Source organism: Ciconia boyciana, chromosome 7 (assembly GCF_034638445.1).
Source record: "Ciconia boyciana chromosome 7, ASM3463844v1, whole genome shotgun sequence".
In the NCBI taxonomy this organism is placed as follows: Eukaryota; Metazoa; Chordata; class Aves; order Ciconiiformes; family Ciconiidae; genus Ciconia; species Ciconia boyciana.
This window is the reverse complement of record NC_132940.1, coordinates 43812037-43863888: the sequence shown is the minus strand read 5'-3', so window position 1 is coordinate 43863888 and position 51852 is coordinate 43812037. Positions and strand designations below refer to the sequence as shown.

General features: G+C 40.7%; 1 protein-coding gene across 2 annotated transcripts; it reads left to right on the top strand.

Annotated features, from left to right (window-relative positions):
* The first annotated feature begins 4829 nt into the window (after positions 1-4829).
* Positions 4830-50006, top strand: LOC140654702 (vesicle-associated membrane protein 2-like). Of its 2 annotated transcripts, XM_072868300.1 has the most exons (5): positions 4830-5091; positions 41657-41771; positions 45371-45529; positions 47548-47599; positions 49790-50006. In XM_072868300.1, coding segments are annotated over exons 1-5 (345 nt in total). In that variant the 5' UTR covers positions 4830-5089; the 3' UTR covers positions 49807-50006. The 2 variants fall into 2 exon arrangements, with proteins under 2 accessions (XP_072724401.1, XP_072724402.1); XM_072868301.1 differs by lacking the exons at positions 47548-47599; positions 49790-50006 and adding an exon at positions 46125-46321.
* The last annotated feature ends 1846 nt before the right edge of the window (positions 50007-51852 follow it).

The window sequence follows — 51852 nt, the reverse complement described above, 5'->3', positions numbered from 1 at the left end:
ATGTGAGATGGAACAAACACTGCAAAGCGAAAACCAGAACCCTGAAAAGATGAAGAACCAACTGGGGATTTTAGTTAAGGCTTGGAAATTGTTTTCTTTTTCTTGTGATAAAGCAGTTGATTAGTCTGCATTTCCGTGTTGCATTGCTTTGTCTCCAAGAATTATCCGTTTGGCCTCTCTGATTGAATTAGTCTCTCTGCTCTACATTTGATACTTGCTAATTGCATTAACTTTTGGTTGCTTGACTTGGAGGGTTGCGTTCACCTGCTCCTAATGATTGGAAGCGCTTGTCTGTTCCTACCTCTTCAAAATATTTTCCACAAATCATCTAAAGCAAGTCACACAAGGTTTGTAGGCTTAAAAACAAAACTGACAACCATTTTGAACTATGCACTTTTCTGATTTTACTCTTCATCTCTTCCCCCCTCTCCCCTGGGTGTCCCCCCTCCCCAACCAGCCTTTTAAGGACAGTTCTCCTTAACCAGTTCTTACAGTAGGATATATGCAGGCAGTAGGGACTCACTGTGGAAATGCTTTGCAGGATCACACCCTGAAACAGTTTTTCATTGTGTAATAATTATTTACCAAAATTACCTGTTGACACACGTTAACAAGAAACTGTAAATACCTTGAAGGAACAAAGAGTGACATACCTCGTTGCTCATGCTCGGTAATGAGACACCCAGCTTTTTAACAGAACCGGGGTAAGTTGGACCTGTTTCTCCCACAGAAATGGCAGAAAAGACTATTTATGAAAGAAATTACAAACAGTTCATTGACCTGTAAAAGGAAACTGTTACTAAAGAATTACTATGCTATTAAGGAATTAATAAAAGTTATGAATGAAAGTTGTACACAATTATAGGCTTCCCTTCAGTTTTTAATTTGTGACAATCTGCAAGTTCAAGACCCATTTTAGGCATACAGTGGTGCTGAGGTGAAGCTTTGCAGAACAGACCAATCTGTGGCTAATAAAATCAGCAACCAGGGCGGCAGGAATCTACCTTACCTCTGAGAAGTGAGCTTCAAAGGCTTCTCACTGCAGGATCTTTCAGTACTAATTCCACTTGTCTAAAAGATCAAGAGAGGAAAATGTAACATTGAAAGTACAGATGTAAGTAGGTGGAGATTGGTGACAAAGAATTGAAGACGCACAGAAGGGGTCTTTTCTAAAGTCTTTTAGTCAATAATTTTTTAAAAAATGTACTTTGGACATATGTTGTATAGTATTTAATTTTTATTCTTTTAAAGATGAAGTTTTCTGGCTATGCTGAGTTTCCAGTATAATTAATTCTAATGGTGCAGGGGGAATTCCTCCTTTACTTTAACTATATGTTTAAATGTGTTGCCAGATCAGAAGATTTGAATACCCAGTATTTGAATAATTGATTTATTCGCCTTGCTTTTCTTCTCTGCTTAAATCTTGTGAAACTTGACTTCCATTGCTTTCAATATACCAATTAATTGCCCTCACCTTTCTTACTTAGCCACAGCAATAGTGGCTTTTTGTTTTGTGAGGTAAAGTAACCAGTAATAGTTACTGTGGCTAGCCCTGAGATTTACTTTATTATGTGGTCAGCCCGTAAACCTATAGATTACATAATGACTCTTTAAAATGGGAATCCTACTTGTAGTTCTGGGAGAAAATATGTTTCCTTCAGATGAAGATCACGCAACAGCAGCAGACAGCATTTTCAAGAACCTCAGTGTTGTATCTGTAGGTTGTCTCTAGTTAACTATAAGCAAGGTCTAGTACCTGCAAGACTTCAGATGTCAAAACTGATTTGCACTGATACTTGCTGTTGACTGCTTTCATTCCTGGACTACCTGAGCAGTGTAGTGGTGCCTCTGTAACTGCCTTCATGTTTATAAATATGATTTCAGGACAAAGTATGAATTATGGATGGTGTGGGGAAAAAAAACCCAACAAACCCAACAATTTACAAGTGAGACCGATAGTTTTCCCTACCCAGGTCTGGTAGGCTAAAGACACAGGAAACTTTTCCAGAAACTGAGCATTTCCACAGCCAGCCCTCCAATTGCAGCAGCGCACAGCAGCCCTGACCCAGCCGATATCCCCTGGGGTAAAAGAACTGAACAGAACAAGAGGTAAAATCTTCGTGGCAGGGACTGTCATGCAGACACACAGGGCAAAAGATGCCAGACAGGAAAGGAGGTCTGGAGAGAGGAAATGACATGACTAGCAACTTGGGAAAGATTTATCTGTGTCCCCAGGATGCAGCTTTTCTGATCCAGTTCTGTGTCTTAATTAAATAAAATTTAAGCTGTTTGAACTAATTCTGATTATGTTATTTTTGCCACCACAGGGTGTCTCTGCATCTCTTCTTACACCAAAGGCTTTGGTAGCCTTTAATGGCAAGCTGCAATCTCAAGGGAATGTAGGGCTAAAGGAAAATGTCCCCCAGCTTAGCTGTATTTTCTTCAGGATAATGAGCCTTCTTGGATTGGAATGGTGATGCCTTCGTTAGCTGGTAGGAAATTCTTCTTTAGCAAGTAAGGCCACAGTCCAATGATGTTATTTAATTTGGTTTTGAGAGCTCTCCTGTATCAGATCAAAGCAAGCTGTGGCCATATGATGTGGTGCACCGATCTAGCTTAAGCTGCACTATGGTCACAATGTGTGAAGCATTATCCCTGTACTGGCACACTTCTGCTAAAGCAGTCTGTCTGCCATTTTACCTTTATGCTTACGTGGGTATTTTCTGTTCTCCTTCAATCAGGATAAAGCTAGCATGAAGTTGGCATAAACAGTGTATCAGGTGCTCTGGATAGTTTATATATTAAAACTGTTTCATGTTGGGTTTGGGGTTTTCCAGGATTTTTTCGAGTCTTGCGAGCTTTGGTCTAGCATCAATAGTTACTTGTTCCGCCCTCCGTATAGTAGGGACATGAAGTGGTACCACAGGAAGGGCAGGAAGGTCTAGATAGCGGGTCCTTCTGTCCCAGGAGCTCCTGGCCACACTAGCCATGCATGAATTTTAACTGCCTCAGTATTCAAATGTGTTTTGGGTTTGAGGACTAGGAAGAAAATGTACCTGGTAGCAGGTTGTCCCAATACTGGGCTTAAGTCTATGTGTGGGTGTTGGTGTGGCTGTATGCTATAGAGGTATCATATAAAGAGGTATCATATCATCTAGAATATCTGAAAAGTAAACTGTCCTCAGGAGGAAAGAGTTATGGAGGAATTCCAGATGAGAAGTGCTGAGCTAAGTGGTCTGTGGATGGATAAAGCTTAAAGCTAGTCAGGAATCTTCTGGTTGTCATCAGGGCATGTGAGTTGGTTGAAACTCCAGCTTTTCATAGAGAAATCCAGTTTGAAGTGTTTTTTACTTCCATCAGGAAAAGTTTCCCAGGGCCAGGCTGTTACGAGTTGCAGTATGTGAGCAAGCCTGTAGTGATGTGGTCAAATGTAGAAAACTAAGGCTCAAAGTGCTGCCCTAAGTGATATATATTTATTCATGCAAATAATTAGCTTCAGTAGAAGATACAGAATCACCCTCCAGTGGCAGTAGGTATGATGAGTCTTTAACGCAGCGAGCGAGCTCTCAGGCAGCGGAAGGAGAAGGAAGGTTCCTGTGACTAAGTTGCTGTGAGGTGTTGCACTGTTCCCAAGGGGCTGGTTTCCCTGCAGAGCTGATAGCTGGGGGCTTGCATCTGAATCGGGCTGTGATAGCATCTGAGCCTGGATTTAGGCAATAACTGAGTGTCCTAATGTCTTGGCTGTGTACCACTGCTGTGGGTGTTGTCACATTCCCTGGTTACTTTCTTTCCCCATGAAAATGTTCAACTGGTTGATACCAAGTTTAGAAATTGGGACTGATGCATTGCTCACCCCTAGTACCTGTACCTTTGCCTGTTGCTTTGAGGAACAACCCATCTTTTCTTTGGCTTCCCCATGCAGAAAACACAGATTTGATCTGATGACACTGATGTACTTTACCCCCAACAGGCACCCCAAGATCTGAGGTCTAGATACTTACAAAAGCTCCTCTGTATTGTGGGTAAGCCCTTGCCTCACTTGGGTAGATACCTGGTTTTAAAGGCTTGTGCTAGCTGTCACTGAAATTGATGGGAAGTTAGTGAAGACAGTGACTAGTGGAGTATCTTTTTACAAGTAAAATGGAACAAGGTATCCTTGGGGATGGCAAAGTTAAGTTCCCACTTCTTGAAAAACTGTGTAGACTTTCTTCTTCCTTGGCCTCTGTATAGAGTGTGATGGCCTTGGTTTAAGTGCAAAGGAGCATGTTCTGCTTCAGAAGAAGGTTTTTTTTCTGTACAGGGGCAGGGGGTGTGCAAGGAAGTGCTAATGTTAATGAAGGGGATTCAAGGGGGAGATTGGATGCCTGGACCTAGGTTGAGTGCAGGGTGAAGGCTGCAAGAAGTCAAAGCCAGGACCATAGAGACTTGGCCACAGCTATATTTCATCTGAGAGACACAATCATTTCAGAAGCAATGGTTGATCCAGTGGCTTATCTGCCTCTGGTTTTGCTCTATGTTATGGGTAGGAATTACAATCCTGACAACTTGCTTTTTTCCATTTGCAAGGACTCACCCATGATAGCACAGATTGCACTGCACTACCTCTCGTGATTTTATTTTATTTTATTTTTTTCGTTTCTCCTTTTTCCTTTCTAGAGCGGAGAGGGAGAAAGACAGAGGGTGGTTACAGAAACACACAGGTTTTCATCTAAATAATCCCCCCAAGCCTCCTGGCTGAAATGAGCCCAGCTCTGGTAGCCACACCCCAGCGAGACCTTGCCTGCTGGGCACGGGGAGGAGGCGCGGTGCGGGCGGGAGCGGGAGGCTCCGATTGCCTTGGTCGCTCTAGGACTTTCTCCTGCCTGGCATGAGGCTGGGGAGGGGGTACCTCTGTGCCTTGCCTCTACTTCCTACTCTGTGATGTGAGGCACAGGCATGCTCAGTAGCCGGTGCCTACCCCTCCTATCTCAGCAACAGTGCCTACAGTACTAGGAGACTGCTTGCAGCAGGAGCAGAGCCGGAAAGCCATCTTTGCTGGAGAGGGAGGCAGCAGACCCTGAACCGCTCGGCCCCCGCTCGGCTGCACGCCATGTGAGTACCCGGGCAGCCCCGCCGCCGCAGCGGCGCCGGGCGCCCGGCCCGCCCCGGCCCGGCCCGGCCCGGCGCCGCGCAGCCGGGGGCGACCTGCCCTGCCCGGGGCGCGGCCCACGCCCCTGTCCCGCGGCCGGCTGCGCTGCGGGCCGCCCCGCGAAGGGACGCGCGCGGAAAGTTCACGGCCGCCGCGGGGGCGGGAGAGTTGCTCTGCAGACTTCGGAGAAATAGCGGGTGTTACCCTGTTGCTTCCGCAGCCGCGGGGGGATTAACTTCTGCGGTCCGGCCTCCGCCGGGTGCCTGTGGGGTGTGCCGCGGCGTGGGGTGGAGGGACGGAAAGGGGACTACGATGCCCGGAGCTGCCGTAGCCCTTGTGGGGGGCATCCGTGCAGTTGCCGGCTCCGAGGAAGGATTTCCAGGGCGTGGGGCTTGGCGTGTGTAATTCAGCCAGCCGGAGTCTGTAGCGAGCAGCATCGCGGTCTGGTCCATCTGCTACTGCTGTTAACCTGTGAGCACTTAGATGGGGCTCTCGCTGCTGTTTATCCAGCTGCCAGGCAGCAGCGGAGAGGATTATTGACACGTTTCTAACTCGGATGAATACTCGAAAGGAAATGCTGGGCCAAGGTCCTCAACAGGTTCAAACCAGGATTGTTCAATAGCCTGAGTCACTCAGTGCTGCTGATCCACAGCTGCTGGGTCCTGTTTATTTCCACTGTTTGATTAAATGTTCTCTCTCAAATACTGGCTGTCTGATCAATTCAGCCTCACCATCTCCAGTACCAATGGCTTCCTGTCAGCAGCGCTTGATAATAATCTGTTCCTTCTTGTTTGCATCTCGTCAAATATCTCTTCCGAGTCTTTACATTCAGCATTAATTAAAGCGTTAACATTCTCTGCTAGGCAGTGAGGAAACCCCCAAAGCCAATTCTGAAACCAGAAGTGTGCTGAGGTAAGTAGGAATTGATCAGACCCCTGTTCATTCACAAAAGAACGCAGGTAGCTAAATGCATCATTTTACTGTTGTCTCAATTGATTGCTCATTCCTGGTGACTCCTCAGGGACAGCCAGAGAAGATGTCTAAAACAGTCGCTCACATGTGGTGTATGGAACCAAATACCTGCTGGTATTGGGTGGTCTTGGAAGAACTGGAGCTTGCTTGATTCAGACAAGATGAGGAGTGGAAACAGTCCCGGCAATCTGTGATTAAATTACTTTTAAAATATTTCTAGTAACCAACTGTTCTTTGTGAGGGGTTTTCAAGATAGAGTCTACAATCACATACTCTGAAATGTTGGCTTTTTTCTTTAATGCTATTTCCTATATAGTATCTCAGACAATAAGCTTCTGTCAGTGTTGTCTAAAATGTTTCCAAAGCAAGGAACTCTTTGGAAGTAAAAAAAATTGCTATCTAAAAGAAGATTCCTTATGTAAACACTGAACTCCACCTAGCAAAATCCAGCTCATTGTAAGCTTCTGTTGCCTGGTTGTGTTTATATCAAGAACCAGATGATGACATCAAATACTTTTATTTGTATGTGAGCTGTTCTTCAATGATTAATACAGGAGTTTGCTGCTGCAGTATTATACAATCTAAGCTGTTCAGACACAAAGCAATAACTCAGATAACGTTTAACGTAACCTGTATTTCAGTCTTGGTGTATGTCGGTGTTCATGAGAGCATTTGTAAATAAAGTGGAAAGGGTGACACTAATATAACTCGGTCATACTTCTTCTGTAGGGGACTTGCATCAGACTTCTGACAAAAATTACGAGAAAAAGGGAAAGCAGTTTTCATCTATTTTGGCAATATAGACTTTCAGTTTGATAATCGAAACAAAGCCAAGACAAATAAGCAGCTTGTTGTTGGCAGTGTCAGTTGGCTTCTGTTTCATTGCAGATCTTGTAATGAAAACTTTTTTTTGAACATCTGCGTGAATATCATGTCACAGTAGCTTCTGAGTTACTGATGAACAACAGAAATAAATCTGTATTAGCTACTGACTTGTAGCAGCAGCTACAGTTGTAGTTCACTGGACTATAAAAGCTAATTGCTAGTGAGCAGCAAATACTCTGCCGAGGTTACTTCCGCTGTTACACCTATAGAGTATTGCAAACATAGACTCTTCCTACATGTGTATACAGACATGCACGTGAGACACGATGCTGTGTCTTCAGCTGGTGTGAACCAGTGTCAGTAAAGAACTCCTTCACTGGGTCAATTGACAGCTCCATCTATCCTGGTGTGCTGTCCCCTAAAGCAGCTTGCAGGGAGTGCTCAGTGAAGAGTACAAGAAAACAGTGGGTATGCAGTGGTATTCCCAGAGTACTTTCCCAGTTTCCAATGATTTAAGGCTTAGGGAGTGTCTGAATCTGAGGAGAGTTCTTCGTATTTCATGACTCCCAATGGGTTTTGTTGTTCTTTTGGGAAGGTGTCCAGTTGCTCCATTTGCAGTGTCCTGTGGCAAGGAGCTCCACAGCTGGACCATGCAGGGTGTGAAAGCTGCTTCCTGTTGTTTTTGAGCTAGCAGATAGCAGGTTCTGTCTGATCTTACTCTTGTGCTGGAAATCAGAGAACAGTGTTCCTTATTCACCATCTTCTCTGTGATTCATGATTGTGTATCACCCTGGCAGACCTGCACTGATTCACATCAGGCGGGAATCTGTCCCTGTGGTCTCTATCGCTGTGAGTACAATCCAGGGCAGATAAGATACATTCAGGTAACAGACATCTTTCACCTTGGTGCAGGCAGAGGAGAGGAAGCTGTGACATAAAAAAGGTTGAATGAAAGCAGAAGTATATAAGAGGGATCTAAAGCAAGAATAGAGAAGGGTTGGACCATGCCAGTGCAGCTGGGAAGATTGTTCTAGGTGTAGGGGAGAGCACACAAACTTATTTGGAGGAGGTATGAGGAGCAGTGAAGGGAGATGAGAAGAAAATGGCGCTCAAAGCTGAGGTGCTTGTAGGCTTTGTTCCTTTCTGGAAAATAGTCTAATGGCAGTCACATCTCAATGGTCACAATGGTCACATCTCAATAGGTAATTATATACAGTAGAAGCTCATGGCATCATGTCATCTGTTGTTTACAGATAGGTCAGTGACCAGACAGCAGGGTGCCTTTGATTAGATTAATCCAACACAAATGTGCTCTATTGCAGGGTACAACTTTTGTGAGACAAGCAGCAGAGCAGAGCACCTGGCTCTCCCTGGGGCAGAATTGCCTCGCTGTATCTCATTCCTCAGGTAGCAGTTAGAGCTTTCTAAAAAAAAAATAATCCTTCTGCCTATTTTAGAGCAGCAAGGGGTACATCCTGGAGGGGATGGATGGGATTAAAATGGTTCCACCAGTTGTAATGAGTCTGTTCTGGTTGAATGTCCATTCCGTTTCTCTGAAAAGAATGGTGTGGCTATGGTCTCCTGCTGGTAGTAGAGCAGTACTTTGCCCTCCTTTTGTGGGCATAATTTTATGAAACTCGGCAAAACCTCTCTACCCTGCCCTTTTCTTGTACTGATCAGCAGAGACAAACTGATTTAGTACTGTTCTCTACACAATCCTGATTTTTAGGGAGTTTAGTGGCTTACAAAAGTGTGTACAGCCAGTGCATGGCCTAGGAAAGTATAATCAGCATGAAATGGAGGGGTAAATTTTCTAAGTGGTGCAGCTGTTCCATGCTGGTAAGCGTCTGCGTTCCCTTAGAAATACGTTCGAAGAGAGCTCTGGAAATCCATGGTGGCAGGAAGATTTGAGTCCACTGGAGCTCTCAGGGTTTTACATCTGGTGGCCAGCTGCCTCAGACCCAGAGAGGCTAGATTCAGTCTTGACATTTTCTGACATTTTTCCCCCCACTAGAGTCAGCCAGAGGGACCGATGGTTTGAGGGTCTTGTAGTATTGGTTCACACAAGCATAGCTATGAAGGAGTGGGTTGTTCTTCTCATTTAAGGGATGTAATGGAGCTTGTAGTGAAAATAACCAGGCTGTACTCAGCGGAGTGGGGCTGTGTGCATGAGAAGAGGATGTTGAGAAGGGGAAAGGACCCCATTTTCAGCATGGTTCTATTCTGACCCTTGTTTGCTGATTCTGAGGCTCACAATTCTGAGTAAGAGCCTTGAAGTAAAGGTGTTAGGAATAGGAGCTGTTGTTCAGTCTGCTGCTTTGAGACATCAACAGAGGGATGTATGTGTTCTGTTCAGTTTGCTTCCCTTGACTTGCTCTTTTGTGGCATCATGCAGACAGGTATCTTCTTCATGTATTGCATTAGAAATAAATGCTTCCACATTAAGTGTTATTCCTGATACCCTCACTTGCCATTTGAAATAAGGGTGGCCCAAGTAGGTTACAAAACTTTAGTATATTTGGGTGATGAGTTTTTGAAAGTGTAGAGATCAAACTGAATGGTGTCTTGAGGACCTCAGCAAAGAAAATAATCCCAGAATGGGAGCAACCGGGAATTATATGTGACAAGTACAGACAAAGTGAATATGTGTCACCATAAACATTCTTCAAAACAGGCTAATATGAGGTAGATGACGCCCAAATATATTTAGTTTGGTTGTCCCTTTCCTTGTGACTTAGCACTCATTCATTCTGCTACGCATCGGCCATAACTTGTTTCTGTTGACTTCCAGGCATTTTGCACAGATAGTTCCAGCTGTGGAGTGACTTACAGGACACTTAAAGTGGCTGTAGTGGAAGCTGAATCGGTCTGCCAAAGGAGCATTTCCCCTTTTTAGATGCTATTTACATAATTAATGTCTTCCTGAAAAATCAGTAATTAGGCTGTAGAGCACCAGGCAAACCCATGTTTGTGTGCACGTGTGTGTACAGAATGGTCCCAGGGTGAACAGGCATGGTTGAAGAAAGGAGAGCAATGTATTAAACCTGTTCTCCCGTTCTTTCTACTGCCCTTCTGCCACCGTTTGTAAGATGCAGAATGCACGGAAGATTCTCACTGACAGCTTTAGCCAAACGTTTATGGTGCTCTGGGAGGGGCAGTACAGACTGTCCCAGATAAGTTCAAATTGACTGAACCGCTCATTTTAAGCAATTACGACTTGGAGAATATCCTGTCACCTATGTCATTCAGTACTCTCTACTGTCATTATTCGTAGCCATTACCAGCAATTAACTAGGCTGGTCTTTTTTAATGATGCAATTCCTTTTCCCTTGATGTCTGTACTTGAGCCCTCTAAACTCTTTTCCATTATCCACTGAACAACCACCAAATGATTGCAAGGTGTTTTTTTTCTAACTGCTCAGTTATGACAACCGTATGTTTTTCTGTGTAAAGTAGCAACTCATTGAAATAGATCTGTCTGTACATTTGCAAGTAAGTGTTTTGTCAGTTGCAATTATATTATTTCTCTACTGGGTGAAATAATTAGAATGGAAGTGCCTGACCAAACGATCTGAATTACCTCATCAAGTTCCTTGATCTCTTCAGATGCAAAATTTAATGAGAAATATGCAGAAAAATGAAAGGATTTCTGTTTCAGAGTAAATGAGAAAGAAATTTAATTTATCAGGTGTTAACTTACACCTGCTGGACTCAGTATCAGAGGGTCAAAAGAGAACTCTTCTAGAAAATAGAGATTCTCCTATGATGACCTTTTAGAAGATCAAAACCACATTGTGTCAGGAATTGTGTGGGGTTTTGTTTGTTTGGGGGTTTTTTGTTTGCTTGTTGGTTTGTTTTTTAAAGTACATTCTCATCTATTGCAGTGCTATCTAAATGTAAACCAGTAAATGTATTGGAATCAAGTGCTGTCACCACATATTTATACATCAGAGCTGTAGTTTGCTTGTGTTTTGGAAGCACCAAATAGCTGACAATTTGTGTTTGTGAGGAGTCAGTGCTGTGATCTTCACTGGAGTTTTTATTATTATGAAACATGTCAATACCATGTAGAATTGCGACAGCCTTTGCAAGAAGCTGGAGACAGAAACAGAACTGATGGGTGGTGGGAATACACCAGAGCCCGTGATGTGTCCTGCTTCATCAAATGGTGTCCTTATGCTGGAGTCTAAGTAGGAAAGGATGTGTCCACAAAGTTTACAAAACTCCTTACGTGGTCTAGAAAAGAGTCGAAGAGAGGAAATACACAGTGATAAGTGTTCCACTGAACTGTTGTTAGTGCCTGATACTGGATAGATGCTAATTTTCTTTTAAGATGCTCACGCGAGATCCAGATGGGAATTTATATATTGAACTTTTAAAATTTCAATTGGAAAATGAAATTGAAAAATTGAACAGTATTAAAAATTTGTTATGTTACAAAATTATCAAAAGACTTCTTTGCATTCTTTGAAATGAAGTTACAAAATTTGGCTTTAAATAACTTCTTAAAGGACTGTAGTGCACGTGTTCAGGAGAGATGTTTTACAAACTGTTTTTGGAGATTTTAAAAAATCTGACTGGACAATGTCCTAAGCAACTTCATCTAGTGGGTCCTGTTTTGAGCAGAGGGTTGGACTAGATGATCTCCAGAGGTTCCTTCCAGCCTCAGCGCTTCTGTGATTCTGTTTGAAAAGGTCAGTCAAAACGGAATATGCTGAAGTTAATTAACATTTGGCTGTTTCCCAAACATTCAAGATTTTGACTTTTCATCCATGATAACTTGGTAGCACTTTCATCTTCAACCTGTTGGTAGTGGATGCTGCAGAAATACCTGTAATAGAAAGGGAAAATATATGGTATTCAGGAAGGAAGGAAATGTGGGAGTTAAAAAAAAAAAAAAAGCAGATCACTGGAATGCATTATTATATTTGGCTTGAATGCAAAAGTTCATATTCCTCCCACAGAGAACAAAACCCAGGTTCCCTGCAAGTGAGCTTTCTCACCTTTCATAGTCAATGCAATCTTCTCTAGCTTGGTGTCTGCTCCCATCTCTCTACACCATGTCTTGCAATAGCTTGGTAGTTTGGAAAAAGCTATCGTTCCGTTCCCCTGTAAGTGCTGTCTCAGTAGTGCAGAGTGTGCATTTTAATAAAACCACATATGCTTATGTCGAATTAGGGTGTCCAGATCCATAACAGAGGAGAAGCAAATCTCAGTGTCACATGCAGCAGACTGTAGTAGGCAAGGTTACCAAGGAGCGGTGTGCTGACCAAGACAGGAGTTGTGACCCACTGCTACAGAGCTGTGGCTTTTGCAGATCAGTTTGTAACTTCTGGAAGTGGTGGGTTTAATCCCTGGTTTATCTAGCAAGGTGGTGGCGGTTGAATTAGCACAAAGGACTGTGTTGCTTCAGGGCATGGCTGCGGCGGTGGATCCTTTGTCCGTGGAGCCGTACAGGAGCTCCATGGGCACGCTCAGCAGAGAGTGCTCCTTATATCCATGCTGGTAGCAGGTACCTCTTGTTTTTGGGCTGTCAGAAGCAGGACAGATCCTTAGCTCAGCATCTTGCCTGCCTCTCCAAATCTCCTTCCTCAGTCTAGATTTCACATACCTCTGGAGAAGAGGTGAGGAGTGAATTTTCCCAGTGAGCCTTGTGAACTGCAGTTCTTGCTGGAATTTATCTCTGAACCTTCAAAGTGAGCAATGCACCCAAAGTACTCAGCTCTACTGAAACATGGTTGCCTATATAAGAGCAAGTGTGGATCTGTGAAGGAAAGGACTTGGGGACTGGCTCCATAGGCTTCTCAGCATCTCTGCACCCACAGAAAGGCCGGGGTGCTGCCTCTGGCAGGTGGGGGGTGTTGTAATGCACTTGTTGCCCTTTTAGACATCGAGGTCCTGAGTCAGGTAATGTGCCAGCATTTTAGAAATATATGGGTCCTAGTAAAGCTTTCCTAGAAACTACAAAAATCATTAATTGTCCCTAAACCCCCTTGTTATCTACTTCAGGAGGTTAATGGTTAGAAATTACATTTGTTCATTTGAATTCACATACAAAAATAGCTCCTCTTTATCATGCTAGTGAATCTGGCCCTACTCAGGGCCTTAATTACAGTGTGCTGCAGTAAGGCAAAGGGCACTGCTGCTTGGAAGCATAAACCTGATCTGCTGTTATCCCCCAGCTGTTGGCACAGACTATCACATGGGATAGTGTTTTGTATGTTATTTTGGAATTTAGAGGGGAATTCTAAGACCGGACATTTCTTATTGCTCTTGGTGATCCTGAACAACACTGAAAAAAGAGACAAAAATCTCTCTTTCTCTTTCTCTCTCTCTCTCACACACACTCTTTTAGGTTGATCTGGGGGAAAGCTTCCTGAACTCCAGCTAGGTTTGCCGATAGCTCGAGAATGGTTCCCCCTTCTCTTCCCTTCACGTGTCTCCAGTAGTTTCCATTTCCAGTGTGTGCACAGAGAGAATAGCTGTACCCAACAGCTGTCACCCATGGTGACAATTCAGGTGGGGAAAGGGGAAAGGAAGCAAAGAAACAAAGAGCTTTAATCAATAGCAGCAAAAACAAAGTTGTCATCTAACCCTGACAGGCATAGAGCACTTTGTGCTGTCACCAAGCAGCTAAACTGATTGGCATGGCGCTTTGTGCTGCCAAACATCCTGAGTGGGATCAAATCTTACAAAACAGTTACCACAAGATAATTGGACTTGCCTATTGGTAAAAATGCAAAGATTCCTAAATAGGCATCAGATTGAGCATCAATAAGCAAAACTCTGGCAGAATGACCTTGCATCCCTTGTGTAGCGTGAGTGGTGGATGCTGCAGGCCTGATTTGCTAGGGCTGGTTCTGGCCAAGTACTCATATTTGCAGGGGACAGTTGTGTACAAATATACCTTTGTTTGTTTTCCATCACAAGTACACTGAGTGATAAAACAGTCCTTCCAGAAGACTTTTGGTATCTGGTTGTTTCCTACACTTCAAAAGCTGACTGAGATTTGATGATGACTTAGAGCCCATCAGCTTACCCGAGAATTTCAAGGCAGAATTCTCTGAGCTGGTGTCAGTGCTGCGGTCGAGAGCCTTTCTGCTGATTGGGATCCAGGGAGAGCTCAGCTTGAGAGTGGGTACTGCCAGGATGAATCAGCAGATATCTTCCTGGAAGCAATCGACAGTCTGGATATCCCAAGTGTTTAGCAGAGATCCCACCAGGCTATAAAAGTCTGCTTCTGAAATGTTTGACTTCTTTCCAGCAAGGAGCTGTACAGTCATTCCCTGACAGCTGTGATATTGTCTCCCACACATATATGAAGATCACACAGTGACATTTTTCAGCAACTTTGTTTACTAGATTATATAAATACAGAAATATTTCAAGTCACTTAACATTTTGATGCTTTTCTCTTTGCATTGAACATTTTAAGGAGACTAGGAGAAGGGAATGGGAAGGCAGAATATGCCCCGTGTGTCTTGGCATGTTGATACTGACCTGCACATTTTTCATGTCAGTTCTCAATTGCTTCATGTACATGAAGCAGCACGGTCTCTTGTATTTCATCTTCATAACTGATGCGTGGCTACAGCAGCAATGTTAAAGCAAAGACCCTTGGATTAGCATGTTCATTGCCCTTGTAACAATCAGTTTTATGCAGTAAACTCTAGGGGAGAATGAGCAGATTTGAGTTTAAGTTCAGTGCAGGGACTGAAATGTTTTAGCAGTAGAATGATCTCCTAACAGAAATCACAGCTGACAGGTGCTTTTCTTGTTCAACCCCCACCTGGCAAAGCCAGTTACAAACTATGCAAGTTGATATTTTTCTTGTTGCTGACTCCCAGATAGTAGTTTGCTGGGGATCTCCTTCACCAATACAGTTTTAGAAATAAAGCCTGTTTGCAGTCCTGAGCCTCTTCTCCCACCCTTCCTATTTCATGAGCAGTCTGGATGGTGAAACTTGTCACGCAGAAAGAAGGCACTTTGACTTAGACTAAAACATAACAATTACAGAATCAAATACTCTCTGTATTTGGGCAGAGGAAGGAGTTTAACAAGTCAGATAGTGTGTGTGTATGAATCAAGAGGGGGCCTGCACCTTGGGGAAGGGAGCATTGTACCCAGAGAGAAGAGCAGAGTTCCTCTCTCAGAAATACCCCTGTTCCTGTGCACTGTCAGTGAACAAGAGGTACCAAGATTTCTGAGTAACTTGCTGTAATGTTGGAGGAATCTGTAGTTCTTGTAGCAAGAACTCCAGAAACCTTAAGTTTGATTGCACTGAATGGTTGCTAGTATTGAAGTCCCTTAGAAGATTAAGTGCTACCCAGCAAAGGGAAAAGGAGTCCAAGAGGTCATATCTGTTTAGGAAGTTAAATCCAAAATCCTCAGAGCAGCATGGCTACTGGCTCTAGATCAGGCTCAGCTCAGAGCTAAATCATCCTGTACAAGGTACTTTCACTCTGAGATGCTGCAGTAGTATTGCATAAGTTGAAGGAAAACATTTTAAAAAGTAGAAGAAATGTAGTTCAGAAGGTAACTCCCAATGAATTAAGCATTCCATACTTTGCTGAGTGAATCTGAAAAATCCCCAAATATTGTAAAACATTTAACAACCTAATCAGTGACGAGCCAAATGGTAATTTAATTTAAAACTGCACTTTGTTTTCTTTTTTTCTTTTTTCTTTTTTTTTTAGTTTGGTGATGGTACTTGTCTTGGGGTTTGTTCTAGCATTGCTTGTCTATAGGGACTGAATCTGGTTTACAGCAAAGGCAGCTGTTCCGCCAGCTTGGACCAGAGTAGTTGTGCTTCAGTGTTTAGATATACGCAACCATTTGCAAAACTCCTCTAGTTGAAAGGACATTTCTCAAAGGTTTATGTTTATTTCTGTAATCTTTGTTTTGCTTTGAAATTGATTGTGTGGGTTGCTTATGGGATTATGCATGTAAATAGCAAAGGAAGGTACTTGATAAAGATTTCTTCACATCTTTAAAAAAATTGTCATCTGGGATTTAGGATAGATAAAAAATGAGAAACTCCTCTTACCTGAAGGGTGATGGGGTAGTATTGTGAGTAACAGACCGGGGATAGCAACTTGGTGAGCGTATGGGGAAGAGGAGACAAATACTAGGTGTTTACACTTGCAGCTCGCTGCACCGAGCCAACATTCAGTCTCTTGACAGCACAGTCACATAACAGTCTCCGGCAGCCAGGTGTCTTAGGCAGTGACTCATACGCTGAATACAGTTTTCTGTTGTTTTCATTGTGGTCCCTTGTTAACCTGCAGATGGTCTATCTTGAAATCTGCCTTCCTCTGCAACTTCCCAGTGGTGAATGTGACTTGTCCGCCTGTATTTGAGACTTTTCCCTTCCTGAGGTGGCTTGATTACAGGCTGATTATAGATTCACCAACCAGCAAGCATCAGCTACAGCTCCAAGTGACAGAGGGCTCCTAGCTTAACTTCCCGTGGAAATGGCCTTCCTTTGAATCTGTACTGGGATGGTAGCATGCGTTTTGGGGCTCTAACAGCAGAAACATATCAAACAGGCTGTCAGTGGTGACAGGATTGCAGTAATTCCCTTGTGTTGTCAAATAAACAAAGGGAATCCCTCTGCTCTGAGCTACGATTTCCTTTAATTTGGTCAAAATAGAATAATCTGGGTTTATTCTTCTTGGCTGTCTTTTTGAGAGAATAAACTAGGCAAACTTGGCTTCATTCTTTCGTGACAGAAAAGACTGGTTCTAGGCTGAGGTCAGAAGAAAATTAATTGAGAATATGTGAGGAATTAAGGTGAGGGCCTTGACTCTTTCTTACACCAAATAGAACTTTTGAATTTCGGAAGAGCCTTTGCATTTTCTGTTCTGCCAAGCTCCAACCTTGTAAATTCTTCTCTCAGGAGCAGTACAGAAAAATGAGAATTGTCAGGATGAAGAAGGCTTCTTTTACTTTAATCTCACATCTCAGACGGCAGCATCATAGATGCCTCAGCATTGGCAAAAATACTAGGCACATAAGAGATGGTGTGACCTCTGAACAGACCAAACAGCCCGATACCGTCTTGTAATGGAGACTTGAAATTTTAAGCAAAGTTTTCTCTCTCCCACACTCTTTTAATTAACTAGTAGAACTCTAGGTATGCTTGCTATGCACACACAGAGGTAGAGGGGTGGTCGTGCTAAGCCATCCTTTCTCAGTTTCCAGTTAAAGAGCTTTTTGGACAAAAGCTGACTGGCTTTGTACTGAACACGTACACTGGGAGTGCAGCGAAGAGAAATGGGATCTCTGCCCTGCTAAAAACGAAGCAACAGGATACATATCCCTATGCAGTATTCATGGAGGTATGATTGCCTGGGCAATACTGTTGCTTCTACTGCTAACCTGTGTCTGTCAGTGAGCCCTGTAGCAGGGCTGAATCAGGGATCGTATGTCTTTGGGATGGACTAGATTGCTTCTGCTTCCTTTTTACTATAGTTACAGAGAGACTGAATGAGGAGGACACAAGGATAGACTGGGATGCACAATCCACTGCTACATTAGACATCGCACCGCCTCACTGTTGCACAGAGAAGGAAATTAGTGTTGTCTCTGTCCTCCTGTCCTCACAGTGAAACAAAGGGAAGATATTGCAGTTGGCTCTCCTCTCCCTTAAAAAAAAAAAAAGAAAAAGACACAAGGACTTTGCTTAGTTATCTTTAATTACTAGACCTCTGCCCAAGTAATGGGGGGTGTTTGGAACTGGGAATTCCCCATAGTTACTGCCATAATCAAAATAGGGTTGTTCTTAAGAAGCCTTTACTTTTCCAGAATGTAGTGTATTTTGTATTTCCAAATCCAATCTAAGTACAGCATAGATTTTATATAGAACTTGCTCTTGGGCAGATTAAGATAAATGCTCAGGATGCTTAACTCAGAGATTAAAAAGACAAGTAAGTTGACCTTACGAAGACTATGAAAGAAGATATTAATACTCCATGAGAAGTGTGAGATTTCTAGGTGAGAAGATATTCAGCACAGGAACAAACACCTCTGCCTAGGAGCATGCAGACTTTTTTCAGATTGCTGATGTTTTTAATGACAGCTGCTTTGTGCAAATGTGTATAGAGAGTGCCCAATGTCGATGTTTCCATGATGCTGTGCAAGAGCTATTCTGCATATAAGCATTATGATGCAAAGCATGTTCTATTTGACCACTCAGTGTTTTGCTCTGTCTTTAGAAATAAAATCCTGAGAGGCTGGTATTTTATGCACGTGTGTGCATTAGATGGGTTGTTTTGGGATAGGCAATTTGTTTTGTTTATTTTTCAGACTATCTAAAATGGAGAAGTTGTTTGACAAATTACAATGTTGGAATTCAGCCTCTTGTTTTTGGGGCCTCATCTCCAGTCCATTGAGGTGGCTGTTGTCCCAGTTCAGGCAATCTGGCTTTGAAGAGTACTTGTTTCTTCCCAGTAGTACTTTGCTTTACACAGGATGTGTTGTTGGTGCTTATCTTCTCTATGTGGATGTATCCTTCATAGCAAGTTTAATGACAACAAAACAGTAACAACTATTTTAAGTCATGTGTCTATAGCATCAGAGAAATAGAGAATACATTTCATGGAGGGACAGTGTGTGGCTATTGACTGCACAGGAACTAGCCCTGTTCATAAAAGCCGAAGGTTGTGGACTGTGTAATACCATACTAGGTAGAAGAGGATGCATCCAGCATCTTTCTCATTCCTTCTTGTCTCCAGTCTGTAATATACATGTAAGTAAAGCAAACTGATTCTTGGAATAGAGCAGGAGTCCTGTATTAGCTATATACAGTTGGCTGAAATCAAGAGAAATGTGTAAATGGCCCATAGGCCCTGGGTCTCTCCCATCTGGTACACCAGAGCAGAGCAACAACATGGATCAGACAAGCAGGCAGTGATTTGAAAGTTCAAGTGAATGTATAAGGTGATATAATGATAATGAATGTATAATGAAAACTCCTTGAAGAGGGGGGTGAGAGGTTTCCCTCTAAAAACACCTGTCTGAAAGACAGAGCTTTTTAAAGTGGGGGAGCAAACAGTGAATTTTAATTACAATAATGGTTTTAATAGGCTAAAAACAATCAAAATACCCCTTTGTGTCTTAAAGGCAGTAGTACTGGCAACCTCAGCACTGCACAGATTTATACCATATAAACATTGACAAATGAACCAAAGAAGAATTAAAATCTTGGAAAACTAAGACAAATATAGCCATTGTATATGTTTTATGGATTTTTTTTTTTTCCCCTTCAGAATTAGCAACTGTTAATGGGAATTAAGAGAGAAGATAGAACATCCTGGTTTAAATTGAGTAGCATAAGTGAGTAAAAATGATTTATGTAGTTCTCTTACATGCTTATGATTGTCCCAGAGCTTTAATGAATGTCTTCCCTTTGCTGACATCCTCCAAATTTGTCTCACAGAATTAAGTTAGTGTGGGATTGTGTCTCCATTACAATGCTCCAGAAATCGACATTTTAAAAGAAGTTAAGACTTCTGTCCTCTTCCTGAATGCTGCTTCTCTCAAAGTACTAGGAAATAGAACAGCCTGCAACAACCCTTACTCACTGTTTGGCTGGGAAGGTGGCTTCAGGGTGGTGGGTTCTGCTATTCGTGGTTTTTTGTAACCCCTGCAAGTGTGCTTGGTGTTTGGTGATACATACGATAGTAAGTACCAGCTAAGTGGTGAGCGAAATAGAGGAGCAACAGTTTGTAACAGCATGATGCTGGTTCAAGAAAAGATGTTCTGGTCCAGTGAGGCTCACATAAAGCGGGTTACTGGGGTAAAACATAATCATCTCTGCCTTGCTCTTTCTTTTTTGCCTCTTTCCTCACCTTTGATCTATGACTAACTCTGACTACCTTTGACTATCTTTGCTCTCCTGTAACTACTCTGCCTCGCAAAACCTTTTGTGGAGTGAGTTTGCTCCAGCAGCGTGTGCACAATGCCTGTCTTTTAGATTTTTCATCAGAGGCCACATGTTGTGCCATCAGGAATAAACTTGCCTGACTCGCTTCTAATTTGAAATTTGATTTCTTAAATGTTAATAAATTAAAAAAAGAAAAAAAAAGAAGGGGAAAAAAAAAGCTGTCAGGCTGTGACATGTGAAGGGAACAGAAGCTATGGACTGGGGAAAATATCTTCTCACTAGAAAAAATCTTTGAAGAGAGAAAATAAATTCCTTATGGAAAGATCAAAGCACATGAATTTAATGGATTATGACAAGGTAAAAAAAATACCTGGAGAAAATAGTAGGTTCAAACATAAAAGAGGGAAATAGGAAAGAGTGGTTTTTTTGTTGGAGATAAAGGATAGTTAGATGGCTAGCTAAGTACTTGAGATTATATGTTGTAGCTGAAGGACTGTTAGCGGGAATAGGGATTTCTTTCCTCACGCCTGCCACAGCCTCCACTTATGCGGTTTCAAGGTAGCCTTGGAGTTGCAGTCCTGAATTCCTGCTCTATTGCAGTGCTCTGTGCTGGTGTCTACAGCCTAATGCATCCTGCAGTGCAACCAGACCCCCTCAGACTGATGCAAGACTGATGTAATAACTCTTAAAGTCACTTTAATAGTCTGATTAGGTCCTGCTAGGGCCAAAAAATATATGGACTTTATCAAAGAAAAAAAAAGGCAGAGACCCTTCTGGTGAGCTAGGAAATGGTCATGGGTGAAGGACTCTGGAAAAACTTTTGTTCAGGTTGTTGTTATCAAAGATCATCTGTACCGCTATAGGTATCTTTGTGCCTTCTTCATTGCTGCAGTGTTTGATGCCTCACAATCATACAGAAATGGAAACAGAGAACTACAGCTAAGGCACAAAGACAGATCCTCAAAGATCTTGCCCTCAGTGGCATACACATCAGTGGGAATCAGACATTTGAAATGCCTCTCAAGAAGCTGGGATCAGGTGACTTTGTCCAAGGCTATGCTGGGTTTCTGTGGCAGAGCAGGAGCCGTACCTCACTTCTCCCATTTGGTCACCCATCCTTCCTCCCATCCCATCACAAAGCCGAAGTCCCAGGGGACTTGTGCCAGTGGTTTACATGCACCAGGAGGTTCACCTGCGCTAATTACAAAGTAAGTGTTGGATCTACTGAGAGATACTCAGCCACCTAGAACTATCTGTGTTGCTGTCTGCCCCTCTGGTTTATTTCTCTATACGTTTGAGCAGTTGCATCTCCACACACCTGCTGGTTGTTTCCTGGATTGACAGTGATGTCCACATTGAGTGAGAACCCAACGTTTGTTGCCTACCCTTCTTAGCAACACCCACTTGCCCTTTGTCTTGGGTCAATTTCTCATTTGCCTTTTCACAGTTCTTAAGAAACAACCTGCCCCTCTTGTCTTTCTGTCTACAGAAGTTTATTTTGAAAAAGGCAGTAGATTTGTATAGTGACTGGAGGCAAGAAAAGTTTGGATATATGGGACACCTCTGTATTGATGATCTGATGGAGAGATGATCAATACTGGAGTGTATTTAGAAGTGCAGTGTCTTACCTGTGACTGTATGCTATGAGAGAGGTGGTGTTAACCAGATGGGGTGAGGGAGGGATTAAGGCCCTGGTAAATCCTAGTCTCCCAGACCTCTCTCCTCATTAATACTGTCTGTACTTTGTGTGTGCTCCTCTGCCGTGTGATTTTTTTTTAACTTCCAAGAAGTGGCTGAACTGGTGTAGGAACTGTGTTGCTTCCAGCTCACAGGCAACTTCAAATTAAATATATATTTAACTTAATAAAAAACAAAATTGTAAGCCTTTCTTTTTGTTAGACAGCTTCACTTTAAATTAGAAATTCTTTTGCCTTGTTTTACAGCAGCTGCAAGAGCAGTAGTCTCTCTTGTCTGTCCTCATGATGAGAAAGAATTACGTAAAGGAATAGATTCCAGTGGGTGCATAGTCCAGAAGGAGTAGAGCAACGTGATTACAAAATTTAGTTATTAATAGCAAAACAGTTCTATCGTCTATTCTCTTAAGATCTTGTTTAGTTTGGTGTAGTATAGACCAGAGAAACAAAAAGTGATGGGAACTAGATGCAGCAAGACTGGGTTGGATAGAGCAAATAGTTTTGATTAAAATGCTATTACTGTACCCATCTAGACATGACAAGATAAGAGACCTTGACCTGAATATTTTATATTCAGAATTCTTCATAATAGGATGTCAACAAAATTTAGAAGCAAGTAGTGGAAGGACAGCTGCCATTGGGTGACTTATGCAATATGTCAAGAACTGGTATAGTATTGAGGCCTTTGCCAGCTCTGGGTATGAGGCCCATGGTTCTCCCACCTTTTCTAGGAGAATGGGTCTGTTACAGTCCTTTCTGTGTCATGAGAAAATTGTGCATTTTACGTTATGTTTGGCACCACAGTTGTATCTTTTGCTTTTAGTATTGAAAATAGATATTTGAAGTTGTGGAGCTTAACCAAACTCTGCAGCAATTGCTGGTTACCAGTTACACTCTGGGCCTATACAGACGGGTGTATATAAGGGCTAGTAGCCTGGTACCTCGTAATTAGCAAATTCCTTAATTCCTTCAAAAGCAATAAATCAGGATGTTGAACATAGCCTTTTTTTTTTTTTTTACCCTCCATCTTAGTTTAGATACTGAAATTTCAGTTTTCAACCTTTATGTTATCATGTTCCACTTCTACAAAGTGGTAATCACAGTGGTGGCCTTTTGGCACGTGCCATTCCTGCCAGGCTCAGAGCAACCAACCTGCTCTGTGCAGTAGCAGGGAGTGCTACTCCCAAAGACCATTTGTGGGTACAAAAGTGCAGCGTCTCCTTCTCTTCCATCTCTTTCTCTTTCCCAAAGCTAAGTATGGCTTTTCTTTTGTATATTGTCAATTTTACCACCAATCATTTCCATTTCAGTGCTGATGTATGGAAGATGATAACATACAAAACATTGCTACAGTAGGGTACTACTATGAGATGATGCTGGCAACACATGCAATTAGCCATATTAATTTCTTCTCTTTTAATAGCTGGGGAGAAAACACATGGAATTAGTGAGCAACAAAACCTCAGTTTTCATTTGAAAAAGGAAATAGAGAATGATTCATTCTAAAACCATACGCTCCAAAGGAGGAAGATTTGAATTATTAACAACATATCTAAACATGATGGGTGCTGACACCTTCATCTCTTTTATTTTTACTGCCATCTATTTTCTTCACATGCAGTGAGGGAATTTACACTACAGGAAGTGTTAATGGTTTCACGCTTCCTACCCATTTTTAGCTGCCTAATTTATGGAAAGCCATTACTAGGTGAGTCACTGCTTTCACAGGATTAGTGTGGCTGAGAGCAAGCTTTGGGTGTTCCTTTAATTTCCATATTTGCTTGAAAGGAACAACAGACCCACATTAAAACTGTTAGTGTTTGGTATTACAGTAGAGTTCAGAGTCTCTGCTCTACTTGATCGTGTACAAATATTGCAGAGATGCTCCCTGTCCCCGTAAGCTAACAAGCTAAACAAAAAAGAAAGATAGAGACTTATTTACATTATGGACTCAGGGTGTCTCATTGTTCAGAATTTGTGCCTAATTGGATGGGAGTTAAATATTTGCAAAGATTACAAACAGAAGCAATACTAGGAATCTCACTATAAAGAACTGTTCATCCTGCAACAGCTATTGCAGAAGCACATTTACTCTCTTGTTGATCTTAAGAGGTTTTGGTTAGACATTCACAAGTTACAAAAAATAACAGCCAAGCCTGAGGATCAGGGTTTGCCCCTAATAGTAAATGAACCATGGGTTGAAATACATTCAGGCTGCCTGTATCATGAATGTAACAGGAGAAATGTGGTGTGTAAAATACTCAAGCACTGAATAACGTGTAGATTTCATAGTCAATACTCTTTTGTAATAAATAATTCAGAAAGATTTATTCAGGTTAGAGAACAGTCTCCAGCAGGCAGTAACAGATAAAATTTAAAGGAAATCTTGAATTGATTTTTTTTTTAACTAACTTACTCTTCTATAAACCTCTTGACTTGTCACAAAAGGCATGTGTTACCTATTATGAGCCTTTCACCCAATTAGAAGCTCTTAAACATCTACGTAGTTTTTTTCTGCTACAGATTTTCTGTACAGGTCTACCTCCAAAGGCTGTTTGTTTCAATTATGTGTAGGTTTCTTAATTAAGGGGCCCATATCTCACTGCACAGCACATAGCACGTAGTACAACTATCCATCTGGAGCTTCCGCATTTGCCTCACTGGGAAGTCTGTTGTGCAATTGAGTCAGTGTGGACCTGTGGCTGGGTTAACTTTGAACTACTGTCCTAAAGAAATTATAATTTTGGGTGCTATCTGTAGGTAATAATGAAATGAAGCATCACTAGTTCTCCCTCTTTGTTTTCCACTGAGGAGTTTGTGGGGGATGAAACTGGAGAAACAATGTTACAAGTAATTTATTGCTCAGGGTTCTTTTTCTCTCCCCAATTTCTTTCTATTCTGCCAGCTTCTTTTTTTTCACACCAATTACTCTGACTTAAGAAATTACACAGCTCTTCATAATAGTGCTTGAAGATTGGTATGTTTGCTGTATAAATTCTGAGGCAGATCTTCAGCTGCTACAAAGTGAAGTAACTCTGAAGCCACAACCTTTTCTTTTCAGCTAAAGATCTTTTGTATATGAGCTATCCACTTTTTTCCTAGGGTTTTTTAAATGCTTGAAAGATTTTAAAAAGAAAGGGAAAAAAATGGAATAGTGAATTATATGCATAAGGTTGGGACACTAAGTTACTGGTGGCTTCTTAAATGCTAAGTTACAGAAACAAAATATAGATCACATTAATCAATTGGTGTATGTACATGCCTTTATGTGTACCTCCACGTGTACAATTTTGAAAGAGGTGTTAGAAAATAAATCCCAAACGACCCTTAAAATCTCTTATCAAACTGATCACAGGAGAATGGTTAATAAGTGATGTAGGCAAGTACAATAAAACATTCTTCAACTACTGTTTTGCAATAGGAGTCCATGGTGGAGACAGAAGCCCATTGGAATTGACTTTTATAAGAAGAATCAAAGTACTTTGAGTATTTAGAATTGAACTGTTCCAGTCCTGGTATCAATAAAAACTCACTGGGGACCCTAACCACAGAAAAGGCAGAAATTGTATACGAAGTGAAGAAGTATGATAATATACCGTGAGTATTTCTGCTATAAATAAATAAGCCAGTGGATTGAGTATTTGTCCTGCTTTGATGCATTTCATTTCCAAGCAAACTAACATACAAATGATAAAAATAAAGCAAACCATTACTAATACAGTTCTTCTGGCACCTTTACGGAAATCTGTGTTTCATTCTGTGGTGTGTACCACAGAGAAATTTGTGAGTCCGATACATATCTTCAAAGTAATAACTGACAAGTCAATAAAAGCAAGAATTAGCAGCCTCAGACCTGCCTCTTTCTTTTGTTTGACTCAATACATTCATACAAGGTTAGACGTTCTGGCAAGTGTCAGTTTAATGGATACAGTCAGAATACTTTAATGCCTACTTTATTTGCTGCTGGTTATAACTGAATCAAGCAAAAATGTTCTTTCCTTTCGGACATTGACAATTGTCTCCAACTGCACCACAGGACATCTAAAATGGTAAGACGGAGCTATACTCTGCTATTAAAAGCCCCTTGGACATTGCCTGATACATTGTGGAGTTGTGACAGTAATATTCTACTATAATCGCTTTCTTAAGATGATGACAGAGCGCAGCAATTGCTGTCATTTTTTCAGTATGAGTTAAACCAAATATGTGTGATTCAGGCATATTCGCTTGACAGAATGCTCTGAATTTACATGATTAGAAAGCTCTTCAGATTAAATGCAATTCATCAAGGCATTTTTCACAAGTAAAATGCCTGTGTCAGATTGGCCACTTTTTCTTGACGATGGTAGGAGAGTAATCTTACTGAATTCAAGAAAAATCTCTGAACTACCTGCACATGCCATCAGGTAGGTAGGTAAATAACGTCTCTAGTTCCTGATGTAAAACTGCATGTGCAAGATTGAAGGCTGAGTTGAAGTTCTTTAAAAAAAAAAAAAAAAGTACAAAGTGGCACTACAAACTTTTGAAAAAGAGGCTCTTCCAGAAAATAAGGCCCTTCAAATCTATTGAATGTCATGAAATGTTAGTGAAAATCTTAGTAAGAAAAAATGCTTAGCAAAGAGTGTTAGAAGGTTCTTTATCGTTGCAGTATCGTTCAGCAAGATTGTATACAGAAGTATGCAGCAGGTTCTCTGGAACATTGCCATAAAACATAGTTATGTGGTCTCAAGTTGTCAATAACCACTCACAAACTGTTTTATGCTAGTTTCAAGCTCCTTGCAGAAGTATTGGTATTAATCCACATATGCACAGATGGTGCATTACATATGATGGCTGCTGGTAATCATGTGAATGCAACACAATTGTTGCAACTAGTAAGAACTTGCATTTATTTTTAAAAAGCTGTGGTACTATGCAGTAACTGAGATGTTTTGATATTTTTGAGGTCCTGATTCTGCAAGAAACTTACTGGAGAGAAACTATGAATTTGGTACAGCCTTATCCAGAGAAGATTATAGCAGAATGCAAGAGGGGAGTCAAAAACTAGACAGGTGCTCCTTTGATAAAAGAAGTTGGATCATCTTTTTTCATTGTGTTTACTTCCCTATGTGAGCACAAAGTAAATAAACCTGCTTTAACTACGCTTGGTTGGATGAGCGTTGGTGAGATTGTGATAATTACAGGTTCATTACTGGAAACTGCATGCGGTTCTTTTAATTCATGAAAGACTTAATCTGTTAGTGTTTAGTGACTTTATATAAAGAGTATATGAGCAAAATAAATAGAAAGAAAACCTTTAAAATTAGCAACGTCCCAGAAGATGAGATTGTTAACAAAATTGTTTTTTCTGCAAGTTACAGATTACCTTTCATTTACTTGGATAACTTGGATGTAGCAGATTAGCATATACTTTATCCTAAATTTGATTTAGCAGTTATTGATAAAAACCAAATTAATTCAAATAGAGGTTGTTTTTTTCAAATGAACTGCAGTTAGAATCACAGACTAAGGCCAAAATGCCATTCAATTCTGACTTTTTGCGTCGTGTAGCTATATTATTTCACAGTTTACTTTTTTAAGCCATTACAAGTTTGTTTGAATTACAGCAAAGATTGGTTTGTTGATGTTCAGGTTTTTTATTTGGAATCTAGCCTTCATTTAACCATTTGAATTGATAACCCACTAATCTTAGACTGTTATGTTTTTGTTTGCTAGACTGGAGAATAATCTAATGTCTAGCATCTTCTCCCTGAGCTCTGATGGTCACTGTTTTTGAGGTTTTGAGATACATACATACATACACACACACACATGCACACACACATATATGTTCATGCATACATATATGTGGAATTACTTCAGTCCCTTTTAAATAGCCTGCATAACAACGTCTTGCACCAGTAATTTTTATGACTTTGAAGTGAATCAATACTTCACAGTTTATTATTTCTTTGACTTTTCAATTTGGAATTGCCTATAAGAAGTCTGAGCATCTAACAATTTTTTTTGAAAAATCATTTGCAAGTAATCTCTGAGAATTGTTATTCAGTGGATTACTCACAAGCTGTTAGTTGTTTTTACTTGAAATCTGATGGCAAAAACTGAGATGTGGTTTGTTCATTTAGGCTAGATTAATTCTGTAATTTTCTCCTCAATTTGAACATTGGAATTGTGCTTCAAAATCTGTTTTCCCAATAATATTGTAGTTTATCTTTCTGATAATATTTGCCTCAGTTAACTCATTCAAATATTCACAGACAGCAGGTACTGCAAATTTTAATGCTTTTATGCGTATATTATTAAATTTTTTTTAGGAAGTTAGCCAATTCTAATTAAGACTATGAAACTGAATCAACCCAGTTTTAAAGAGAACAGGCAATGAGAGAACTCTGCTTTGATTTGAACCGGTCCCTTTGCAGGTTAAAATGTATTTTGCAAAAGATCTCTTAGACACTTGCTCCAGAGTCACTGTGATTTCTACAAACTTGGCAAGGAAAATTACTTCTTTTCATTTCCTGTACTAAATTGCTCTATAGATGTTCAGCCACTCTAGGACTTCATGGATAAAATAAAGAGTTTGCTGTTAAGGTTTTCATGCAGGCACAAAGATTCTTCATATTCACAACTAACAAATCTTGCTTTTCTAGATATTCTAGTCCCTCAGCTAATTCATGATTGAGGGACCTATGCTACAGATACGCTTTGTCCAGTCCTCAGTTAGGGGCCCTAACACTAAGCATTGGAAAGCATACTTGCAAGGATTAATGGCTCTGTCTGGTGCCCTAGGAGCTTTGCTTGAGTAAAAAGTGCCAAATGAACCATCGAAATGTCTGATACAAATATCGCTGGGAAAAAAACCAGACAAGGCTGAGGCAGACAAACCTGTTTCAGATCTGAAGTAGAAGTCAGTCCTGCCTGGAGATAAGGGAATGGTCAAGATGAGGCCTTTTCCAGATAAATTTTCTATTTTCCATTATTCTGTTAGGGAAAAAAAATATGTTAAACCTCAGTCAAAAGGATGTCTCCTGCCAGAAACACTCCCAGTTATGTAAAAATCCGTTGCTTACATTGGAAACTGACTGACCTTGTGTGGTTATGCCCCACTTCCCTTTCTCTTAGTTCCCAAAATTTTTACTCTCAGTCCAAAGCCTAAGGATTTCATATTGCCATCTAAATAAAATCTAATTTAATTATTGGCTAGTTAACTTTAAAGGAATACCTTATTGGTATGGAATGCTTAATGCCATGTGTCATCTGTGCATCTTACAGCAGTCTTCTTTCTAGGCTAACACATCTATCTGTGAGAATTATAAGGCATGACTTATAATTGTATCCTTTTAAAGCACTTATCATTTATTAAGTTTTGCTGCATTCAGTGACCATGTTGGTTATCTGGAAGCACAATGATTCTGGGGCTGTGCATTGTCAGGTCACTAATCTCCATCCTGCACTCAGCCTATCAGCCACATGAGAATGACTCATTCTCTGCAAACCTCCTGTTGCTTAGTAGCTGTTTGTAATGTGAAAGAGTTGGGAAAGTAATGGTGAGGTAAGAAGAAAGGGCTGGGAGGCAGTGTTCTTGGCTGCCTAAAAGGAGCTTGTTAATGAGGGTATTATTTGACCTTCTAATTGGTGAGGAATTTTTCTGTTTCCTCACAGATATAACGTGCGTGAATTTACGTGCTCTGCCCCTCTCTGTTCTCTGCAGTATCCAGGAAAGTTAGTCATGCTTGTGGTCCTTTATTGTATACATTTATTTATTTACGACTGTGGTACCGCTTTCTCTTTTAATAGTATCTCTTTGTTACCTAGGGAACTGGTTACAGCCCTGCACGTTTCTTCCTCTGGTGCGTCATGATGCTCCCACATGCCGTACACAAGGTTCTCAAAAGCGTTTGAAGAACTGTATGTCTGAAACCTGTTGTGCCAGGCCTGCATTACAGCACTGGCACCAGCACGATGACTGAAATCAAAAAGGGTACAGGAGCCAAAGAGGAATTAAAAAAAAATAGTAGCAGCTCTATCAAGGCATTGAATCTTGCTGTAGGTAGGCTGAATTTGTTGTGGACAGGTGTATTTAATTCCCAATATTTAGTTGGGATAGCCGTAGAAAGTTATTTAGCTTTTTTATGGAAACAAACCGCACAAATAATATTAGCTTCTAAACTAAAGTATGTATCTGTATTCCAGTCATAATAGCAGGAGGTAATACTTTGCCCTTCAAGGGACGTAACACAGATGGAAAGACTCAGAGAGCTTGAAGAGTAGCTTTGAGGGCAGGAAATGTTAGCTATGGGAATGCTTCAGTGATCTGACTTTTTCTTTGTTATTATAAACAGGGCTTTATGGTTGATTGTAAATGGATTGCTTTGTCCCAAATATGATTCTTACCAATTTCTTCTTCTCACTTGAAAAACATATGCACAGTTCAAATTTTGATTAAGTCTTTGACTTTCAAAGCATAACAGGTTTAAATCTCAAACATTTCTCCTCAATCCTAATGACTTTCTTGTTTTCAAAAAAGGAGATGAGGAACAAGTGGTTACTTTTGAAGTGTTGTAAAAATAATTAACTTCCAAGTTTCAGATGAATGCTAAGCAAAATAGCAATACTCACTCAGCAGACATAGAGGACTTTCCGTTTATCTAGAGAACCCCAGGGGCTGCTTGTAATGATGCAACTGACAACAGATTTTCATCGAAGTGTCTAAGCATTTTAACAAATAGCAAAAAGCAGTCTCTCTCTCAACTAAAAGATAGAACCAAGATAAACTGGTCTTTACTGAATTAATAGAAGTTTATGGATTTATTTGGGGGAAAAAAGGCAAAATTGAAGTTCAGTTTCTGGACTGTAGCAATTTGCAAATATACAGGTGTGCACAATGTTGATTTAAATACCTCAACTAAATTAGAAAATCAGATGCCATATCTCAGCCTCAGCATTGATTCACAGAGTATGTCTGTAAGCTTCTGAAATCACACCAGGGGTTCTGGAAATGCGATTTAAACACAGGTCTTTGTGTGAAGCAAAGATGGTAATTAAAAAAATATCAGAGTTTTGAGAGAAAGACAGATGGTAAGATAAAGATGGAAGCATAGTCTAAGGGGAAACTACAAGGCTCTCAGTGATCCCATGAGGATGGGAGTCTGAAGAGTTTAGGAGAGATGTCTGTGATGATATAGACAAATCTTATTTTACATGTTTAAAGTGCTCAAAACATGTTTAAATATGGATGGTATAATTTTCTGTTAGGCAGTATTTAATGAGTTCACATTAGTTTGCCAAATAAATCATTTGGCAAAGTAGTCTTAAAGATTTTTTTAAAAGGTCTTTAAAACTCTGGTTTTGTTGTATTCAGAATGTTCTGGGGTTTTGTTTTTTTTCATTCAATGAGAGTTTGAAATGAGAAGTTTCCTTTTATTGCTTTAATATATTTGATTGGTTAAATGGAATCTAGTTTCAGCAATCGATGGATGTTGAAACTGGGGAGAAAAAACATTGCATATGAATCATAACACTGTGGGCAGGTGGAGCACCTGTGATAAGGACATGGTCACTTGCACATGGTAGCTATGTTTCATGGCAGCTCTTCAAGAACTGAACATGATATTTTGTGAGAAATAAGGATGAAAGTTTGGCTTTAAGTACAGATACTTTTGCTATTCTCTCTTAAAACTTGCACATACTGTGTGACTGCTGTTTAAGTAATGAATAGGTGGGATAAAATGTTCACTGTAGTTTTCTTGGCCAAGTAGTTAGAGAATATGTAAGCTTAATAAGCCTCCTGATAATTAAGCTTTAATATGAGTAAGGATGGTAATTACTCTATAATTTCATCAGTTGTGATGAAACTGCCACTGAATAGATGTATATAGCAAGGCTACAAAAACATTTCACTGCTGATGGAAGTGTGACTTTTTTCAGCTGTTTTGTTGTTGCAAAGGCTTTTTTAATTTAAAAAAAAAAGAATGTTAATAGTTGATTTCTTTCTAAAGTGCAACAAGAATGCTGGGAAGTAATTTACAGGCAAATGGAAAGCCCCCAAGCCTCCTAGGTTTTAAAAGTAGTGAAAGCATATGAATCTTACCATTCCTTTGAGAGTCTTCCTTGCTCCTCTGTATCAGAGTTAACTTTCAACTGACTGCAACCAGCAACAAATCACAGCAGTTTCTTCTGCACCAGTACATGAGTCAGCGAGTAGGGGATGGCTGAGTCAAACTCTACCCTGATCCTTCCCTCCCACTCCCTGCCCAGCTGCTGCCTGTTTACTCCTTTGGGTATAGCCCATGATCCTGGAAGCCTACACAGAAAGCTAGAAATAGTGGATGCTCTTCCTCCTCTGCATGAGAACATAGGTGAAGTCTAACCATAACGTATCACATCAGCATGAACTTCAAGTACATCAGCTTGTGTTCCGAAATAGGACTTGGGACTTTGCTTAAAGGTGACCATTTCCACTGAACTGTGTCCTTAGTGATTGCTCTAGAGGTTGAAAATAGAGGTTTGTGAATCTAGAATATCTGGCAGACCAGGATGTTTAACATCATCAGCTTGTTCAAATGCACTCTGGCTTTAGAGTCCTGAATTTTTGAAACATTTCTCTAACAACATGTTTGGTATTTATGTATTTCCCCTATAGTTTCCAAGACAGATTGTGTTTCTTCTTTTTCTTCCAATATGGAGAGGAAAATGACAGCAATTATACTGACTACATTTTCAGTGTATTTATTGCTTTATTCCTGATTTGTTTCAGGCATATCTCACTAAGGCACCGAGTGAAACATTGTTCTGTTAGGCTGCTTCTCCCCCACAGCCTGGTATGCTTTGGCGATTTTCTGCTTTAATCCAGTGTTGTTTCAGTTTGCAATCACTTTTCTCTTTCCCTAGTTTCAGACCAGTAACTTAGTACTAGAAAAATAAAGGCTTTGTGTTATCCAGGATTTGATTTCTCTGTTGAATCTCTTGGTTTTTGAGGGTTTTTTTATGCCCAGTAAAATCACTCTCCTATTTATAAACTAAAATTATTTTAATAAAGTTTTCTAGGGAGAAAAATGCAACTCTGCCTGTGATGGTCAGTCTTTGTGTTATTTTTCCAGGTGTGTGAGGTAACCTCAGTGTGCAAGACAGAGCTGTTGTAACTGGAGAAGGGCTGCTACCGGTGCACCTTGCAAAGTCAAGAGGTCTCAGGGATGGAGTTGAAGACCGCATCAGCTCAAATGGGCTAGATTAAGATAAAAACATACGGGGCTGATGGAGCATAAGGCACTTTTTAAAAATAAAATTCTGGTATTTTTTGTAACGATATGCTCATTTACCTACACCTTTGAATCTATTTGAAATTGGCAACCCGTGCTGAGCGCTGGATTTAATCTATGTTCAACTAACTTGAAATAGTAACCATTTTGTGACAAAATCAGATCACAGAACTGATCTTTGTGCCAGTTTTATTGCCCTTAGCCCACATCATAACCCGGACACCCATGGTAAACAGATTGAGAAACTTCAAAAAAATTATTATTTTTTTTTTTTTTTTTAAAAAGCTTGTATTCTTTCAGCTAATGAGGAGAAATTACTGTAAGAGGCTGAAACCTGCTAATTCTGAAATCTTGTAAGAAATAATAAAAGGTACATTCAATACTACCTAGGAACTAGAGATAATACTTACTTTTAAAAATTGACTTTTAGTGCCATACAGTGTTTTGGTATTTTTCTGTGTAGACATTGCACTGAAGATAGTTTTTAGTTATTAACTATTATGAATATTTCACATGATGGATTTTCCACATTTTCTTACTAAACTGTAATTTCTATCCAAAAGCAGCATGATGCAAATTAAGAATTTAAACAAACAGAATTTAGAAAACAATAAATTACATTTATATTTTTTTACAATATAATGTTAATGTCAATGTAAATATTAAGAGAAAGTTTTTAATAATTAGTTACACCTGTATTTGCTTTCATTCTCTAATTAAAATAAACCTAATTTAGTATAAAGATTACAGTTCGTTTCAAATCAGCAAATAATGAGAATTAACCCTTTTCTAAGAAAAAAACCCAGTATGGGACTAAAATTGGCTAAAGTCACTGGTCAGTCTGAGGAAATGACCTCAGACTGACCTGTTTAGTTATTTCAGTTCTCTATATTTAAGTATACAGATTTGCAGTCCTTGTAGCTGTGAAAAAATATATGTAATTTGATCAGAGATTACCCAGATCTGTAGCTGGTCTAACGCAGAGGTTTGTTAGGGGCAAAGTCCCCTGCTGATCTGAGCAGGGCAGCGGAGATTCCCCGCTCCGGCTTACCTTGCTGGCAGTAGGTGAGCAGAGGTCCCACGTGCAGCAAGGTGCAGTGGGGTTGGTTGCCCCACAAGCTAGCCAGCTCCATTGGGTGCTCAGTAATATGGGGCTCTTCCATCCCTCTTGCGGTTGTTCCCAGAGAGACCTAATTTGCTGCTCTGCCCCTCTGGGAAGAGATGGGGAACCCTCATCACTGCCACTGCTTTTGGAGAGGCAAGTGCTATGGTGTAAAAATTAAAACCGTTATCACAGTGTGTGAGAGCCCAGATTTGGTTAGTCTAGTCTGGGTCAATGCAACTCCTAACTGCAGTTTAAGTAGCAGACGGAGCTCTTTTAAGGTGGATCAGATAGATAGGTTACAGGTTATAATGGTGACTGTCTACTTGGTTGTCTGCTTCATTAGTTCCATACGTTTTTTTTAAACCTTTCTTTTGTCCAGTTAAATGTGAAGATGAGACTGGTCAACCGGGATCTAAAGACATGGTAGAATTAGTTTGTATGTGCAGGTGCTTTTTTCGATAGGTGATCACTTAACACTAGCATATGTTAGATGGTTGGCTTCTCTAGTGTAGTTCTGAGTTTTTAATTTGTGAACATAAAATGTGTACCCTAGCACCCTGAGTCATCTAACCCTTAATCATCCTTCAAGCAAATCTATAGACTGCTCTGCAAAGCGCGGTCAGTGGTTAACACGTGAATCAATATCCCTGCATTGTGTTGACATTATCTTAAGCCACAGCCTTTGCAAAAGATGACAGCAAGGGGAAAGAAGGATCTAAAAAAATCTGTAGTGTTGATATTTCAGAAAAGGAATCCTGCCTTGCGTGACTTTTCTGACTAACAGAAACCCTGCCTGAGTCACTGCAACTGGTTGTTGTGAAGACTACAATTTAGAGAAATTACAGAAACAACGCAACTCTTTCTGGCAAATTCTTCTGTTTGTCACAAAAAGCATTTGGTTGAACTAATTGGCTCGATTTAGAATTCAGGTGCTTTGGGCCTTGTAAGTAATAGTCATTTGGCTTGAATAGAAGATACTGGAGAAGGTAAATCAGTCAATCATTACTAGCATAACAAGTGATGATCAAATTAAAGATGATGTCTTAAGGTTCCTCTATTTTTCCTCTGTGTGCGTATTTAGCACGCCAGATGGTCAATGCAGTCATAATAAACTGGTGGGAATATTTAATTAAATGTGTTCCCAGGACATTAAATGTAGGGTATTATTCTTTGGCTGACGATCAGAGTAAATATTTTGTAATAAGGGAGAGTCCTTGTAGAATATTGCTGGTAGTACATGAAAATCACATTTGGGAACAGAAATGTGTTAAAAGCAGAACTTTCTTCACAAAATTAAGACATCTCAAATGCTAATTCCTTTTATATGTGTGGGGTTTTTTTTCCTACCACCAATTCACTATTACTCATTACTACCCAATTATGATAAATAGCATGAGAAATCATTTTAAAATTGATAGTCATAGAATGGAATGAGTCGAAATTAAAGTCTGTAGCCATTTAATTGGCAATAGTCACATTTTTACTGAATACTGAAGGGCTCAGATGGAACACTGAAAAGCACAGTTAAGAACAACATCTCTGTTACAGCAGTGATGGTTCCCTGGTAGTGAAGGAAGCCTGTTTGCTCTTGTTGGGAGTTAATTCTGCTCCCTCTGTGAAATCTCAGAGGGCTGAAAACATCTTTCCATAGTCTGAAAATCCCTCCACCCCAAGCATGCAAATGTCCACTAGCCCAGCAGTGATACTCCTCTGTCAATAACCTAATTATCTTTTCACCCTAACCAGTTTTCTAATATCATGACTTTCTTCACTCTCACAGAGCAGCTCCCTCCCCCCCCGCTGTGAAAGTGAGATTAATGGAATGAAAACAAGGATAAACTTAGCCTATTAAAATCGGCTAGTTAGTAACTGGAGGGGGAAGATCAGCTAGAAATCTGAAATACATACAATTAGTGGGCAACTGAACTGAAAAGCAAATTATCTTACTGAGTGCGTCTATCTTGGAACTGGGTAGGTTATGCTCTCTAGCCAGGGTTTTCTTTTGAAAAGTCCTCTCACCTTACAGGCAGAGAACATCATTATCTACTTGTAAGAAGGCTGAGAACCTAATTCTGAAGGACACTTAATTTTTTGGGGGTGTTAGAAGTAAGTCATCTTTTCTCTGAACCTCTCCTGACAGAATTAGTGTGTGGTTTTGAAAGAGTAACAGGACCTGCCATTTGACGCTATCCCATTTCACTATGGGAAAAAGCAAAAATTTGGGTAGGAAGCGTTGGGATGGATAGCTAAAGTCTCTTGATTTCTAGACACACACATCTATATATTCCCAAACAGAAACATGATTGCGCACACACAACTGTGTTAGGCCTGTACTATTGTTAAGTTTGTACACTTAAGCACATAAGTCTGGAAGGCCCAGAATTTTAACGAGTTTAGATATCAAAGGTACCAATTTCTCTGAGAGATGGCATGTAAATAGGTTAGCACAGAATTTTAGTCTGCCCTCTTCGGTTAGACTGGATTTTGTTAGGCCTGTGTCAAACTGCACATAGCCAAAGTGATTGTTAAGAAAGCTTTTGTGCCAGTGTTGGCTAAACTGACTTACGGCAGAAATAAAATCTTATGTGGTAGAATCCAATTAACAGAAAACTGGGAACTAGCAAATCCCTCCAGAAAGCAGAAGATTCTAAGTATTATCAGTAAAAGTCCCCCTTTGCAAATTAGCAGTGGAAAAATTGTTTTATCTATTACTGCACAGGAATAAACAAAGCAAGTTCAAAACTAACAGCAAACCCTCAGTGCTATAGAGCTCCTTTATTTCCTTAGACATCCCCCCTACCTCAAAGCTTTCAGATGCATCTAAATTCACAGATGAACACTCTCAGCACCAGGGGCAATGTGAGAGTGGTTTGTTTCTACAGTTACTGTTAGGTCCAGGATCTTCACTGACATCCGTAGTCACTGAAGTAGTGTACGGATTTTCATTTGTAGCTAATTTTAATAATTGTTTTAGAGTTAAATCTCTAGAGTACAGAGCTATGGAAGTGTTCGGATTTATTTTACAATTAAGTAAAGAGCTTTTTGTGGTGATTTTTTTTTTAAAATGCCTTTGGAACCACAGGCTGTCAAACCCCAGTTAAGCAGTCAAGCCCAAATAGGTAGATGCCTTTTGAAGGGGTCCAAATGGAAGAACAGTGTCTTAAATATACATAAGTTTGGTTAAAACAGTAAATATTTACTACAGAAATACAGTACCTGGACAGTAAAAAAATAAAGAGGAAGAGAGGCAGTGCAATTTTATGTTTTATTTGAACAACAGGGAAGGGGTTTGAGGACAGACGAATCAAACTGGGATTCATAGAAAATTGCCTCCTTCATTTCACTTTTTATAGGGATCATTAGTCAATCTTCTGCTGCATTGATGCACTTTCACTGCCCCCTCCTCTGAGCTTTGCCAGCTGATACCAGCTAAAGCTGTCTGATGTAATTCTCGCTTTCCTCATGCTGTAACCTTTAACTGTCTAATACCTCTCACTATTTAAGTCTGAGGGGTAGAAAATAATTCCTGCTATTAGAAATAGGTTGTGAGCTTTGATTTGGAGTCAGTAGCTGAAGAAGAGGGGAGCAGAAGCATGGCAAAGAAGAGGCCTGGTCTGCATTGCCATAGGCTTCCTGTGCCACTGAGCAAGTCAATCTCCCTGTACCTGTTTCCCAGCCATATGCAGGGATAATAGCTTTTCCTTAGCTTATTGCAGTGTTGTTAGGATAAAGACTTTGAAGGGATTAGGTCCTGTAGCTGGAGGCTTTCAAAGCACTTTGGATGGATAAAACAAGTTGCTGAAAGCTATCGAGGTCCTCATGTAAACTGTACCAAAGTCACATCAGTGGGCTGGCATCCTCCTGGTATTCGCATTGTGTATCTCCCTTCCCTAGCCTGAGTAACACAAAAAATTTCTCCTACATAGCTCACTCATATGAACAAAAATGGAAGTATGTGTCAGGCAGCTTCCCAAAATCTTAGATACACAGTCATCCTCAATGTTCTTTCAGCCAGTGCTGAAATGGAAAACAGTAACGCTAGATACCTCCAGTTCTCTCTTAATTAGAGTTGCAGCTCCCTTTAACCTTTACAGCTAAGTAGTAAATTGCTTCCAAAATATCCAGGTGAGATGAGAAATCTCTTAGTCATGATTTTGACCTACCAGTTTCAGGACCAGCAAGTAACCAGAAGAACTGAGGACGTTTGAGTCAGCTGAGACCATTTTACTGAATCACTAGGACAGTCCCCAAATGTTTCTTCATAGGTGGCTACATACATACACAGATCCAACACCTGCTTTCAATCAGTCAGATTGCTCATGTGCTAACTGAAGCAAAATCTGGCATGGTGGGGGGTGAGGATGTAACTAATGTTATATAAAGAATGACCTAACTGCTGAGGCTTGAAGCGTGTGGTACTGTTGTCCTGAAGTAAGTGTACTCATCACTTTCCCAGGGCGTACCCCAGTGCTCTGACATTGCAGAGTGGTTGCCATTTAGGAATATTTGCTAGGGATTTATACCCTTTTTCACCAACAATAATAGAGCTTTGTCCCACCTTCAAAATTAACTTGACCTGTTCTTGGGAGTGAAGATTCTTGGCATCAATGGTAACTTTTTTCCTTTTCCTAGAAAAAAAAGAAGTACACAAGACTGATAGTTAAGGGCCTAATGATAGAGCTTTTATAGGGATTTTTGCATTCTTTTGTAGCTCCCCAAAATCATGCCAGGCCATGAGAAATTGGACTTTAAAGTTGTGAGGCTTCATGTATTTCAAAAGAAAGCCTCTCCAACATAGTGCTAATGTTTTGCATAAATTTATTTGAATAATGCTTCTGCAAAATTATAAGCTGTTATGACACAGTACAGAGGCAATAATAGAAGAATTATGTAAATGTAGGCTGGACTTTCAGTCTAGCATTTTTGCACTAAGGTATCCCGAGAATATTGGTGCTTTCCAGTGATGTAGGCCTTCAGTTCCCTTCTTTACTAGAAAACTTAGGTTGAAAGACAAACTCTTTAACAGACACCTTGTGGGACTGGAGGCACATTAGCTCACAGAGGTACTGCCTTCTGCTGCTGCCCAGCTAGGATGGTTTCTACAGAGCTCAAACACTGGTAGGGCTGAACCAGAAGCACGGAGACCTCTCTGTCCTGTTCTGAAGTGCCTTGGGAGGCCGGGAGGAGGAGAGGTGATGCAGGTATCTTTGTGCTTGTTTTGCCTATTTTGGATATTACATGCTGCCTAATGCCAAGAGAGGGCTTATGCCTTGTTAACCTGCAAGATCTGCTGGTGGCATTAAAGCCACGTGATTAAGGACTGACTTCCTAGAGCCTGTCTGGGAACCTGTGCTGTCCCCTCTGCAGTGGGTGCTGCATCTCTTCTGGGGAGCACTCCTCTGCTTGTGGCAGCTTGTTGGGGTCATGGCACCCACGAGGGCATGAGCAAGGCAGCTGCTCTTACTGCGTAAGGAGAGCACAACTCCAGAGACAAAAGGTTTGGAAAGAGTAGCTCTGCACTGCAGGCAGCACCCGGTTCTGGTTACTCTTGTATTAGATTTTATGTATTTAATTAAGATGGATATGTTAATTACAAGCTTGTTGTTCCTTAGCAGAAAGATTGCCATCTCTCTTTGGTAGTTCCAGTAACTCCTGCTGGATGGTCAGGGCAGCTATAAAAACACCTATTCTTCCCATCCATTCCTCCCTTACACAGGGAGCAGAGAAGCCCCAGGAAATACATTGAAACCAAATTAGATGGCAGCAAGGATGCTGGAAGAGAACAAACTGGGAAGTGTCTACTTTATGCCAAATCATTTTAAGGACAGCCTGGGAGGCGCAAAAAAGATGAAAATTACTGGGCCGAAAAGGTATACGGCAGAGCACTGAACTCTTGAGTTATCACACAGATTTGACCAAGAACACCACTGCACTTATAAGCTATGCTTACTAGAGAAAACACGTGGCCAGGAAAAACACTTCTTCTCATGTGCTTCCCTTCTGCAGTCTCTGGGCTGCTAACAGTACATAGCTCAAGAGGGAGGCTGCGTTAATGTTTGTAGTAGTGAAAAGTGTGACACAATGTTTCCATAGAAAGAATTCTGCTTGTGTTGATTGGGAAGAAGCCTATTTTCTTCCTTGACTGCAAAGAAATTTCACAATTTCAATTTTAGCACTGTTGTTGTACCAGGAGCTCCCTTTGAAGTTGTTAATGCTCCAGGGATATCTTGTTTTGCATTATTTGAGTCTGATATACATTATAGTCAGATTTTGATCCTTTGTGACAACAGCATAAACTCAGAATAAAGCCTGTTGGGATCCTGGTCCATGGCCCTTCAATGGAGTAATTCCATTGCAGGTGGCAGCAGCGTCTGGTCTTTTATGTGTTTAATAGTGGCTGTGAGGTCCTCAAAGGATGAGCAATTTGTGTATGGCTTAAGTTCTTTTCTTTCAACTAAAGTTTGATAATGATGTTCTCACCCACAGTTAAAAAAAAAGAAGTGTAAGATACAGCAGCGCTCCGGGTCTGCGAACAGCCGCTCCATCACTGGGAGTCTGTGAGGGTCAGCGTTATCTGTAGGGATCTCAGCCCACAGGCGATACATCAAACTGAATTTTGCAGCCTAAGGTGCCTTTGGGGAACTAACGATAGTGCCTCTAGGCGCTTTGACAGTGTATTAATGAGGCCATAATTCCAGCAGCATTAATCAGACCCCAGGATGTAAAAGGGAATGATTCACAGAGAAACACTGTGTTCCCTCAGTCTGTCACTGTGGGAAGGCATTGGTAATGCATGAGTGGGATTTGTGATATTTTTCAGTTCACGTGCTTAGGGATTTCCTCTGCAGCTTCAGGAAGGGTTTTACTTCTTTGCAGGAAGAAGTGACAGGGGTCCCTTGAAAGGAAAGGTAAGGTTTCACCGCTTAAAGTGTGGGTGTGAAGAACGACTGGCTAAGGTTGAGGGACCCTCTTCAGGCCGGCATGGTGACTTGCCTGCACAAGCTTGTGTACTGAGACAGACTGGATCTGTTGTTGCATTTTAAGGGACTTTTGTTTTAAAGCAAGCTGGGGAAAGCCAGTGTTGATGCTTAAGAAAAGAGCTAATGTGCAGGAGATCAGGGCTCTGTTCACAGTACTGCTGCAAATATTCATCCAGCGTCTGCGGCAGATGTTCAACCTGGCCAGCTGCTCTGGTGGGGCATTTGGTGACCACCGGTGGGGTGGTTAAGCATTGCTGAATGCCTGAGATGACTAACCCCATGCTGTGTGCAATTCTCACCCCCACTTCCTCTTCAATTTCTTTCTCCTCTCCTTTTGTTTATCTTTACTTGGTTAGCTTCCAGCCAAACACCAAGGAGCAGGGGAGTGCATCATTCAGCACACTGAGGAGGAAGGCAGGGCTGCAGCCCTGGCTCCTATAGCATCAACACAAAATACCTGTAGCAAAGTCTGTTTCCTTAGTGGGACATAAGTTCTGCCCTGCTAGTCAGGCCTGTGATCAGTTTGGCCGTTGGCCTAAGTTAGGGCAGATAATCTGAATTGCTTGCTGTTTTAAAAGGCAGCAAGGGAGGGGAAGAGTTTGATATGGTCCTATCAAGAAATAGTGTGAAAACTAATTGCAGCATGGGGTGGAATAGGACACCAGGGTTGTGATCCAGGAATGGAAAATGTGGGCTGTGAGACAATGGAAAACTCCTTTTAAGAGATATGTACTTTTAACTTGTTCCAGAAAAGGGGTAGTGAACAAGTGAAGATGGTTTCAGTCACTTATGTTCTCTGGTTTTGATCTAGGTCTGCTCCAGCTCCTACACAAGGTCCCACCAGTGCTGGGGCTGCAGGGCCACCTCCTGCTACCAATGTGTCAAGCAACAAACGGCTGCAGCAGACACAAGCCCGGGTGGATGAGGTAAGTGGCTCTAGGTGATTTGTTGCTTACCACAAGGGTGCTGATGTGATTTTTTTTTTTTCTTTAAAATGCTTTCGTCCCTAGTGATCCAGCAACTCCTGCTTCTCTGAAGGCAGTGGATCTAGGAAGTGAGGTTTACCAAAGGATGGCAGGCATTTATGAGGAGGCAGATAGTACAAGGGAGATTCTGAGTACAAACATCCTTGTACCAGTTACACTTCCACAGAATAAACGTGGGCATTGGTGTCAATTCAGGAATTCATTCCAGTCAGTTAGGTTAGGAGGAAATGTCATAGCGGAACCAGCTCTTTTAAAGTGTTCCTGCGTTCCTAAAGGTTAGACGCTAATCTTACAGGCTGTTTCATAGGGACAGACCATTGGCTTCTCATAGGTAGATTCAAGCCATGAGAATTGTACAGCTGAGGGCTGTGTTCATTAGCCACAGCTCTATTGATTAATCATCACAATTTATCCCCAAAGAAAGGCACCCACACATGATGTCATAACAGCATCTTCAACAAATCCCTACTCCTTTTGTTGGTCTTGGAAGACCACGTGCCTGTTCCAGCATGGACCCTTAAATTCTTGTAGCATACAGACTACCCTGCCACCTCAGCTGTAATGCCAGTGTCCATCTAACTGCTGTGATAATGGGAGTAAGTGAGCATACCACCGCTCATGGGTGTAGTCCCTGAGCGTACTGGCGGTACAGGAGCAGCTGTAGCATCCTTGCACGCCTGCTGTGCAGATTTGTGTGCTGGGTATTAAGTATAGGGTTTTGCTAAACCCCTACAAAGACTTAAGTAACTCATTGCTTACTGTCCATGGGGAAGTGGCCAGGGCTTGTGTGATTTTTTAATGCCAATTCAATAAAAGACACATTAGAAAATATGCATGTAAATAGCTAAGGGCCTCTATTTTCAAAAGCTCCAGGTATGCTTTAAAAATAGTAGAGAAGACCTCACAACATCCAATTCAAATGCATTTCTTAAGATGAATTAAATACACCTGTCAAATTGAGCTTTGTCTTTTTGAGAACTTTTCTTTGCTGAAGATCTGAAACAGGGTCTTTCTGGCCTCCCAATTGCTGATGCTCAGAGCTGATCACTAGAATATCCTCTGGCTGCAGAAATGTCTGCAGAAATTTCTAGGCCCAGTTCTCTCATTATCACTGATTTTCACATCACACTAACTTCACAAACCCGCTTAGTGGAGTGTCTCTTGCAGTGGGGAAAGGAATATTACATTTCAGCTTTTGTCTTGGGTCAGAATAACAAAATAAACTTCTTGTCCTGAACATATAATATCATGATGGTACTGTAATTGTTTATGTTTTACAGCAAAAGTAATTGTCCCTAGAAGATGAAATAAATATTGTTATTGTCTAAAACTAGTTATTGTCTAGTTATTGTGTAAAACAAGCGATGCAGGTCAGATACATAGGGCTCTTCAAGCAGATCAATGGAGATGGCTCCAGTGAGGCTAGTGAACCCCCGCTTTGTGTTTAAGATACTCTGTATTTTGAGACTTTTCACTCAAGCCCATGCAAATTTGTCTTCTTGTGAAGCCTGATGGTGTAATTTTGGCAGGAACTCTTACCCAGTACGAGGGGACAATGAGTAGCTCTTGGATTTGAGGATTATGCAGGTGATAATCAGGGTCCACGTTTTTTTGCTTCGCGTTTGAGAGGGAGGCTGAGGTTGGTATGGAGTTTGAGTGGCTAGCACGTGGTCTGCAGATCCTTGTTTAATAGGGAAATCACAGTATAAGAACAGCCAAGGGAGAAAAACGCCACTGGGTTTTCAGTACTGTGAAGTCACTAGGGTGAAACTGGTTTATAGCACCTAAGGATCTGATCTCTTAAGCATTGCTTTGACCTTCCTACTACATCTTTCCTGGTTGTTTTTCTTTTATGTCTTGTGGGAAAGTAATCTGTAGGTGGCACCAAACACCACAGCACAGCACTACACTCTGGCTATTCTGCTCCAAGTGCTGTTTTGCACAGCACTTCAGACCCAAACCCAGAACTCAGCAACATGATCACGACTTTGCTTAAGAGAAAGTTTTTGGTCTTAGTAAAATGACTGACATTTTTAATGCTATATCAACGCTGACGTAGTATTTCAGCTATATCCATGTTGGGTTTTCCCCTCTGATTTCTCTAGGCATCCTAGAGCTTATTTTCTAAGGCTCAGATCTTGGTTTTAGTCTAGACAAACATTTATTTATCTGACAAAAATGCAGTCTCATCTGGACAATTGTTCACTGTAGTCTGGTTAAATTCAATAAATAGTTCTGGGCAAAAAAAAGGAGAGAATGGGTAGGAAATGTTACAGTATTTTGTTTCAGCATTTTCAAATAGTTTAAACTTTTCACTACGAAACATTGTACCGAGACAAAATTCAGCTAAATACTAGCTGAGAAATTAAAACAAAAGGTTTTTTAAATTGATATGAAGTTAAATACTTGGAAGGTTTTGGTTTGGAAAAGCAAGTAAGAAAATTTGGGTTGACCAAAACATTTGATTTTGTTTTAGGTTTGGTAGGCAAGTGAAACAAATCTTTTGAGTTTTGGAACAGCATTTAACCCTATGCCAGTCCTTTCAAAGATTCTTTCACTACCAGTTTCATCTCACTGTATTTAAATCATGTATTTTTAATAACTCTGGGGTTTTGCAAGTAATAGTTAAATTATATTAAATACAGACAACATGGACTTCCTCATTACAGAGTATGAGAAGTAACAGACCAGCAACAATATTCACTGCTAGAATAAGTGGACACAACTTTACTGAGATTGGTATACTGTCTAACATTTACATTAGTGATGAATTTGTACAGGTTTTCTATTTAGAGTTATTGGCTTGCTAGAAGACTATTTTCGTCTAACTCAATGTATAAAATATATGCATGAATGGGCCTTACCTATTGTGTACTGGCTGCGCACACTTTTTTCACTGAGGCTGTGCAATGAGGTGGCATGAGCTCCCTGCTACACTTCAGCCTGAATTTTCTCAGGTAAAAGTTTCTCCTCCTCCACCTTCAAGCAGGACTTCATATTATGGCTGGGAAGTAATCTTGTCTGAGAAAGATCTGCAAAATGAGTAAATTCCTTGGTCAGGAAATGCATATAGTTCCCTTTAGAGTGGCCTTTATCTACCCAATTTCTCTAGTTCAGGTAAGGAAATTATATTAAATCTATAGAGAAAATAATGGTTTGGTCTTAGTGATGACTGGACACATGTCAACCAAATTGTAGTAGAGGTACTGGTCTCCATCAGTTTTTTGTATCTATAGTGAAGTAGCTAGTTGTAGGCTAAAAGAAATCAAAAGCTTTAATGAAACTAATTATAGTATTTCATAATGTCCCTTTATTTTTTACATTTAAGGCCATCTGAGCACAGTATAGCTATGTTCATCTTGTTCTATCTCTGTTGCCATAGGCGTTGTTTTTGAGGCACTGTCCAGGTAATTGCCATCACACACCATAATGGCAAATGGCTGGTTTCAGTATGATATGCGATATTCCAGAGTGTGAACATATGGGTGACCTTCAGCTTTACTGCGTGTGGAATCTAACGTGAGGCTGTGCCTTTGCAGGTGGTAGACATCATGAGAATGAACGTGGACAAGGTGCTAGAAAGAGATCAGAAGCTATCAGAGCTTGACAACCGGGCAGATGCATTGCAAGCAGGTGCCTCACAGTTTGAAACCAGTGCAGCCAAACTGAAGAGAAAATACTGGTGGAAAAATTGCAAGGTAAGGAATATAAATTCATGTTAAGAATCACTTCACGGCAGACATTACTTGCACTTGCATTTAATGGGACTTTGCTTGCAGGATGGCATCTCTAAGTGGTCTCTTCTTGTCAAGGGCAGAAAGAGATGGCTTGCCCTCTAGGCTCCTGGATAATAATTCAAGCAGCTTTGATCTTTACCAGAACCTATTCTTTAGATAATTTCTGCATACATAAAATGTAGATACAAATTTTGATGCTTCAGTCAGTGCCTGCAGATAGGGATGGGAGAGCATTCCATGTTAATTCATGTCAGTTCCCTGTGTGAACTACAAAACCTGAACAGGTGTAGTGAATTCTAGTAGGAGAAAAGAAGCTTTTTCCTTGTGGGAGATCATCAGCCTCTTGGTCTTTCTTTAGGATGGTAAACTACCCAAAAAATACTTGCTTCCACAAACCACTGTGAGAAGTGAGGAAATGACAGTCTCTTTGCCCTCTCAAAGTGGGGCAAATGAGGATAGAGCAGGACTTTAATCAACCAGCTCTCTCCTCTGCTGTCTTCAAACTCTCATCCTTTCCCATGAGCAGAGCGAATCTCACTCTCCTTTGCTTTTTCAGGCCTCTTCCAGGATTTGTGTTTTCTGGACCCAGAAACTTCAGCTCCTCTTATTCATATAAGACCCCGTATCCTTGCTTCTTCCTACTCATGCACCACCAACACATGAACACTATGCCAAAAGTTCCGCTTCATTTCCATGTCTCTTCAGTGCCATCTTTGCTGCTGATCATTCTTGTCCACTCAAATAAAACCACCTGTTCCCAATGGAGAATCCCACACATATCTCTTATCAGTCTGTTGCCTGCTTTGTCTCTTCAGTCCACAATGCTATGAAATGTAAAGCAAGGCAAAACATTCTGAGTAAACTACGTGCACAAACACTCCAGAAATAAGTGGATCTAGGTTAGAAATTCAACTGAGCAGTTCCTCTGGGCCTCTTCTAGCTGTTGCCCAGTTGCTTTGCCTGACAGTGCAGGAAGCAGGGCTTTTGGGAGCTACAGACACAGATTTTGAGTTAGGTTCACCCATGCTGACTGCAGTCACCACAGTCACCAGACCTACGCTACACTAGACCTTCAAACCTACCCTCATTCTTCTTTCCTCGTTGCCCCTTCCTGCTTTATCCTGACAAACAGAATCCCCCTGTCCTTCCTCTGGCTCACAAACTCTGGAAGGAGGGAGAAAAATAAATAAATCTCCTGCAAGCCAATGGCTGGCTCTGTCCTGCAGACATACATTGGGAGGAATGAAGGCCTTGATTCGACATGTCCATATATGTTGTTTTTTAGGCTTTCCATTCTCACTGGGGTAATGATGGGAATTGGACTGCAGCATCTCTGGTGGCCTCGTTAGCATTCAGCAAGTCTCACGTGGGGACCTCTACCCTACACAACTTGGTGCTGCAGTGCTGGTATGGTCTGTGCACAGCTGGCTCTGATGTATCTGTTCTTGTGGGAACAGACTTCTACTTTGTGATGAGCTATTTCCAGGCTAACATGCTGAAAACCGTGTTGGCTAGCACGGGCTACCTCTCTCAACAGCACGAGTACACAAAGCCAGCACAAATAGCTGCTAGGCATTAGACATCTCCAGCTGTCTCTTCCCTGACTATGGGAACGTTGTGAAAAGTGATCACGTTACTCTGGTATAAAGTGGTACATGGCCACATGTGAATCCAGCCACTTAAATCACCTTTTTGGAAGTTTCCTTTTTCTTTATTTTACTGCTGGAAATGGACGAGGTTGGTCACTGCATCTTAGCTGATGGTCAAGCTTTGACAAGAGGCTATGTCCATTGCTGGTGGTTAGCTGTTCCTAAAATTGACACTAAATCTGGGGCCTTAACAAGTCTGTTGCAGTGAGTCTTTGCAAGAATTAAAAGTGCAAGGAATGAGCCACTAAAAGCAAAAAAACTGAGGGGTTAATGTCTTTCATGTGAAAACCTGACTTTCTCTTTTTTTTTCTCATAACTTTCTTTTTACAGATGATGATCATCCTTGGTGTAGTATGCGCAGTCATTCTCATTATAATTATAAGTGAGTAATTCATATTCTCTTTTGTTTATGATCTCAATAGCTCTGTGATGAAGTGCTGATGTATTAAAAAACAAAACAAAACAAAAAATGGCTATAAAATATTTAAACTGATTAATTTGTGAAAATCCCCTTCTAGTGTCATGCTGTTATAGTGAGAATTACTGCAAACTCTCTGGACACTTATATAGGTAGAATTTGTTGACATTTCATGTATTTTACATTGGCATGTTACATAACTTTCCCTAGGATTAAAGACTCTCCCTTTTCATGTTTATATAATTTTATATGCAGTCTCAGATATCTTTCTTTCTTTATGACCAGTGCCACAGTCCTGGTGTTTTCTAGTGAGAACAGTAATGCTTGAATTTCCTCATGCCTACCAAAAGAAGGTGAAGGCCCACAGGCAAACGGGCATCTGATGAATTTTTTAAAAGCATGTAGGTGCCTAGTTCCCACCAAATCAGCTGGAATTTGAGATGTTGGTGCTTCTGAAAATCTCTTTGCCTCTTGAATACCTAAATATTGTTAAAAGATGGCCCAAAGTCTTACTGATTTCTTGTCTCGAAAGATCATCTCATTCCACACATTTGTTATAGGAAAGATAGCGTATGAATGAATAATAGCAGTCATGCTGGTTGGGAGCCAGGGATCTTGTAATGACAGGAACTGAACATTTTATTTATGTAACCTCTGTGTTAGCAACAGCCATTATGTGACATAACTGTAATATGGCATTAACTCCTAAAAGGGAGATTTCTTGAGTTAGACAATCCAGCTAGTAACCCAGAAGAGATTCACCAGGAGGCTAGACTGTGCGTGTGAATTAATTCCCAGCTCTCAAATTACATGCCTTGTATTTGGCATGTTTCCATTTTCCTCTGTTGCTTCTGTAAAGAAGGCTTACAGAATCACCTATAAACATGACTAAATGGATTGAGATACATGTGGCAGTTTATTAGTCTTATGAATGCTGGCACCAGGGTGACCCGAATAATTCTAGGGTTTCATAACACTGATACAGCAAGAATGGGAAATGGCTAGATATTAATTAACTATATTAACTGGGTACTCAAGGCAACTGGCTTTGAGGGAAAGATGGGCCTTTGTTCTGTAGTCTAATGCAGCAACCTGGGAAGACAGATGTGCAGCCATTGAATTGATTGCTGTGTATATATGCATCATTAAGCATTATGTGTGTCTTAACAAGAAAGTAAAAAGCAGACAAGATAGCTCATAATTTCTCCTTGGAACTTAAGCCTGAAATTATGTATAAGTAATAACATTGTTTGCCCCCTGGTTTTAAATGTTGGATGCCTGTCCTGGTAAGTTTAGAAACAGAAATAGCAGGTTTGACATGGCTTAGGTTGGGTTTAGGGTATTTAATCACAAACTTGAGTGTCACATCATCAAACCCAGGTCAATGGCTCACCATAGTGAGATCTAGCGCAAGTTTGGTGAGATTTAAATGTATTTAAGCTCTGGATTTTAAATTATTTTTTCAGTCTATTTGGTCCTTCTGTAGTAGTGCCTAAAGGTCACAGCTTCAGGAAGGACCCTGTGTATTGAACTCAAGGATGTATTTATTTACAGTAGCTCTCAAGTATATGCTTAAATCCTGTTGACATCGAGTGTCTAAGTGCTGCCACGGATAAGGCCTGCATGGCTTTTCCAGTCACTGATTTGAATGGGAAGAAGATCATACCCTCCATGCAGGGCTGGCTATAGATGCAGATAAATTGGGTAGTTCCTTACAGCAACAAGCTACCATGGCTGGTGAAATGGCCCAGGCCAGGATTCCTACCAACCTGGTAGTGGGGCCCTGGAAAAGCAGGCTGGCTTCCTGCTGAAGGAAGAGTTACAACTTGTAGGACTGCAGGCGTTGCTGGAGCCTGGGGATGGCGGCTAACATCACCATCAGTCCTTCCCCTTTCTGTCTTTTGAGCTGCAGTCTCCCCTGCTTTCCACTACAGTTCCCCCTCCAAACTCCTTCTGACATGGGAGGAGCAGCCCTGTTCCAGCCAGGAAGGCATGCTGTGTGCAAGACATGCCATGCTCTTTCAGCAAAGGTGTGCTGACTGTGTTTGCCATCCTCTGACAGCACGCACTTCTGTGAGATAAAGCGCAACAGTAACTCTGTAATAACTGTTGGTTTATGGTTTTTTTTTATTTCCCTTCTGCTTCCTTTCCCAGTTTATTTCTCCACTTGAAAAAGCGAAGAAGGAAGACTTGGCACAACTTTGTTCATATCAACCAACGATATCAGTGTTCCTTTGTTGAACTCCGCTTTTTAATTCCCGGTGTCTAGGGATTTTGGCTTGTAATAACCCATAAGCATTCAGTGTGGTGTGTTTTGGAATTCTGTTGTTTCCACAAGAAACTACCAGCTAAATACTGCCAAGTAGTTCCATACACTGTCTTATCACTGTGTCTTAAAATGTGTACGCACTGACCTTCATAAACTGTAGTATATGAAAAGCATCCTAAACATCTCAGAATCAGAGAATGCAGCTATGGGGAAGCTCCTGCTTAAAGGGACACTGTCAGGTGGACTGGACCCAAACCTAAGGTTGCAGCAAGTGTTAGGGCCAAAATTCTCAATCTGAGCACCTGAAGTTGGATGGCAAAATCCACTATCAGATGTAACTTTTTGAGGTAGTGAGTATCTGCTGCTCCCATTGAAGAGAGTGGTACCTACAAGTATTCATGTAAGACATCTTATTTCAACTTAGCCAACCAAACACAGATTTTTTGAGATTAGTTTTAGTATCCAAGTCTAAAAACATTGCCTGCAGAAAATAAATAGGACTGGATTATCATCTTTTATGGATTTAAATTTTTCCTTATGAGGTGTTCTGTACAACCAGGATGGCCTCAATATGAAAGCCAGAAAGAAAACTGTTTGACAACCAAAAAAGCATTAGCTAGCACAATCTTGAAACAGCCCAGTGAAACACAAAAATTATAATACAATCATCATAAATGACCGAGATACGGGCTCTTGCTAAACACTCAAGGCACTGTTTGTCAGACTTCATGGGACTCTCTTGAATGTCAGTCCGCAATACTTACAGCCCTAACTTTGGTGATGTCTGTGGCTTCCCAGTGCAATTGTAGGAAGCTACCTCTGCACCATTTGCAGAAATGGTCCCCGCTGTGAGGACCGTTCAAAAATCAGGAAGAAGAAGGTATGGGTAAATAAGAGGGAACAGCGGAGAGAGGCCAAGAAAGGGAAGGGTGCCTAGCAAAGCTTTCCTGGAGAAGAGGAAGGCAGAGAATCACTGTTCCAAAGTGGTGGTGTTAATAGGCTTTTTAAAAATTTAATTTGTGTGTGTGTATAGTTCATAAACAATAGTGTTGTCTTTGTAAAGTGCTCAGCTGAGATATTTTTCATACTCAATTAGTTTAAGCTAACATTTGATGTAATTAAGAGAAATTATATATTGCAGTTTGAGAGAAAGTTCTTGTATGCTATTGTTGTAGGGTTTCTCACAAATGTTGAATTCCTTGTCTTTTCTTTTTTAAACACTGAATAGTTTAATCATAGTTAACCAAACTAAAAATGAATTATCAAATTTTGAGCCAGGAAGTTCTGAAAGGGTCTTTTTAGGATAACTCCATCAGAATTTCTAAGAAGAATTTGTAGAATTTTAAAAAAATATTTTTTTTTTTGGTCTGCAATTGAATTAGGGCATAGAAATGGTGATAATAGTAGTGTAAATATTCCCACTGTGGAGCATCTCTCTTGTCATGGTCTCAGATTAAAAAAACAGAGACCCAGACCTGTTCGTTGCAGTGGATGTATATACAAATTGTGCTTAAGTAGAATTTTGCAGAAAGAATAAGCAATGATCAGTTGAAAGGTTCCAGTTGCATTTTTTTCCCTATATATTATTACTTCATATTCACATGTATTGTTTCATATCATTAAGTAGTAAATGGCCACAGTCTTAATGCAACTTAACTTTCAAAGTTTCTAATATTCTACTGGACTCCCTGGTATGCCCTGTTCACTTCAGTCCTTCAGCTGAGTGAGTACATAAACAATTCTAAAATTCTCATGGGCCAGACAGAAAACTCTGCTGTCATGAAGGGCCTGACTCCATGAGGTGCCACAACTGAATGCTATGTACAATTGAGCCTTTGCTGGAAAAGGAATAAGCCATCCAACTTCAGGACCCTTTTTAAACTACTAAGATATTTGGCTAGCTGATATGAAAGAATTAATCTCCTAAGAATGAGACCCTGCCACCCAT

Coding starts and splice junctions, on each gene's coding strand:
- LOC140654702 (XM_072868300.1), top strand. Junction 41,772..45,370: donor CACAAGCCCGGGTGGATGAG/GTAAGTGGCTCT, acceptor GTGCCTTTGCAG/GTGGTAGACATCATGAGAAT. Junction 45,530..47,547: donor ACTGGTGGAAAAATTGCAAG/GTAAGGAATATA, acceptor TTCTTTTTACAG/ATGATGATCATCCTTGGTGT.